Source organism: Tasmannia lanceolata, unplaced genomic scaffold (genome assembly GCF_043159265.1).
Source record: "Tasmannia lanceolata isolate RefF3 unplaced genomic scaffold, GAP_Taslan_0.1 ptg000016l, whole genome shotgun sequence".
Classification (NCBI taxonomy): Eukaryota; Viridiplantae; Streptophyta; class Magnoliopsida; order Canellales; family Winteraceae; genus Tasmannia; species Tasmannia lanceolata.
The window spans coordinates 18,353,911-18,425,073 of NW_027518693.1; the positions used below are offsets into that span (position 1 = coordinate 18,353,911).

General features: G+C 41.0%; 4 protein-coding genes and 2 pseudogenes across 6 annotated transcripts; 3 read left to right on the top strand and 3 right to left on the bottom strand.

Moving 5' to 3' along the window:
* Positions 1-689: 689 nt before the first annotated feature.
* On the bottom strand, positions 690-3,993 carry LOC143848771 (caffeoylshikimate esterase-like). Of its 3 annotated transcripts, none has more exons than XM_077357820.1 (9): positions 3,873-3,993; positions 3,722-3,754; positions 3,504-3,597; positions 3,351-3,383; positions 2,814-2,960; positions 2,594-2,724; positions 2,015-2,065; positions 1,433-1,531; positions 690-1,157 (listed from the first exon to the last, which is right to left on the bottom strand). In XM_077357820.1, exons 1-9 carry the CDS (start codon positions 3,879-3,881, stop codon positions 843-845), a joined length of 912 nt encoding a protein of 303 aa, XP_077213935.1. In that variant the 5' UTR covers positions 3,882-3,993; the 3' UTR covers positions 690-842. The 3 variants fall into 3 exon arrangements, with proteins under 3 accessions (XP_077213935.1, XP_077213934.1, XP_077213936.1); XM_077357819.1 differs by having other exon boundaries at positions 1,928-2,065; positions 3,873-3,992; XM_077357821.1 differs by lacking the exon at positions 3,873-3,993 and having other exon boundaries at positions 1,928-2,065; positions 3,504-3,608.
* An 8,590-nt stretch (positions 3,994-12,583) lies between these two features.
* Positions 12,584-16,232, bottom strand: LOC143848113 (caffeoylshikimate esterase-like). Its single transcript, XM_077356937.1, has 9 exons — positions 15,934-16,232; positions 15,789-15,824; positions 15,599-15,692; positions 15,461-15,493; positions 15,202-15,348; positions 14,966-15,096; positions 14,717-14,854; positions 14,316-14,414; positions 12,584-13,113 (listed from the first exon to the last, which is right to left on the bottom strand). Exons 1-9 carry the CDS (start codon positions 15,934-15,936, stop codon positions 12,826-12,828), a joined length of 969 nt encoding a protein of 322 aa, XP_077213052.1. The 5' UTR covers positions 15,937-16,232; the 3' UTR covers positions 12,584-12,825.
* A 12,824-nt stretch (positions 16,233-29,056) lies between these two features.
* On the top strand, positions 29,057-37,235 carry LOC143848354 (large ribosomal subunit protein uL29-like). The gene is made up of 4 exons (XM_077357278.1): positions 29,057-29,211; positions 29,364-29,499; positions 29,619-29,775; positions 36,953-37,235. The coding sequence occupies exons 1-4, from the start codon at positions 29,208-29,210 to the stop codon at positions 37,025-37,027; spliced, it is 372 nt and encodes a 123-aa protein (XP_077213393.1). The 5' UTR covers positions 29,057-29,207; the 3' UTR covers positions 37,028-37,235.
* A 2,185-nt stretch (positions 37,236-39,420) lies between these two features.
* LOC143847970 (uncharacterized) lies at positions 39,421-42,075 on the bottom strand. The gene is made up of 2 exons (XM_077356741.1): positions 40,796-42,075; positions 39,421-40,369 (listed from the first exon to the last, which is right to left on the bottom strand). The coding sequence occupies exons 1-2, from the start codon at positions 42,073-42,075 to the stop codon at positions 39,421-39,423; spliced, it is 2,229 nt and encodes a 742-aa protein (XP_077212856.1).
* Positions 42,076-64,715: 22,640 nt separating this feature from the next.
* LOC143848410 (exocyst complex component EXO70H1 pseudogene) lies at positions 64,716-67,201 on the top strand (annotated as a pseudogene).
* Positions 67,202-67,867: 666 nt separating this feature from the next.
* Positions 67,868-68,464, top strand: LOC143847971 (exocyst complex component EXO70H1 pseudogene; annotated as a pseudogene).
* The last annotated feature ends 2,699 nt before the right edge of the window (positions 68,465-71,163 follow it).

The following is a 71,163-nucleotide window of genomic DNA, read 5'->3' on the forward strand; positions in this document are numbered from 1 at the left end:
TTCAAGCAACAGGAGCCTCAAATGATTGATGGGGGTGGTGAAACCTTATCCTTTCAATGGTTTGCCTAGATGGAGTAAGAGGAAGGCATCAAACAATTTCACTCGTGGGGTGGTCGCTATTTCCCTTTAGCAATCTTGGTAGATTCTTCATGTCGTTAGGTTTTTAGGACTGTCATTTTCTGTTTGAAGTCGGGCTCTACTAGAAATATCTATATGGTGATGAGAGATCCATCTATCCAAGTGGGTCCTCATATCTTTGGGCTGTAGTGAGATATACAAAAGGAAAATGAAATATTTGTTGATAAATTATATGGTGGCCGACCGTCAAATCTGCAAGCAAACCACGTAGCCCTTGATTTTTGATCTGGTCAAAACACTGACGGTCGAGCATCATATAAAAACTCTGTTTGTTGTTAGCTAGCTAGGTACGTAACCATTTTGTCAAAAGCTCAGTCAAATCACCCAAAAATAAGCCTTTCACTCTTTTGTGAAGTGCTGAGATTAATCTCACTAAATCTTAGCCCTTCACAAAAGAATTAAAGTCCAATTTCAGGTCGACAGAGGTAAAGCACCTTGGATACCATTTAATAAATCTATTTTTATCATTACGAGCATATTTCATTTTCTCTTTGACTTGAGGCCAACATCTCCATCTGTCTGTCTTCAATCTAACGGCCTTTGGGTGCAACTTGTGTACAAAGACTCAATTTCATTAATTTATTTTACAATGAAAAAGAAATACTACATTATCATATAAAATAATTTTTTTTTATTACAAATCTTTAACCATATCTATTATATTAGGTACATAGATGAACCTTCTTTCATCCTTAGCTGTAAATCTATGTCAAGCGCTCAAAATAAGTCTCCGCGAGGACCTTCTTCCCTTGGAGTACAACTTCATCGTGTTCAACTTTCCGTTCAATCTCCAATCTTGAATTTCCGGTGACCGCTCTTTCATCTAACCAGGCGACAATGTCGGAAAAGACAAGCTCGATATTTTCTGGTGGCTCGCCGGAAGTAAGTGCATGCCACATTCCCGGATACAACTTAAAGGTCTTATCGGAGCTCGCAGCGGACTCGTGTAACAATCGGCTCACTGACGGGTCTGTTACAATGTCATCTCCTCCATGAACGATCATAAATGGCAATGAAACCTGTTAAAGTGCACGTAGAAAGATTCCAAATCAGCTTGTCAAACCATCTAATATGGCAATGTATGCCCACACAAGCCCCACAGGATAAGTTACATAAAAAGACATTTTTGAATTTAAGCCTTGGTGTCTTAGGCCCCACTTTGATTGCATAAAGTGGCAATAATTTCCTAGATTTTTCTTTTGTTTTGAATGTTTTAAATTAGGGAAAAAAACTCAAACTACAAGTTAAAATTCACAAATCTAATTAAATAGAAGAACCAAAAAAGAGGCTTTACCTGATGTAATGTCTTTTCTATGTCTAAGCTGACCCTGAGGAGCTCGTGGCCGGTTTTTAAGCGAGGTTTTCCTTTATAGCAAAGGGGATTATTACGAACCTGCATTTTTATTATAAAAACTTTAACAGACAACTTATAAAAAGTTAAAATAAAACTCGAAAAAGAAATAAAGTTAGAATTTTAAGAGTTTATATATAGTGCTCGAGCGTGAAATCCTGTAGGACTTCACGGTCGGGCACCATATGATTTCTCGAATTTTCATTAATTTCTTTTTTTTTTCATAAGTTTACTATCTTTTATTTGAGTTTTTATATGGTGGCCGGCCATATACCAACAAGGGCAGAGAGAGAGAAAACTCTCCCCCTTGATTTTTGATCTAGGTCAAACTCCCTTTTTTAACTTTTCCCTTGATAAAAAATCAAGAGGATTGATATTTTCTCTCTCCGCCCTTTATATGTAAAGGGCGGCCACCATATAATTTCTCTTTTTATTTACCTCTTCTCTTTTTTCTGGGTTTTTAATAGCAATATCTATAATATCCTTAGTTGGAATTATTTTCCATGTTGGAATAATCCGACTCAGCTTATTCAATAATTTGATAACAAGTGGATGGGGCTTCATCTTTTCAGCAATCTGCAAAAAAAAAAAAAAAGAATATTAAATGAAAAACAAATAATGGAAGGTTAAAAAACAAATGGTTGAAAGCAAATACACAAGAAGATTTAAAAAGAAATAAGGGCCCGTTTGGATACCTTCCATTTTGGATTTGGAATTGAGTTTTGGATACGAATTGAATAGCAGCTTATGTAGAGGGAGACAGAGGGAAGATGGTACTTCCTAGTGGAGGGGAGAGGTTGAGGAGCAAAGAGGGTGAAGGAAACTCCCAGATGATTTCCAAATTCTTATTTCCACAGCAAACTTAGAAATCTGATTTTTTTTCACTGTCAGCTGCTGAATTAGAAATCCAAGAATTTGATCCAATCCAAATTACAAATGCAAAAAAGGCTACAAATGTGAGAAATCCAAATCAAAATCTTCTCAGCATCCAAACGGGCCCAAAGAGGTGAAGAGTATTTCATATGATAAACAATGGAAGACAACAAACACAAAAGAAGAATAAAAAAAAGAAATCTTTAAAAGAAAAAATACAAAATACATGACCTTACACATGGGTGCAACCAAAACCGCACCATCCCAGAATTTTGGCTTTTTCCTGTGTAAAAGAAGAGCCACGGCTCCTCCCATAGACTCCCCAAGGAGAAATCTCAATTTCATCTTATTCTCCTCCTCCTCTAGTATTTTTTAGAAGGAAATTAAAAGAGGGAACATTTAACAAGAAATATAATGCAAAAGAAGGAAATGAAAACTAGAATTTGCTTACCACATATGCTTGTAAAATAGTCAGAACTGTCATTAACGAGGTCATCAAAATTTGGTATGTAACCTTGCAAGCCAGATGATTTTCCATGACCTTGGTAGTCCACGCCGTACACGGCATAACCCACCTTTGCGAGCCGAATTCCGGTGCCTGAATTATCCATTACTCAAAACTCATTTACAATTCACACACTAAGGCATGTTTGGCTGCCATTAAGGTTTTTTTTCATTGAATATTGGTTTACCAAGTGGTGGCAGAGGAGCAAGGAGGATAGGAGAGGGAGAGAATTGAGAGGGCATGAGCGAGGAGTGGGTGAGAAGAGGCTTAAAATAGGGAAAAGAAAAACTCTATTCAAAATTGAGTTTTATTTTTCCTTATTTTCCTCACTCATTCTCTCCCACTTCCACTCTCCCTACCCCTCTCTTTAAGACTTGGTAAGCTAATATTGCATGAAAAAAATTCATGGTTGTCAAACAAGGCCTAATAGTTCTATTTTTCTCTCTTCTTAATTATTCATGAGAGAGAGAGAGAGTAATTAACCTTTCATTGAGATACTGCATTCCATGCCATATCCTGCAGGAAAACACCAGTTACAAAAATTAAGAGAGATATAAGAATAATTAGATTTTTAATTAAGTGGGTAGAAATACTATTCAAAAAATTATGTAGCTAGAAATGGTGATGAATATATACCGTGACATAGAAAGACCATTGCTTTTGGGTCTTGATTTGCTGGTAGCCATTTACACGTGAAAAGCTTCAATCCTCGGGGGTTCAAGACAAAGTCCTGAACAAGAACTAAACTAATCCTCAATTCTAATACCTTAAATCTAATGTACAAAAAATATCTTTCATCTAAAGGATTAAAAAGAAGAACCCATAAAACAAAAACTAGAATTTTCAAAGCTAACCTCCTCATATCTGATATTTTCGCTATCTTGTGCCTGTTAAGGATGCCAGAGCACCAAAATGAAGAAAGTGAAAAAAAAAAAAAAATAAATAAATAGAGAAGAAGCTATATATAAAGAAAAACAAAAGATGCATATGTTGTAAAAAGCCTACCATGGGCATAGACCTCAGGAAACAAGGGAATGATTTCTTGTGGAAGGAAAGAGGAGACTATTAGTATGAAGGAGAAGCCCAAGCCCCCCTCTGTGGGCCCTTATGCCTTTGTATGTTATAAAATTAGGATTTTCCTCTAATCTTGAATGATTTACAAAGATTCCTGATGAGTGTAAATATAGAATACTCGAGGGATAAACATGTAAAAACTATTTATTTTGGAACTAGAAAAGATAGAAATATCCTAATCTAACCTAATTACCATGTCTGGCTTAGCTGCCTAATCGAACCAATTACCTGATCTACCATCCTTACAATCAACAGTCAAGATTCCCTTACAATCTAAGGGTCAAGATCTCATCTACTCTGACAGAATGGGATCTGGATAATATAGACACCCCATTTTGCCCGGGCCCGCCGTAACATTGAGACATCAATTATGAGACTGGAGAGCTTTGATCTCATCAGCAATTAGGCTTTTCGTTAATAATTACTTTTATATGGTCTGTGCAAGTGAAGTCCAGTATTTTTCAAATGTACAGTGGGACCCACTTCATAGGATGATCCAAAACCGTTCATTTCTAGGGCCACAATATAGATAGGTCGTAGCCGGCCCATAGATCATCTCCATAGGATAATCCTAACCCTCTGATCTGTAGAGGGACTGCACATTATAGAAACCTCTACAGATCGGGCGGTTAGGATCATCCTATGGAGATTATCAAAGAGATCATACAGCCTATTTACATTATGGCCCAACAAATGGACGGTTTGGATCATCTCTTATGAAGTGGGTCTCACTGAACTTGTTGAAAAATAGTGAACTTAATGCCCACACACTGTATAAAAACTCAAGAAGGGCATGTTTGGCAACCATGAAAAAAAAATCCAGGGTATATGTGTTTTGCCAAGGTGAGAGAAGGGTAGAGAGGGCTAGTGAGAGAGAGATTTGATATAGACTGGAGAGAGAATCAGATGGGACTAGAAAACAGAGAAATAAAATTCTCTGTTTAAAATAGTTTTTTTTTTTTTTTGTTCCCAGTTAAATAGCATTTTTTTTTCCATGTTTTCAGCCGCAATCTATGCTCTCCTCACTCATTACCCCCTTGTATCTCACTCTTACAATAAACAAATATTCACTGAATTTATTTTCATGATTGGCAAACATGCCATTAGAATTCAACATAAAAAGTGAAACTATGCCCTTATCTGTTTTCAGCTGAAGGACCCTACTGTACATGTGGCACATGTATATTCCAATCAAAGTCTATGATAGCTCTAAAAGGGCCAGGGTGGCAAAGACACTCTTCATTTTCTTATACTTTCTTGTTTGGCTATTGATAGTGTGTTTGAAGAATAATGACAGCCTTTAACAGCTAACCAAAGAAGTGTAGACAAAGAGAGGGATCCCACTACTGAAATCATAGAGTGTGGATATCGTATTCCTTATTTTATTTATTTTTCTTTACAAACATATTTTCTTCGCATGACTCTCAATCTGTCTTCAACGTAAAAAAGCCGGGTGCAACTTGCGTTTAAAGATTCCATTTCATTAATATATTATACGATGACAACGAAATGCTACTAATCGTATGAAACAAAGGGGGATTATAATTATTGATAGGCTCCCGAAATGTGTCCATGGATCCTGGTAATGTGTCTAGGTCCTGTCTGTTTAAGTTCGGATTTGGATGGTCCATCAGACCGTCTGGGTCCATTGAGAGGCTTAATTATGTTTTGCCTCCTCCCGACCGGCTTTGGTTTGGTTCAAGGACCTGCGCTGCTCTTGGATTATCATGGCTTGGTCCCCCTTGCTGCTGTTTTGTTGGAGCCCTTTTTTACTTTGGATGTGTGCTTGTTTTTTTTTTTGGGCTCCACTTTTCTCTTGTTCGGGCCTTTTCTCTTTTGTTGCTCTCCCCTTCCATATGTGGTTTGGGTTGTCTGTTTTCCCCTTCATGATGTATCTTTTTCTTTATATTAATATATCTGGTAGGGGTCTGCTTAACCTCAGCTTACCCCCAAAAAAAAGAAAAAAAAAAAAACCACCACCATGCCTTTTAGTTTGTCCTATTTCTGAAATGACTTTATTTTCGGGAGATTTTGAAAATGAAGGGAAATGGCCACTTTGATGAAAAAGACATGGTAGGAAAGGATGAAAATAACATTTTGTTACAAACAATTGCAATTTTACAAAGATAGCGAGACAAAAATATTTGGGCAAAGGATCATGTCATTAGAGTTACTGAAAGGGCTTTTTTCTGGACAGCCAAGTAGAAAATTAGATTAGAAGAAAGTCAGTGATGGTGTATGAATAATGTTAAAAATTATTTTAAAATTAGTATTCTGGGCCCATACAATCTACGCTGTGCATGGCAACACCTCATGAAAATACGAGGTGTAAAATTGTGGGCCCCACCATATGCATGGGCTTGGGCTTCGGTGGAGATTTTGGGACCCACCCCATCACATTATGAGGAGAAGTCGTGGGTCCCACCTGATGTATGAGCTTGAGCTGATCAGCTAGAACCGCGCAAATAACAAAACATAGTTGTGTTGATCAGCTGATATCATTTCCCTAAAAAAAATCTAATAAAACTTCTACATGGAATAAAGATTGGGAAAACTACTAGAAACCCCCTGGATAAAAACATATCTACACAAATCCCCCCAAAAATTTCGTAATTACCAATCACCCCATAAATAGCTTTTAATTTTGCCTATTACCCATTTTACCCTTTCTTATGTCACCTTGCAAATCCCTAAAATATCTCCATCTCTCTCTCTCTCTCTCTCTCTCTCTCTCTCTCTCTCTCTCTCTCTCTCTTAATTGAGAAAGTTTAGCGGTACATAAACGTGCAGCCGAAAAAAGTACAGTGGGCCCACATTCTTTTGGTGATCCAAGCCATTCGCTCACTTTATTTTAGTGATCTAAGCCATTCATTTGTTGTTCCCTGACGTGGGTGGGAAGTGCCAAGAATATCTCCTCCGTAGGATGATCCTAACCATTTGATTTGTTTAGGTTTAAAATGGGGATTGGAGGGTTAGGATCATCCTATTGGAGGCAAGGTTTAAAATTTTGATTTCGGTATCAGTTTCGGTCTTCCCTAAAACCGAAATTTGGTACTCTCGTTAGAAATTCCGGAGACAAATTTTGAAATTTCGGACCGAAATTCCGAAATTTTGTAACACTTTTTAAAAAATAAAATAAAAAAGTCATTTTCTCGAAATTTAGGACCGAAATTCCAAAATTTGGTAAATGGCGAAATTTCTAATTTCGCCAAATACCGGTTTCGGTCCCCACTGAAAACCGAAATTTTGGATTTCGGTCGAAATTTTAAATCATGATTGGAGGTCATTTTCTGGGCACATCAGGGACCAACAAATGAATGCCTCGGATCACCAAAATAATGTGGGCCCATCGTATTTGTGGTCTGCACGTGCATGCCCGCCCGCCTATATAATTTCTCCGAGAGAGAGAGAGAGAGAGAGAGAGAGAGAGAGAGAGAGAGAGAGAGAGAGATTTTGGGGATTTGTAAGGGTGATATAAGGATAAAATGGGTAAAACGCAAAATTAAAATCCATTTAGGGCCCTATTGGTAATTAAGAAATTTTTGGGGGATTTGGATAGATAAGTTTTTATTTGGCAGGTTTTTAGTAGTTTTCCCAAAAAGATTTCCAATAAAAAATTTCCATGAAAAGAAAACCAATGATAAACTAAAGAAACATGTCTAGTACATCATATTTGAGATTTTATATAGACTGTGGCAGTATAGTTCGAGCCTACTTGCCAGCCAATTTATTTCTGCTTTTGGAGAAAAGAATTATGGATTTCGGGTACTTTTTAAAACTAGCACCAAATACGAGTGATTATTCAAAATCGGGTGGAAAAAAAGACCCTTACACCCTTCTGACATCAACAGGAATCTCATTTTTCATTATTGCCCATTAAATTGGCGTACTTCACAAGTCTTCTTTTGGTTCATCCGAATGTGTATTTGAACCGACAGAACCTTGGGTTCGTTTCTCTCTTGGCCGTCGGAAATAACTAGAGACGGATGGATGCTTGACATGTGTTGAAAAACTTTTTGGAACGCTGACGCCTCTATACAGAGCCGGTTTGGTTTGGATTTGAAATCTTTCTTTCAACCCAGAGTCCCTTGGGTTCGTTTAAATCTTAGCTGTCGCCAATATGCATAGACGGTCGGATCCACGACACATGGACATCAACATAGAACGGTGTAGTCTTCTAATAATACCGCATCTCTGTATGAGATTCCGCCGGCGTACCCATTATTTCTGCCGGCGTACACTCTATTTCAGCGTACACCCTATTACCGCCGGCGTACCCCTTGATATTCCGGCGGCATTCTATAGAATCCCCGCTGGTGTACACTCTATTTCCGCCTACACCCTATTACTGCCAGCGTACCTCTTGATATTCCGGCGGCGTATTCTAGAATCCGGCGGCTTATTCGATATTCCGGCTACATACTTGATACATTTGAAACACATATTTGAACCCAGAAAATCCGGCAGCGTACATGATATATTTGAACGATAGGTGTTTCTTGAATTCGGCGGCGTACTTGATATTCCGACAGTGTAGTCAAGAATCCAGCCGCGTTCTAAGCCAAAAGAGACGTGGGAAATAATAAAATGTTCAGTAACGTCGTCGTTCTAAGCTAAAAGAGACGTACATGATTTGACGTGAAAAGTGGGCAACTTTAACGCTTTTTGATGATATTTTCACTCTCCCTCCATTGACGTTCTCATCCTTTAAAATTTTTAATGATAATGATTGACGTTCTCATTCATCGAGAAGGACAACATACGAGGACTCTGATCATATCAGAAGGGTATTAGGGTTTTTTTACCACCCGATTTTGAAGAATCACCCGTATTTGATGCTTGTTTTAAAAAGTACCCTAAATCCGTAATTCCTCAAAACTTGTTCCCACATTCCGTACTTTTCTCATGCTTTTGATACCACTAGTAAGTTAGCTCCAACGGGAACTAACTGGTATTTTTCAAAGAGTACTGTAGGCCCCACTTCATAGGATGATTTACAAGGTACAGCCTATTAACTTGTGGCAGAACATATGAACGGTTTGGATCATCCCACCAAATCGAGGGAGTGAAAAATATCTGCTTCTAGATTGATTCGGCTGACGTGGTCCTTTCGTCAGAGGATTTGTCACTTTTCTCTTCCTCCGCGTTTGTGAATTCGCAAGTGAGAAAAGAGCGCAATTTCCGCACGCGAAAAGGAGGGCAGTGGGAATCGATCAAATCACAGATTTAATATGAATCAAGTCAATCAACGGATTCAAAGCGATGTTTTTTCCGCAAGAATCAGGTCAAAATTGTTTATTTTAAGTTGACACAGTGAATAATTATTTTTGATAAAAATACCAAAACTTCTCTTGAGAGCAATTTCTCAACCAAACTCTTTTTTTTAACTTTACCTAATTAATTGCTAAAATTTATCTACCAAAAGGCATCCCCTTACTATTTTAAACTCCAAACATTTTGAATTAACATTTAATAGTTACTTTGGACAAGAAGATTCTAGTTTCTTAATATAGTTTTAAGAAATTACCAAAAACTTGTTCGACTAACCATTTGAACTAAAAAGCCAAATTTTTATTTTTATAATTACTAAAGGGAAAACAACTTGGGTAGAACAGTGATGAGAGACTTGAGGGCTAAGAACATAACAGAGACATAACCTTGGATAAAAGAAAATGGAAGAAAATGATCAATGTAGACGAACCCAACTGGTACCCAACTAGTATCAGGATTAGACTTAGTTATTTTGAGCCGGGAAGATCCTCTCACCTTCTTCATGAAAATTTTCTACATGATTCATTAGCCGACCCCAACTAGTTTGGGACAAAGGCTTAGGTGAGTCGAGTTGAGTTATTTGCTAGCGACCATCGCATAAGGCATTTCACAGATGGCATGTTGCATGAGAGAGCAGCCGCATATGCTTACTTTTCAACAGATTTTGTCTTTATTCATGAGGTGGTTGCTCTCTCATGCAACATACCATCAGCAAAATGCCTTCTGGGATGGTCCCCAACAAATCCCATTACTAAAATTTTATCGACTACTTTTGCAAAAATAACTTTTAGGGTTTTTGGAACCGGGAAAAATCATGAAATTTTTACCATAAAGAATAATACTTCAGGGTTTGTAGGTTTGCATTTTTGCTTAAAAAAGAGGGAAATTTTATTACTATGGAAAAAAAAACTTCAATTATTTTTTTATTGTGTAAAATTTTATTTTATTTTTCCGTGTCCAAAGAGGCCTAAAGATTTATTTTTTGCCTATTTTATCCTTTTACAAACAAGGACATAAGAATGGCATCTCTATATATGTTGGGGTCCATCATATCAATGGTGCAAAACATTTTGATAGTGGATCCCTCGTAATTTTTACTTGTGTAGCGAGACGAGAGACGGAGAGAGAGAGTGTTAGGTATCTTTTGCTAGCTGAATTTGGCTCTGCACATGGTTTTTTGTGGTAATCAGATTTGTTGATCTTGTGCTGTCCGATCAAGTTGCTGATCAATGGCTATTCATTTTTTTATTTTTCTTGGGAAAAAGATTTAAAGATACACTTTTGTCAAGGGCGTTGACGCTAACAGCCATTAAATTGTAATAATAAAATTCAAGGGGACTCTAGACTCTTGATAAACATCTCTCTCTCTCTCTCTCTCTCTCTCTCTCGGTTAACTTGCATCCAAACTTAATAAAGCTCATGGTTTTCCCAAGGTTTACATGTCATACAAAATCCTACCCCCTTCTATAAATTCTACTTCTCTAAAGAATGCTTAAGCATCCAAACAGAACCTTAGGGGTAATTTCGTATAACGACAATTCTTGACTTACTTTTGAGGAAGAGAACAGCGACCTTGGCTCACCTTTCTTGAGATCTTGTCTCATTCATTTTATTCATCTGAGGTGGCTATTCTATTCTGCAAAATTGAGACTCTAAATGGCTTTCCGCTATATTGGCCATCAAATCCCTTAAAATAAACTATCTTGCAAGAAAATAAATTAATCTTGAGCTGATCTTTGAAGGAATTGGAGGGAGAGGGGCTTAAAATCATTCATCCGGGTTGTGTTCAATGAATTCCATGCCATACTTGACCTGCTTCAAGAACAGCCCTCCTTGAAATTTCCAAACTCCAATCAGGATGTAATGCAAATCCCCCCGCCCCCAGATCCTTTAGGGAGAAGGGACTTTTGCCTTCACCGCAACACAACGAAAGCGTGCTAAATGATGCAAAGAGAAAACAAAGATTATATATATATATATATATATATATATATATATATATATATATATATATATATATATATATATATATATATATATATATATATTAAGGCCTTTGTACGGTGGAAGTACCACCCTTGACATTTGATCCAACAACAGCTCCTCAAAAAACTCAAAACGTGAGCTGCTGTTGGATCAAATATCAAGGGCGGTACCCCTACTGTATTGTTGTAAGGCCTTACACCATATAATTTCGCATATATATATGAGAAAACGGTTCCTACACATATGTGTAGATAAGTTCTCTACACACTAGCTTAAAAAACAGTGGGGCCCCACATTGTTTGGGTGATCCAAGCCATCCATTTTAAAGGCCCTCACATAGATAGGGTGTCCACAAAAAATCAGATCCATAGGATCATCCTAACCATTCAAACTGTGGAGGCAAAAAATGGACTAATTTGTGAAGGTTTAAAGACATCCATTTTACCTCCACAAATCGTAGGGTTGGGATGATCCTATGGATCTGATTTTTTGTAGACACCCTATCTATGTAAGGGCCTTTAAAATGGATGGCTTGGATCACCCAAACAATGTGGGCCCCCACTGTTTTTTAAGCTAGTGTGTAGAGAACTCTCTACACATATGTGTAGGAACCGTTTTCTATATATATATATTAAAAAATAGTGGGGGCCCACATTGTTTGGGTGATCCAAGCCATCCATTTTAAAGGCCCTCACATATATATATATATATATATATATATATATATATATATATATATATATATATATATATATATATATATATATATATATATATATATATATATATATATTGAGTCATTGCTATGTTGAAATTTCTTGATGGGATCAAAACATTTCAGAACATTAATTAGTTATGTTAGTTGCATTTGTTTGTTATAAATTTGGTAGGATTTTGGTTGTAAATTGGATGTGATATAAAGGAATTATTCTAATTTGTTCATTTGTTTGAGGCCCAATTCAATTAGAGGCCATGCGCCTCTTACTCACATTGTATCACAACACCTTTGAAGCAAGAAAGAAAATGGATTTTGGTTGTGCTTATAACAAAGTAAAGAAAGAGAAATTTTGGGATTTTCTTATGTCTCAAAGTTGACTTTTAGCAAGGATTGATATTCTGAGATGCATTTACATGAGTGCTCTCATGAGAAATAACAATTGGGTCAATCTACATGACAAAATATGATCTGAACAGCCAAGTAGTGAGGAGAATGTACTCTTGAACTGGTTAAAAATAAGTTGTGAAAGTGTTTTTTGTGTTAGTAAGAGAGGTATTAGAACTGTTGTCGGTGGATTACTGTTCACTAGACTCACATTCAAGCAATATAATTCCTCTATTTTAAATTGGCATCAAAGAAGGGTGAAGTTGTGATTGCCAAAAGGGCATTTTTGGTAATTTGACTGCGAAAAAATATTTATTGCACAATACCCAAATGACAAACTTCCCATGGACAAGCTTTTGTACCATTTTAAAGTTTCAAGAAGAATTTTTATTACCATGGACCCTATCTCTGTCACATGGGCAACCCCTCAATTTTCTAATCTATGTGCTCCTCACACTTCTTTCATTGTTGGATCGATCATGGTAGCCCTAAATCTACCATTGGTGTTGATCCATCATCCTAAATTTATTGTACCATCTTCTCATCGAATGCAGGGCGATCATGCTCACTTTTTTGTTCTCTCTCCGATCTCGAATTCACAATGACAGCTCTTTGGTCTAACCATGAGACAATGTCGGAGAAGACAAGTTCGATATTTTCAGGTGGCTCACCGGAAGTGAGCGCATGCCACATGCCGGGATATAACTTGAAGGTCTTATCAGAGCTCATAGCTGACTCATATAGCAATTTGCTCACCGATGGGTCCGTTACAATGTCGTCTCCTCCATGAACAATCATAAAAGGAAATGAGACCTGTAAATAAAAAGTTCCAAGTAAGTCACTTGTAAAAATCATCTTATCGAAATATGGATTTCATATGAAAGACAATTCGCTAATTTAAAAGTTTTTTGCAACACAAATCCTATCTTTGTGACATGAGATTTGCTAGCCTTCTTTGCAGAAGCGCCTTCGCGCCCCGTCCTTTGCCAGTGAGGACAGCCATGTCAGATGGATTAAATGAAAAAAGCAAAAGTCAACATATGCGGCAAAGGACGGAGCGCGAAGGTGGTTCTACGAAGGAGGCTAGCAAATCCCTTGTGAAATTATGCTACACATAACCGGGTTATGAATACCGTGCAAAATATTTCTTTTCCCCAAAAATGCTTTACTGTAAAAATGATGAACCACCTTTACCATGGAAATGATAAACCACCTCTACTGCGGAAATGATTAACTACGGTTAAATTGAGTTTAAGAATAATAAACAATGACAGTGAATATATGCTTCCATGTAAAAAAAGGCGGCCCAGTGCACGAGGCTCCCGCCATTGCAGGGTCTGAGGAGGGCTAGATGTACGCAACCTTACCCCTGCATAGCAGAGGAGCTGTTTCCGTGACTCGAACCAGTGACCACCAGGTCACAATGGAGCAACCTTCCGCGTAAATTAAATAAATGAAAATTTGAATTTTATAATGACTTTTCTGCGAAAATGAAAAGTCAAAAGAAGACACCATAAAAAAAAACCCTTTTAAGCTCAGATCGGTTGCTTAACAAGCCACAAAAATAGCGGAAAAAGGACCATTTTTTGCGTCAAAGGTGAGCGGGGTGGCGCCCTATTATACGGTGTGCACGTGTTGCTGACTTCCCTGTTTCTAATTAAAGATTTTTCCCACCGTCCTTTTATAAATTCAAACGAGCCAAACCATAAAAAAAACAAAGGAATGAGTTGTCTGATACTAAAACAAGGGCTTTTAAAATTCATCACACCTTACGTGTAATTAAAAAAAAAGGATACTGCTTTGTATTTAAAAGGTATGGAATGGCTATGGATAGATAAAACCAGTTGCCATTTTTAAAAATGGCAATAAATTTCGAGGATTTGTTGTGGATTTGTTTCTTTTAATTTAGGAAAAAACCAACTCCATGTTCAAATCGACGTACCCAATTAAAGAAACGAGTTAATGAGTATGAAAAAAAAAATTGAACAGAATAAGTGAATTAAAAGAGCCTTTACCTGGTCTAATGTCTTTTCTATGTCTAAGCTGACCATGAGAAGCTCATGCCCTGTTCTCAGACGAGGTTTTCCCTTGTAGCAGAGTGGATTTGAACGAATCTGCATTTATTTATTAGTCAAAAGTTAATAAAATAATCTATAAATAGCTTAAAACTGAAGACTGCATGAATCTTCTGGAAATTTTATAAAAGAAGAACTTTTCTAAAATTTCTTGCTTTTCCATTGTTTGATTAAACATGAAAGAGAGTAAATTAAAGAACCTCAGTTCAAGTTTTATTTATAGGGAACTTTAATTTATAATGATGTCCCTCTAAATAAGCCATAACCATATAATTTCCCTCTAAATTATGGAAACAAAAAAAATTTCCAAGGAAAAAACTTTCCAGAGCAAGAGTACTTACCTCTTCTCTTTTTTCTGGGTTCTTCACAGCAATATCTATAATATCTTGAGTTGGGATTATTTTCCATGTTGGAATAATCCTACATAGCTTATTCAATACACTGATAACAAGTGGGTGGGGCTTCATCTCTTCAGCAATCTGAACAAAACCCAATTCCAATTTCAAGTCAAAAATCTATTTTTTGAAGGGAATCTTTCAAATCATAAACAGTAGAGGAATAACCAAAAAGAAAACACAGAATTTTATTACCTTGCACATGGGAGCAATCAAAACAGCTCCATCCCAGAATTTTGGTTTTTTCCTATGTAAGAGAAGAACAACTGCTCCTCCCATTGATTCTCCAAGAAGATATCTCAATTTCATCTTATTCTCCTTCTTTTCTGATTTTTTTTGAAAAAAAGATTTAGTTTCAGGACTATACAAATACAAACAAAGGAACAGAGGAAAACAGAGGAGAGAGAGGGAAACAGATGAATTTTCCTTACCACATATGGTTGTAAAATAATCAGAGCAGTCATTGACAAGGTCATCAAAGCTTGGTATGTAACCTTGCAAGCCAGATGATTTTCCATGGCCCTCATAGTCCACACCATAAACTGCATAACCTGCCTTCGCAAGTCGAGTTCCAGTACCTAAATTCAATACCCAAAATCAATTTTAGATTCACAATCCCATATTTCAATTTCTTCCTGATTCTATTCATAAAAAAATGTACAGGAAAAATAATATTCATTAGAGATTCACCTTTCATTGATATGCTGCATTCCATGGCATATCCTAGCAAACACCAAAATTGAAAAAAATAAAATAAATGAGAACTTCGAATATTAAAAGCAAAATAATTCTCAATTCTGCATTTAGTAGAACAGTTGTGATCAATACCATGGCATAGAAAGATCAATGCTTTTGGGTCTTGATTTGCCGGAATCCATCGACACGAGAAAAGCTTCAATTCGCGGGAATTCAAGAAAAATTCCTAAAAACATGTAATCAAATAATTTTTAATTCGAATTCATCTAAAGGACTAGAAGAAGAAAACCATAAAACATAAACTAAAATTTTTAAAGCTAACCTCTTCATATATGATATTTTCACAACCTTCTTGTGCCTGGTAAAGAAACCCAATAACCAAAATTAAGAAAAATGATAAAACCCAGATAAGAAGAAGCTATAATGAAGAAAACAAAGATATGGGTATAAGAAACAAACATACACACCATGATAAGAGACCTCAAAAAATAAAGGATTTGATTAGCAAGAAGAGACGAATAAAAGGTTTGAATGAGAAAAAGGGAGGCCTATAGAAATACAGAATCTTTGAATGGAGAAAGTGTCGACCTAATCTCTACTTAAATAGAAGTGTATCCTAGAGGAGATTGGGTCGTCTCTTAAATTAGTCAAAGATAGACTTTCTAGTGTTTCTTTGTTACCCTTGCCTTATTTTTTAGCAAAGAGTAGTTGTTCTATTCCTTTTTTAGGCCAAAACATATCTCCACCTCATTTCCAATATCTAAACATACACAGAGGGGCTCAGTTAGTTCTAATTATCCAAAAGCATATTTACCTTCTAAAAAGGTGAGTGGGTGCAACTACCAAAACGAGGGAGTGAAAAATAGAGGCTTCCAGGAAAAAATGCCACGATGGCCTTTTTCATATTATCTTTTTTTATGACGTCACGTTGGTGGAGGATAGAGATGATGACGTAAGCTGAAATTTCCACGTGGGAAAGAAGGAAAGAAAAAGGGAAGTGATCACTAGGGACACGCAATGTCAGTGTATAATGACAAAAAGGTACCTAATGTACTTGATGTCATAAAAATCCAGAGACTTTGATTGCAACGTACACTGTCAATGGATGTCCCTTGTGATCAGAAGGGGCGTAAATACCACTCACTGCCTCTCTATTTGTTGGAGAGGATTTGCTAGCAATTTTGCTTAAAGCTATTTATTTAGCCTTTTAATTTTTGCATGAGAGAGCAGCCACGCAAGCTCACTTGTTAGCAGATTTTGTCTTATTCATTCAACTCAAATTCATCTGAGGTGGCTGTTCTCATATTAATGCAAAAGTTAGCTGAGAAATTGCAATTGCTGCGAAATTGCATAGCAAGTCCCTTTATTTATGTGAAAATTTATCAACTTTTGTGGACTAAATTTCTTGTACCAGCGAAATTGCCTAGAAAGTCCCATGACTTATGTAACAATTTAGGGAGATCTTTCTTGTTGGAACCGGGTAGAACTATGAGAAATTGCCTAGAAGCAAAGTGGACAATCTCAATATTCCTCGAGGGATTTTTCCCTCCTAGGAGGCATACCAGGGTTGCCGAGATCTTCCATGAGGGATATTTCCATCCTGGGAGGCACACCCGGGTTACCACACCCGGGCTCTATAACCCTTGTTGGGAACCGGGTAGAACTCAATCCTAAAAGCTAGCCATTAGGGGAGGGTGCCCGAATCCTTATAAGCCCATCCACATCCTAAAACCTTACCGATGTGGGATCTTTGCTTTCACGTGTGGAAGCTAGCTCAATAGTAGGTCGAACACTGAATGAGCCAGGTCAATAGGAGTCGATCAAGAAGCTGTCATGTCTTGAAGTTGGGGTTGAGAGTTAGAGGAGCATTAGCTGAGATAGGGTGGCAAGCGTGGTGTCTACCAAGTGATGAACCCACGAAAGTCATGGGTTCAAAGGATGGGGATGAACTACGTACCAAACGCTAGAGGAGTTAGTTTTTCCGATGAGCTTCAACGAGATTGCATGATTCACGTGAGAAAATGAGGGCGATGCAGGCAAAAAGTGAGCATAGGTGCATCCTAGAAATCACTTGAAGGGGACTTATAGGACCTGTTTGTTTCAAATTATGACAACCAATTGTGAACCCTAAACCTATAATTGGACTCAAAATGTAATTTTGAGTCCAATAATAGGTTTAGGGCTGACAATCATTTAAGTTTGAGTCCAATAACAGGGAGGAGAGCCTCTCCGCGCAATGAGACAAAGAACAGGGCACCAATACGAGAAAAGCTAAAAATCAACATGAAATTGGTCAATTTCACCATCTTTATTTTCTAAACGGAATCCCGTTTTAGACGCGTTATTCCTAAAAAGGATTACGTGTTGAATATCAGATTATATTTAATAGGGTGATAACGATAACATCAGACTATCAGACCACATTGGATCCTTACAAGAAATCATATCTTAGCTAAAATGGAAACTATCTAAACAAAGAGGTCGACCGGAGCAGATGCCAAAAACTATTTAGGTTGTGTCCCATTTTATGGACGGTTTGGATCATCCGGGCTGTATCGACTATAAGGCCTCTTTAATCATATAAAAACTCTTTGAAGAAAATCACTTATTTCTTTGGAAGTGAAATATTCGCCTCCCATATTCTTCCTCGGGCCACACCCTAGTGTAATAGACTATAAGAGTAGTCTCAGAATTCATAAATACACTAGATTGGCGGAGGCCCGGGGGAGAAAAGGGGGAGAATTTATCACTTCAAATTAAAAAATGGCTAAAATGTTTAAGTTAATTAGAAATTATTTCCAAAGGAAAATGGGTAAAAGAAAGTTGCTATGCTCTTCTTAAAAGAGACTTATTGTGCCCCACTTCTGTTTTGTTTGTGTTATCCGATCCGTAGATCCGAATGGCGATGAGATCACCTTTATCGGATAAACCTAGGCCTTTGATTAATCTAGTCTTTCGATCAATCCTCGTTGAGATCAACCATTGGTTGTCCTCTGGCCATAACAGAACATCCTTTCCCAAAGATATAGGCCATAGAAAATCAACGGTTTAGCTTTTCTTGTCAAAACCCTAAATGAGAATTGATAGATCAGGTCTATCAAGGTTGGATCAACGGCTTGGATGTTAATGTTATGGGATCTGTTGAATGGAATCAATGGATCCCATAACATCCACGCGCATGGCATAATCATAAAAACTATGTGACTTCATGAAATGTGTTGACAACATACACATTGTAATAGGTGGGTTATTGACCAAAATTCACGTGATTAGACTAGTTTAATCAACTTTCTTAATCAATATGAAAATTCACGTGATTAGACTATTTTAATTAATTAGTTAACTAATATGATTTCAACTAATTGAAAGAGGGCTGTTGTTTATTTTCTACCCAACTCAATATTTTTAACAATCCATTTCGTTGACTGCTCACCAAATCAATATACTTGAAACATGTGACGCACTTGTAATGCAGTTCATTACAACATTCAATCAATATAATTCTTTAAGCCGTTGATTATGATGTTTTAACTGGCTAAGACTCTCTCTCTCTCTCTCTCTCTCTCAATCAATATAATTCTTTAAGCCGTTGATTATGATGTTTTAAGTGGCTAAGACTCTCTCTCTCTCTCTCAATCAATATAATTCTTTAAGCCGTTGATTATGATGTTTTAAGTGGCTAAGACTCTCTCTCTCTCTCTCTCTCTCTCTCTCTCTCTCTCTCTCTCTCTCTCTCTCTCAATCAATATAATTCTTTAAGCCGTTGATTATGATGTTTTAAGTGGCTAAGACTCTCTCTCTCTCTCTCTCTCTCTCTCTCTCTCCAATTATCAACTCTACCCTAAAGTTTCATCATGAAAAAGTTTACTCTCTCAATCTCTCTCTCTCGAATTTACTCTCGTTCCCTTAATTTGGTCCCCAAAAAAATCAACTTCTCTAAAGAAAGTAAAACGAAAAGAGTTTTTTTTCATCAAACATTGCTGAATGTCAGTTTGGTTAATTGATGTGAAATTTGAAATTTGATCATTAATCATGGTTAATCTTCATTAATAACAATAATCAATGTTTATGTAAAGCACTCACAGATAAACATGATAAAAGATAAGGATAAGCATAAGAATGGTAATCCCAATCTAAACTAATTACACAAACTATTCTAACCTTCTCTCATCTAACTACCTCTTATCTAAAACATATGTTCCAATGGTCAGATCTAATCTACTCTAACATGTCACCCAAAACATGTCCCAATTAGAAATGTATAATTCGCAGGGAAGATGTGCAGTGAAAAGCCTCAATAGGCTTGGTAGGACTCTAGCCTCGATAGGCTAGTCTTCATGGACCGGATTTAGATACCGATCTTTATAGAAATGGATCACTATAGACTAATGCGTTAGTGTGCAAGTCATCATGGGTCAGTTGCCTTAATGGGCGAGTGTCAACGGTCGATTTTAGGTACTGGTGTTCATAGAAGATGGAAAACTCTTTCATGTACACACTTCTAGAGATTGAGCTCCAACAATGTATTTTCTGAGCCAAATAAATTCGCTTTCTTCTTCGTATGTGTTCTTTTTATCTCTTGAGTGTAATTTATATAATGTATCAATAGATTTTGTTTTGGTAAAGTAATGACTTTTGAAGGGGGGGAAGAATGAGGGAAAAATGCATGGTAGCATCGATTGGAGTCATCAAAGATGGACCCCAACGTGGGTTGAGTTACATTTTGTTAGAGAAGCTAAAAAATTCAGCTAATTATTTATGAATTCTCAAAATTTTAAGGGCAAAATTTATAGAAGATTGTTGTGTTAAAGTAAAAAAATTAAATGGAGAATATGATATGGGAGGTCCTCAATGCTTTAAGAGAATCAATACAAAAGATGATGCTTAAAATGCTTTAACACGAGCAATGTTTCTATTTCTCGAGTTTAGATGACTATAGTTAAATGTTTCTCAAAATTACGAATATTTGTTCGGATATATCTAGTTTAGATCCAGATGAATAGATTAGTGATGATAGATTAATGCTAACTGATTTCCATCTGTTCTATCAAGTTGGCATCAAAGGAGACTAGGCTCACGAAAGGTGATGTATTGGCAATAGATTTTGGAATGATTATTCGGCATGTGGTAGAGCACCTTTAGCCATTTGAACTCTTCTCTGTCTGGTGTTGGATGAGCAGAGAGACTTGAGTCGGCATTGGTCTCATAGGTACTAAAACGTACTTCGTTTTAAACAAAAATGTATTTTGTGGGTTTGCCATTTAATACTTTGTTTTAAACTTTAATAGCAAAAATATTTTTTGGGAAAACGTTTAAACACTTTTTAAATGAATTTCTGGCCAACTTTCCAATTTTACATTATATATTTTGTAAATGATAAAATTTTAAACAAATTAAACACATCTTTTTGTGTTTTGAACTATTTGACCTTTTTTTTACTATGTCCTTTCGAACTATACCGTGTTTGAAAAATATAACTTTCGGTTCTACTTAGTTTTCATTCATGGTATTAGAGCAAATGTCCTGAGTACAAACTCGTTGATATTAAAAATCCACATGCAATGGCCGACCCAAATGAGGGGCTACATGTGCCACATGTAGGTCAACCCTAAAAACCCTAAAAAGAGGGGTCACGCGTGAGGAGGAGTGTTAGAGTAAAAGATTAAATAACGCCATCTCACGTCTGGTTCCTCTTTTTAGGATTGGCCTACATGTGGCACATGTGGCCTCTCTTTTGGGTCTGCCATTACATGTGGATTTTTAATATCAAGGAGTTTTGAATTCAGGACCTATGCACTGATACCATGTGAAACAACCAATCACTCCAAACGCTTAAGCTGTTGGAGATGGCTTTATTTAATACCTTTACAGTATTAAACGTGAATTTTTCCCATCCCACTTTTTTTCATTTTTTGCCGCATCATGTTTTGCTAACTATGGTCACAGGAAGCCGCTAGTGATAGTTTTAGAGGTTATGACACCAATTTAAAAGTATGTTTGCCATTTTCATCATACCCCAAGAACCCCATTTGATCATCCACATCGTCCAACCGCATTTATGACTCCTTTTTCATTTTTAGTACGGGCGTAAATTGCTGCTAAATTTTTTGCAAGGACATCTTTCTGTTTATCATTACTCATGTTTTTATTAAAAGACTAAACTTTTTAAAAATGATTTTGTTTTTTCACATGATGTAAAGTAAATATTACTGCATAACCAAGGGTCTACATTTTAATTTTTTTTTATGAAATAAAGGAAACTAGGAAAGTATTCAATGCACGTAGGGTTTACATATAAAAAGGAGCTTTATACCTAGTCACAAATATCATTCTCAAAAATTTCTTGGCAATGATAAATCTCGGAATACATTATATATATATTTTTAAAAATTCCGCGTTTAATTTTAGAAAAAAATAAAAAAATTTAAAATTATATATAATTTAAGAAATAATATAAAATAAAAATTATCATAAAAATACCACAATACTTTTCATGCATACGATAGATAATAAAAATGAAAATGTCGTAATGTTTGTTAAAATCTTCAGATTATTTCAGAATTTTGTCATTTTACCATTTTGTGGACATAAAAAACAGTTAGAGAGAGAGAGAGAGAGAGAGAGAGGCGTGCATGATATCAACGTTGTCCTTCCAATCGCCGTGAGCCCCCGACGAAGGGGAAAGGAGGGAGTGTCTATATCAAAATATGTTTTGAAAAGCTACACCTAGAGAAAGAGAGAGGGTCAAGATATCTAACTGAAAAGCTCCTCTAGAAAAAGGGAAAGTCCTGATAAGCTCTTCTAGAGAGAGGGAAAGTCCTGATTGTCAGATTTTCTTAATCACATTATGTGACCTGTTAGAGTCTTGTTCATGTTTGAAAGTGAACTGTTTGAACATTGATGTATCTTGGGGAGAGAAAGTCCTCTTATATTCATGGGAAGTGATATATTCGCCCCCTTTTCTTCCCTGAGCCACCCCTATTACTGTTTTTACATTGCATTCCACAAGGGAGTGGCTGTGGGGAAGAAATAGGGGCAAATATATCATTCCCCTTAAAATAAATTAATTTAAATGGAACCAACTTGTTGAGAACATCATGACGTGAGTGTATGTAGGCACTTATGGTCAAGTACTGCTACTATTTTTTCCTTGGAATAACAGATTGGAGGTGGGGTTTATGTTCCATGATCCACGCCATTAATCTGCTGGGCCCGCTGCAAATCGACATCGACGGCATCTAAACAATTTAATTTCCTCCATCAGACAATCTTGACCCTTAGAAGTTCCATTCACAAGACACAAACCAAAGGGTTAGGACCATCCAAAGAAGAGGGATTGTAGAGCCTTTTTTATTCAAGGTGGGGGCCCTGCATAGAGATTTATTTGGACTTTGAAACAAGGAGCTCTAGTTGTTCTTTGCTTGCTATTTTTTTTTAAAAGAAAAATGTACACACTCCCTGTTTGGATTGAAAGAAAAACATTTCTCATTGAAAATTTTACTTGGATTTTTCTTCTTCTTTCTATACGGTTTAGAAATGATATGATTATGGTTAAGTTAGAGGGATCTTGTCATAAGTTGGAAGTCCCGCTAAGTAAAAATTTAACAGGGTTGGTTCAATTAATTTATCTTTTTCGTGTGTCAAATAGTAGAGATTTCTATTTTCCAAACTTTTATATAGAAAATTGTTGCAAGGGGAGTGATAAATCGACTCCCCAAATTGATAAATCGACTCCCCACGTGTCTTTCTCTCTCCTCTAGAGAGAGAAAGAGGAGAGAGATAGACAGGTTAGAGAGAGAAAGAGGAGAGAGATAGACACATGAGGAGTCACTTTATCAATTTGGCGAGTCGATTTATCACTGCCCTTGTTGCAATCCAACTTAGATCCTTTCTTTTTCATCATGTATGCTTTTCTTCAAACGTCCCTACAACATTAAAAAAGACTTATCCAAAAGAAGAAAGAAAAGGTCGCATATAAGATTCAGACTTTCTCCAAAAGAAAACGTCGCAAAGGAGACCTCCCTCTATAATAAATCAAGTTAATAATGGTGGGTGTCTTCAACATTGGTGGGTTTTCTTTGTGGACAAATAATAATAATAAAATATGATTTTAAAATAACAATAAAGATTTTTTTTTACATTAGTTTACTTAGGGAAATGATAAATGAGCCCCCTTTCATCACTTGGGACACCCATCAACAGTGTATCAATGACTATGACTGCAAAGGATTCAACGGATTTCATTGCTACGTACACTGCAGTTAGGTATCTCATGTGATGAAAAGGGGCGCATTTATCATTTCCCTTATTTATAGTAGACTTTTCTTTTGAATAGTAGAATCATGTAAATGAGAAAAGGACGCAGACCGAAGAAAGAGAATGAAGTGGGAAAAACAAAGAACCACAATCAAAGAGAAAGAAAGTGGAATAACTCAAGCACAATGCGAACAACACCAGCTAAAGCAAGGCATGAAACAGTAGGTAGACTTAACTGATATTTTTAATTCAAATTGGATAAAATTATTTTAAATAGATGCAAGGGATTTCATGAAACAGTTGTTGAAGTATAAGTATATGATTAAATAACACCAACTCTAATGGCTTTTGGAATAATTGGCTGTCTCACATGCTATCTATGCTATTGCCTCGCGGCAGGTCCTAGATTCAAAATCCAACAACTCCTTGATATTAAAAATTCATACGGCCACACGTGAGGGAAGTGGTTGTTTCACAAGAGTTAGATATACGTGGACTTTGAAATGAAGGTGTTTTGGTAGGGGTGCAACTTGGGTCAGGTAGGGCTGGGTTGAGTCCAACCCAACCCAACCCAACCCAACCCAACCCAACCCGAGGAACCCTTTTTCCCACCTCGACGCGATTTCCAACCTGCGAGGTTCAACGTGACCCAACTCAAGGAACCCTTTTTCCCACCTCGACCCGATTTCCAACCTGCGAGGTTCAACGTGACCCAACTCAAGGAACCCTTTTTCCCATCCAGAATCCGACCCGAGTTCTACCCGATCCAACTCGATTTTTTAAGCTTACAAAAAAAGAGAGGAAAGAATAATGATATAGAGACCGATTTGGGGACCTAGAGTGGAACCGAACTAATAGCCTTTTCACAACCTAGCAATCTTGGTTCCCCTTGTTTTTTGGTATTTTCCCCTTAAATGGAAAAACTACCCTTCCCATGCCATGTGGCATGTAAAGATTTGTTCGGTTCACTCTAGGTACGCAAATCGGTCTCCATAGCAGTACTAAAAAAAAAAAAATCATAAAAAATGTTGGGTTTCACTCGGTCGGGTTGCCCAATGTCTCAACCCGAACCTGACCCGAATTCAACACGGGTTGGGAAAACTCAACACAAACCCGAACCTGACCCGAACCCAATCCAACTTTTTTTCCTGTTGAACTCGGGTTTGGGTGTGTTTGGGAAAGTATTTTGAATTATATAGTTAGTGGAATTTGGGTTCTGGTAAAGAAGTACGGGATCTTGTTTTGCCAGCAACCTTCTAAATAAAATAATTAATTAAAAAATAAACTAAAAGTGGTGTGCTTTCCGCTCAAATCAATATGAGTGGTCACGATTTATTGGTTCCACCAAATAATTGTTTGACGACGAAGTTCCACCAAATATTAAGAAGTTCAGCGTGAGTTGTTCTTGTCCTGATAATTGTTTGACGACGAAGTTCCACCAAATATACTTGCCCCATTTTCTTCCCCAAGGCACCCCCCTATAGTCCCCCCTCTCCCATTATATTTATGATTACTCCCTATATCATTTCCCATAGAAAAATGTGAGGGAAGAAAGGTGATTGTTGTTGCTTCTCTGATAGTAATAAATAGAAAAAAAGGAAGTAATATATTTGCCCCTTTTTCTTTCTTGGGTCACCCACTTGTTCCTGTAAAAGGGCAGCCATAAATACACTAAGGAGGCTGGCCCAGGTAGAAAAGAAGAGTAAAAGGTGATGAATGATTTTTAACTACGATAGATATGTAACTATTTTTTTATTTTTGTAAGAATTATTAAATCGTTATGTTCATGGTTTATTTTTCAAGTAAGAAAGAAAAGAAGAGTAAAAGGTGACATGGTGGAAATACACTAAGAGTGACCAAATATATAAAGTATTAGCAAGTGGCTCTCTTGGTAGGTTGCATTTCTAGTAGGTCAAGCAAATTGGGGGCAAGTTGAATGGAGTGTGGGGAAGTCCAACCCTTACCCAAAGTGGCCCATCCCCAATCTTGGTTTAGTTTGGGTTTGGTTGAGTCAAGCTTGGGTTAGGATTGAGCTTGAAAAGAATTCGAAATAATTAATCTGATTTGATTTCAATATCCGAAAAGTATCATGGTAAGCAAATTTTACTAATGAGAGAGAAATGTTTTCTATGTCCTAAAGGACACGCCAGAATCAGGAATTGGAATCGATATCACATTCTGAGTCCTATTCCAATTCTCCCTTAAATGATATGAGAAAAAAATAATAATAATTTAAAACTAACAAAAATTCTGTTCTGGTTGTGGCGTAAATCAGAATACCACCTCCTGCGGTACGTAGGAAACCTATTCCGGCATTTCTTCCTCTTTAATTCCTCCCCATTGTCAATTCCACCCCCTTGATTCCTTTCTCTCTGTTTTTTAAGGCAGATTGGAATCAGACCCCGATTCCAACATCTGATTATGGTGATCCAAAGGCAGAGAAAGAGTAGAGGTGTCAAGGGTTATATTCATAACCTTATGACCACATATATAAAATGTTAGCAAGTGGCTCTTTTGGTAGGTTGCATTATTGATAGGTCAAGCAAATTGGGTGAAACTTGGGTGAGGTACAAACTCAACACCAGTGACTCATCCCCAATCTTGGTTTAGGTTGGGATGGGTCGAATCAAGCTTGGGTTAGGATTGAGCTTGCAAGAACTCGAAAACCACCCAATCTTATTTGATTTCAAAACCCTAATTTTTGAAGGTGGCATCTTAAGGTGGACGTTTGTAGCGATCGAATGTGAGTTCACACATGTGGTAACGAACTGACCATGTGGATATAGATCAAACAGTTGAGTCACCAGTTACATCTTTTTGTGATGGTACAAAAAATATGCCAATGCTTAACCTAGGGCTGAGTTCAATGCATGTGGGTGTGTACAGTATGTGTATGGGGGTTGTCATGCGATAATCAACATTACCATCACGTATGCCTGATTTAGGGCTGATGGCCACACTATCCAACACTCTTGCTCTCTATCAAGTGAGTTTACCTATGTATCCATCATGATTTTAGGAGAGACCTTTCAAAGTTCTCGTAGAGCCCTAAACTCAAAACACATCTCCTATTTAAATTTGGGACCAAGCAAGACACGTACCTAATAGTCTTTATGCACTTTAGGTTGTCATACCCAATTCTATAGGTTCAATTCCAGCATGTTAGGTTTATCTTTTCTCTAACGACTAATGGAAAGGACCTCAATGCCTCTTGAAGGAAGCTCAGAGAAGGGCAGCAAAAATTATAATAGGCATGCGAACACATATACAGACCAAAAAGATACAAGTTACTAGCTATTAGCCTATTAGGATTGTCAGACCGCCTTAAATTTTGGGCCATTGGTGATCCAACGTAGGCATTATTAGATGGACAATCAGGATCAATCAAAGCTGAAGCCAGTTATCTGTGACCCCACGGAGACATGCTTGTGACTCAAGTGATGGGAGTGATGGGCCCATTGATTGTACCAACATGTTTATCAGTTTATGGTAACATATATGGGTCTTGCAGCTGCACTTTACTGATAGCGTTGACTAGGGGTGGCAACAGGTCGGGTCAGGTCGCCCCGTCCCATCTTAGGAGATGGCAAGGAATCCCCTGTTTTGCCCCGTGGGGAAAGTCTAATTCTTTTCCCTTCCCAACTAAAATAACATTTTCTACTCCCGATTTTTGGGTGGGTTGGGTTGACTAAATTCGGGTTGGGTTTGGGTCCGGGTTGGGATTTGGCAACCCGACCAAAATTCGGGTTGGGTTGGGTATCAGGCAACCCGACCCTACTCGTAACCCGACAAAGAGTAATACACGTTTTTTACTTTTTGTACTTTGTAGTTTCCGACGTTTTGTTGTTTCTTTCTATCCTTTGCAAATATAATAATAGATAATCAAAAACAAAAAGTAAAGGGCTAGTCACTTAAGTAAAAACCCTAACTTATAAGATATATCAACCGCAAGATTGAAGCATGCAAAAATCGATTTATTGGATGATCTCAACCTTTTTTTTTCTGGACTAAACACTCGCATATTCTTGTGATTGTGATTGTCATGTTTTCCTCGCATCATTTGCAGTTATTTAATATGTGCATGTGTTCTAGTAGTGTTTTAGTATTTTTTTCCTTTGGTTTCGAACTTGGGTGCCATTTCCCTTATTAAATATCTCATCTGAAATGTCTAAACCTGACCCAACTTGGGAATTCGGGTTGGGTTGGGTTAGCCATCCCGGGTTGAAAGTCGGGTTGGGTTGGGTTGGAGGTTGGAGGTTGACCTCCTTGGGTTGGGTTGGGTTGGCCTCAACCCGACCCAACCCGACCCGAGTTGCACCCCTAGATCCAACGTTCCAAACTAATAAATATAACACTTTATGAAAACAACATTAGGATTACTAATAAATATAACACTTTATGAAAACAACATTAGGTATTGAATCGAGCCCAACTCCTAGAACCCAACAATAGGTATTAAATCTGGTTGGCATGGAGCGGGGCCAGAGCCATTCCCATCCCGTCCCCGTATTAAATCTGGGCGGCATGGGGCGGGGCCAGAGCCATCCCCATATCGTCCCCCCTTCGGTGGATTTTTTTAATCCCCACCCTGCGCGGGGCGGATCCCCGTTCTCCCTGGTTTAACATTGACCCTAAAATGCATACGATGACACTTTGCTTAAGGATAAGAAATGATATATTTGCCCCTTTTTCTTACTTGGGCAGCCCTACTTATTGGATATACATAGGCCCAACTTATTTACAAAATGGATCTACAAATTAGGGCTGGCCCATATTATTTGTAACCCAAATTGAACTTTGAAAGCACAAGGGGGCCTTGTCTTTTTTACCGCGGGCCTAATTTAGCATGGGCCTCTGCCCAGCCTTTTTTCTAAGGTTCCTTTCATTTTGGATTTTGAATCCAAAACTAATTATTTGTCACAAAGTTAAACACTATTTTAAGTCAAATAATCAGTTTTGAACTCAAAAATCAATACTCAAAATTCAAAACGAATAGGGCGTAAGTGGGCCAGAATGGCATACCTTACTGAACGAGTGTGGTTGAGTTTGGGGTTTGAATTTAAATGGTGTAAGGGCTTACAAGGGGTACCGCACCGCCCTTGATATTTGATCCAACTACAGCTCACTTTTTGAGGAGCTGCTGTTGGATCAGATTTCAAGGATGGTACTTAGACCGTACAAAGGCCTTATTGTTGTAAGCCATTACACCATATAATTTCTCTCACATTAAAGGCCATAATCTCTTTCCTCTTTGTATCATATCCCCTCATAAATGTCAAAAGCTTAAGAAATCATAAGGCCCATGAAACCAACTTCGGCCCAACAATGAGCTAAGTCGGGCACATTTACCTAGCCCATGAACAACTCCTAGGGTTTTGCATATATTAGAAACCTCACCCCACGATTAAAACACTTTCCACCTCGTTATTTCTCCCCTCTGTTCTAGGGTTTTACGGTGCCAAGACGAAACCAGTCGATCTGCATCATGGGTAAGATCTCAAACTTCTCAAGTGGCCCATCAATATCCTTTGGGAAATCCCATAAATCATCAACTCATCTTCTTAGCCTTCTATTCACGATACGTTTTTTCTAATCTTTTTCTTTGTTTTTTCTTATCTTTATCTTTCGTGAAAATGTGAAGCGAGGATCAAAGTACACGAGCTCCGAGCAAAGACGAAGACCGAGCTGTTGAATCAGCTGAAGGATCTCAAAGCAGAGCTTTCTCTCCTTCGAGTCGCCAAAGTCACGGGCGGAGCGCCCAATAAGCTCTCCAAGATGTACCCAAATTATAATCTGTCTTTTTTTGTGTTCTTATTTAGTTTCAGCTTCTCTGAGGCATTTCATCGAACACTTGTTTGTTATTTATGTGCTTATGTTTGGTTTTCTATTAATGCAGTAAGGTCGTGAGGTTATCGATTGCGCAAGTGTTGACTGTGATCTCTCAAAAGCAGAAAGCTGCTTTGAGGGAAGCGTATAAGAAGAAGAAGTATTTGCCCCTCGATCTGCGGCCGAAGAAGACCAGAGCAATCAGACGACGCCTGACAAAGCACCAGGTACAATATAAAGTGTTTTATTTCAATAGAATTAAAATTGCCAATGCCTTTTTTTTTTCCTTGTGAATTCTAGTAAGTTTGATTTATTAACATATGGAACTGGGTTTTTTGTGGGTATGATTTATTGGTTGTGTAGATTATGTTGAAATACTAGGCCCTTCTAAGTGGGTTTACTGGGAATTCTGCATAGATGTTGCCTGTCAAAACACGTGATCTGGCTGTGAAATGGAGAGGTGGCATCTGGTCATAGTTTAGATTTGTTCTGTAGGTGTAAGTTTTGATAGAATGAATTCATTTTTGTCTGATTGATATTCTATAAATTAATTGTGATGGGTTGTTCGAACTTTGAAGCATATAGTGACATGGGTTTTATGTGCATATTGTTAAACTATAATTAGTCAGGGAGGTTAGTGGAAGCGTACGTATGAGTTATTTTTCGTGTAGCTTAATTTGGAATGCTACTGTTTTTAAGCGGGTTTATTGGGAAATGTAAATAGATGATGCTCAATAGAGCATTTGTTCTGGTTATAAGATAGAGAGCTGGGATTTAATCATAATATCACATTGTTTTGTGGATGTATTGTTTGGTAGAATGAATATATTGTCGTCGGGTTGATTGTGTGAAAATGATTTGAGATATTTTTTTGAAGCATGGAGTAATTATAGAACAATATATTGTTCGAAGCAAAATGGCAGATCAATTCCAGTGAGAGCAAGTCACAATGAGGAGGCTCAATTTCGTTTGATTGCACTTGGCAATCAACTTTCGAGCAACAAGTAGATGATCAAGGTGAGAAAGAAATACAAGATGATAGATTCAAATCCAGAGAATAGGTCTTCATAAGACTTCAAAGTTTTAGTATGCCTAGGTTCACGACAACAACTGCCCACTCTAACGTTTTAGAGAGTAATTAGCCTTTCAATGTGAAACCGTTGCATTACCAGATAATGAATGTCTACTAGGGAAATAAGTCTTCAGACCTCATGAATTCAAAAGAAACAACTTCAATTCGTCAAAAAAAGAAGAAACATTCACGAATTGAGTACACAATAGAAAACATGAATGCTATTGAAATACAATTCAAAATTTAACTAAAAAAAAAGTAGACCTGGAAATCAGTAATTCAATTCCAATTGTGTGGACAACTGAAGCTTACTAATTCCCTTACAGAATTGATGATATCCCTTGCAAGTAGCAAATAGATGATAGGAGGCGGCCAAGATGTTGAGAGAGCTTATGGCATTACCACATCCATACCCAAAGGAACCACCCGACTCCCATGGTGATGCAAATCTATAAGGGCATCCAATTCATCAAGGTTGTTTAATTGTCGGACAAACAGATTCTCCATCACTATAAACTGGCCGTTCTCGGTATTTGATAATCCCACGTTTGATAATCCTGCATCATCTAAAGCAATGTTAGCCTCATAGTTGTTAAACTCTTACGAGTCGTACGAGTCGACTCTTGAGTTGAGTCGAGTCGCATGGACAACTAGCCTGTGTTGATGGCTCTTACGAGTCATCTGGTGACTCTTATAAGTCGCTGCGAGTCGAGTCGAAAAACCATGACTCTTACGAGTCAAGTCGAGTCGTTGGGCCTGTGCTTTCTTATTTTGATGGTTGAAAATTTACAAGTTAGAACTTAGAAGCTAATCATTATTAGTTTTTTAAATTATAGGCAATTGCATTAAATGCGAAAAAAGACAAAGGAGGCATATACAAATAAAGAGGCAAAAAAAAAGAGACAAGAACAAGCCTCACTGCAATTGTCAAGGAGGAACAGAGTCAAATAAACTCTCTCCCTAGAGACAGAAAGTCCAGCTAAACTGTCCGCCACGCCATTAGCTGACCGCCTAACATGACGGAAAGAATTCGATGCATCCCCCACTTTGTCTTGGATCTCATCGAAGAAAAAAGCAAATCTCCAATGGAAGGAATGAGAGCCACTAAGCCAACTTATCACATTGAGCGAGTCTCTTACCACTTCCTTATTCAAATCTTCATTCCATAGTTATCAATTCCGTTCCGTTCCGGCCGGAACGCACCGGAATTCCGGTTCCGGTCCGGATTCCGGAACGGAATGCCTATATTTTCCGTTCCGGTCCGGATTCCGGTCCGTTCCGGTCATTCCGGCCGGAATGGGTGAAACCCCCTATTCCGGCCGGAATGGGGTTGGAAAGTTGGAAAAAATAAAAAAAATTCAAAACAAATCCAAAAAATTACAGAAATGTCCGTATGGCTGTTGGGGAGTGTATTTTACATATTTACCCTCGTTTTATGACCGTGGGGGTGCTGTTTGGAGGGCTATTTTCGTCTTTTTGCAAAAAATTCGAAAAAGAGTCAAAAAATTCCCAAAAATTCCCGTCGTCGGAGTGGAACAAAAATTCCAAAAAATTCACCATACCCACTGAATTTTTTTCATATTTTTAACTATTTTTTTTTAAATTCCCCTCGCCGGAGCGGGACGGAAAGTTTCGAACGAAACGCCGAACGAAACTGCCGAAAGACCGAAACGTTCCGTTCCAGTAGCCAAAACGGAACGGCGACCGGAACGGAATTTATAACTATGCTTCATTCTCAAGATTCCTTATTCCTTGGTAGGTAGCACGCACTCCAGCTTCATTAGTGTTTGCGACTCCAATGGGACCCGCGAAAGCTCATTTCATAGCTCCGAATTCATCCCTCAAACCCCCCCAATTCCGAGAAGACCAAATTTTCCTATGCTGGAGCCGTCAAAGTTTAGATTCAAAAAACCATGTGCGGTAGGGTCCTAGTCTTGGACAATCTTGGGTTCTTGGCCTGAACCACCATAAATCTCCTTCCAACCATACCATAAATCATGGGCGGATACAAATCTAAAGCAGGGAAGGGTTTTCATCCATGATTAAGTTCCAACCGGAAGTTAATTATCTTTGTGCATGCAATTTACAAGTACACTGGCTCTGTGCGTCCCTGGTAATCAAAAGGGGCGGATATATCACTTCCCAATTATATTTTGTTCAACTAAATTTCTGTTCTTGTCAAAAACTCTTACGAGTCACGAGCTGAATCGAGTCATGAGTCATAAAATTAAGAAATTGAGTCACGAGTCGAGTCATGGGTTGACAACTATGCCTCGTACCTCGCACTGGACAGTTGTGATTCATATCTTTAGATATTTGAAAAGCATTCCAGGGAGAGGACTGTTTTTCAAAGACATGGCCATATGAAGTTAGAAGGTTTTTGTGATGCTGACTGGGCAGGGTCACTGGTTGATAGACGATCCACAACTGGATATTGCACCTTTTTGGAGGTAATTTAGTGTCCTAGCGAAGCAAGAAATAAAATGTTGTATTCAAGTCGAGTGTTGAAGCATAATACAGAGCTATGTCACATAATGGTAGTGAGCTTATCTGGTTGCACTCCCTTCTATCTAAGATTGGATTCTCATCATCTTCCCCAGATGAGTTGTATTGTGACAATAAAGCTGCTATCCACATTGCTTCCAACCCAGTTTTTCATGAGCATACCAAACACATCGAGGTGGACTGCCATTTCATACGTCACAGGATCACTCGGTCAGCAGATCAGATGGCTGATACCTTCACCAAACCCTTGAGCAAAGCTAAATTAAGTGATATTTGTAACAAGCTAGGAATGCATCATTATATATACATTCCAGCTTGTGGTGGTGGTGTGGGGGTGTTGGGGGTGTGCGGGCGGGGGGTGGGTGTGCGGGTGGAGTGTTAGAAGCAAGGAAGCATGATTCTTCCCTGGGAGCCTTTGATTCCCGCTCTGGCAAACTTGAGTAGGATTCTTCCCTGGGAGCCTTAGATTCCCGCTCTGGCAACCTTGGTTAGAAGTATGTGTGTGTTGATGCCTAAGGGCATCGTGGGCATTGTACTCTTCTCTCTTTATATAATACATAAGTGAGGGGGAGCTATCCTCAACTCATTCTTTCTCTCATTCTCATTCTCTTCTTCTTCTAACAAGTATAAATATTTTCTTTATATAATACATAAGTGAGGGGGAGCTATCCTCAACTCTTTCTTTCTCTCATTCTCTTCTTCTTCTAACAAGTATAAATATTGATCTTATCACTTTAGGAGACTTTTCACTGTCATTGAATTGGGGATTGTAATTTTTTGTTTGGAGAGAATTCAAGTAAGGTTGTATTCTCTTAGAGTGCTCTAGCTCATATTTCTGAGAGAAATTCTTGCATCTTGGCCCTATTCTATCATCTCCTTGCTACATGCAAGGCATCTCATCAGTTCTTGGAGGGAATTGGTACAGCTTCAATCGTCCACACAATTGGAATTGTATTACCGATTTCTAGATCTACTTTTGTTTTAGTTGAGTTTTAAACTGTATTTCAATAGCATTCATGTATGTGATGTAGAATGATTGGCGGAAGGGCACTACTTATGGTCAAATTCATTTCAGAAAATTCTCTAATCATAATGTGCTTTCTTGGAATATGCGAAGTTATGAATACAGCAAGCTTTAAGGAGCTAATAACCCTCCTGTACTTGGAGTACTTGGAGTTACTGAAGGGCATATCAGTGAGTCTCGTTGGATTGAGTTAAGGAAAAGAACCTTCTCAAGTTGGGGATTGGCGAAGTGTTTGCACAAAATATCAACGGGAGTATTGGAGTTACAACCTCAAGATTGATAGTTATTCTGTGTCTTTTGTGCCATGTGTACTTTGGCTTGGAATTCTTAGATTCTACCTTGCATCTGTCCACTCAAATTCTCCACCACGGACTATTTATCAAACAAAGCATAATGATCACCTTGGATTAGGGATTCAAACAAACAGAATAGAGGCAGAACATTTTTTTTCACTGAGCACGAAGCTCCAAACGTCCTTTAAATCCTAATTACAAAGCTGAAAAAAAAATGAAGGACAACACTTATCCAATTCAGCTACGGTTTCTTGTGCAAAATAATTTGATGGCTCTCTAAAAATACGAACATCTTGAAATGGATCTGATCGTAGGCTTTAGAAACTTATGAAGAGTTGATTCATCAGGTCCATCTCAGAACTGGTCAGTGCTGTCATTTTTTTGGTTCAACCAGATCTATAAGCTTTCCCCTACCGCAAATTTAATAAGAATTCCAGGCATTGATGAGAACGGTAATGCACGATTCCTTTATTTACTTTCTGAAGGAAATTGCAACGGAGAGAAAGGCTTCTGCCCCTTCTTCTTACTGTGAATCCTAGATAGAAAAGGCTTGTCCTCCAAAGAGAGCTTGGGTGCCAGATCTCTTGTTCGAATCCAAATTTTCCCCCAAAAGTGCTAAAAAATGTATTTATACTTGTCCTAACTGATATAAGAACAAAATACCCCCACATGGGCTATTACACACTCCCTCACATATAAATTCAAGTTATAACTATAATTGCCCTAGGTGAAATGAGAACATTTCTTTTCTTTTTTCTTTGATGAATTTGAGTTTTTTCTTTAGAATTTTTGGTGTCTGAGATTTAATTCCCTGGCGGACATTCATTTTCTGCTAATGTAATGGTTTTTCAGTGAAAGGTTATTTACTCTCTAATAGACACGATTTGATTACCATCTCCGGGTGAGTGCCTCTCAGCCTTTCTTAGATTAGTAGGTTTTAAAATGTGAGGGCATCTACAGATCCCGGAGTTACATCCCGTAGCCGATTTGGGAAGCTTAATTGAATTTGGAGGCGACCTTGCTGCTTAATACTAATTGGAATTGGGAAGATCAACTGTTGCATCAATTTCTGGGATGCTAATGAATTTGAGGAAGAGTATACCTCTCGGCTACTGATAACTCAAGCATTAAACACCAGTCCTTCGAAAGTCATTCTGTAAAATTGAATCAGAAGCAACAGTTTTATGAATTGAATTAGGTCTGGGCGTTAAATCAGTATGAGTGTGGTTTTTGTGGTGCTTGGAAATAAGATCTGTATGATAAGCTTTGGAAGAATGCTACTCCGGGTACCCTGGGTTAACAGAGTTATGACCGGTTAACTCAGTTGGAGTTTTTATAACAACCAGTTCTTAGTTTAGTTTGGGCAGAACTATTATAGGAGACAACGTCATTCTGTTAGTAATGAATCATAATCATGGCTTCATAGGGTATTCGGATTAGAAGTTTGTGTAAAAAGAATTTATGTTGACATGCCTTCATTGTCTCTTTGTTTCTGGAACTTTGGGTAGCGCTAGTTCACACCCAGTTCTATAATTGAAAGTGATCCCAGTCCAGCCGAACCTAAGCATTGAGTTCCCGTCACTCGGACAGTGACCATTTGCTGAAACATTAGTGTGAGCAGTTGATGTCGTGAAACGTCCATATACTTAAAACTCTCAAGTCTGATGAGGGCCTATCCTCTGGCTTTGAATCTGTCATCTTGTATTTCGTCCTTATCTTGATCATCTGCTTGTTGGTCACCTATCCTCTTGCTTTGAATCTGTCATCTTGTATTTCTTCCTTACCTTGATCATCTACTTGTTGGTCTAAAACTAATTGACTAGTGAAATCAAAGGAGCTTGAGTGTCCTCATTGTAACTTGCTTTCGCTGGAATTTATCTACATCGCCTATTATGATCTACGATTCGATTTCTTTTTTCAAAACATTGGATTTAATGTCAAGTGTTATGAAAAAGATCTAGATAAGTTTCGTTTGAAACTTAAGATGAGTTTTTATGTCTTAAATTCAATCTTTTTTAAATACACTCCTTCGGCATCATCAAAAGGAGAAAACTCTCTTTTAGGAAAAAAGTCACCTGAAAAGGTGAACTAGGAAAAATACTATTAATTAAGAGGAAACACAAAGGAAGCGTGTGAGAAGTGCGCTTCTCCTAAATTTTGGAAGTGATAAGAACTTAGCTTCTGAAGTTACCTCTACATCCAACTAGGAAGTTTCTGGAAACTATGGTTGATACTCTAGTTATATTAAAATATCTAGTGTAATAAAAGACTATCATTCTACTGTCCAAGGAGATGGGGCTGTCGCCTTTTGTCACCGGTTGCGTTGACATACTTGATTGTATGGTTCTTGATGATGAATCCGCTAAAATGTGTGATGTTGTGACTTTCACCAACGTCTATAACTGTTCAGATTCCGTGCATTTGTTCGCATTCAATCCTACATTAAACACTTCTCTCAAATGATTGGTATGCGTGTCTTTCTTATCTTAGTTTATTTTTTTTATGTGCAGTTATCTTTGAAGACGGAGCGGGAAAAGAAAAAGGAAATGCACTTTCCGATGAGGAAGTATGCTATCAAGGTGTAGGGCGGGCATCTGGACCTGTCTATTACCCTTTAAAATGCTACTTGAATTATGAGTTTTGCCATTTGTTCTTTATATCTGCAATTAAATGTGACGGTTTACTTTTTTAGAATTTTATGTAGTGAAATGGGCATGAACGTGATGACAATTCACACTGGCGAGGTTGTGATCCTTTTGGAATCTGATTACTAGTGTTCTATTTCGTTAGTCATTTTTTTTTGCGTTCTATTTAATCAGTCAGATTTTTTTTGGTTTCAGCAGTCACAATACCCGGGCGTTGTGCATCACATTTCTTTATGATGTTTTGAGTGTTTGCTAAATTTTTCTATTTCTTGTCATATAGAAACATGGCATCCCAAACAAAAACAGAATCTACCTGAGGAAGACCCTGTTTTGTTTTTTGAAATAGCAGGTCTCTCTAGTTTCTATGAAACAAAAGTACAAGCTTGATTGCTTATTTTTATTTTGAATGGTAACAAGGTTTATTGCTTAATCTCACAAATCCCTATTAGTCCTCTGGCCATGCCTTTTTTTTTTAATGATGCTTGATTGTTGGTCGCTCTTTGATTTTGCAGCCAGACCAAGTCATACTAGTGTATGTTTTCGCAAAATGTTGCAGGGTCATTTCCAAAAGAAACAAAAATTGCTGATGCCATGCTGGTGATTATGCTGGTGATTAGTTGATTGTTGCCATTCTATTATAAGCTATGTTGCATGAGTAGGGAGCCTCAGGATCCGACATGGGTACCGAGTGTCGGCTAACCTTAAAAAAAAGATTGTAGGATTCATCTAATTTTAATTCTTTTACATGATAATTTGGTTATATATCTGTAGTTTTGGTAGATTAAGTAAATTCAATGTTTTATTTTCATTTAAAAACTTACTATTAGGATGGATAAAACATATGTTAATTTCAAATTTATTATAGTATTTTGTAAAAAAACCAGATTTAAGAGATCTAGAAGTAAATCATGAATCTTAAAGCATTGGAATACGCTGCAGATATTTCATTAGTTCATATGAATCCATGCTACATAGATTATCAGCCAAAGACACAAGCCTTCTAGCATATGCTGCTTCCATATCGGTACAAAGTGTTGGAATGTAAGTTGAATTTGGCAAACTTTAAAAAGAATTATTCGTAAATTCTCAAAAATATTTTATCTTTCAAAAAAAGAATTCTCAAAAATAATTTAATCAACTCTCAAATGTGACATTTTATATAATAATATGATTATAACAAGTAACATATTGAAAATTTAAGATAGAGATGAAACTCAAAACATGTGGTAATTGTAAAGTTGTGATAGCAGTATTTAAAAAATAGGTACAAGAGATTGAAAAGTGTCCCACATGTGTTTGATACGTTTAATGAAAGTATAGAAACCCATGAAACAAGGAAAAGGGCACACATGAATAATAAGTACACAAGCGCTCTGAGCAAAAGCAATTGGTGAATCATGAGTTGTTCCAATCCAGGGTTTATTTGGCCATGATTCTAATTCTCGTACTCCACCAAGCTTCGAAAAAGCAATCAGAAATCCGATCCTCCCATGCTATTTTTGCAAGGGCTCCCTTCAGTCTAGAATTCCTCTTAGAAAATACTCTCCATGCTACTTTTACAGCCCCTTTCAATTTTTATTTGCATAAATTTAGGTGCATCTTAGTTTTATATTTATAACTGAATGTCACAAAAAACTTTAAGGTAAAATATTATGCATTCTGCATTTAAATTTTGGCATCTCATTTTGAGGTTTTGTTCGATTCCTTTAATCCAAACAAACCTTTCCAATTTTGTGGTGCAAATTCTAAGAGCTGAAAAAATAAAAATAATAATTTACCGATTAAGAAAGTTGTCCGTGTTTTAAACGATCCAAAGCTCTACAAATATGAAATTGAACATGTTCGATCTATTTTGAAAAGTAATTTGAAACAGCCTGATTTTCAATCTATTGGTAGCTTTCTACCGTGGTCATTATCAAATTTTCCTAGTAAAGTTGCATTTTTCCCAGAGTGGCAGTCAATACAAACAACGAAAGTAGCTATCGATTGGGTTAAGAATGGATTGACATGAAAAGGTCAGTGCAGCCAACCAAACTCAAAGAAAATATATCAGCGAAAGCCATCTTATTGCCTATTTTCTTTTCATTTTCCATGAAAAATGCACCTAGGGGTGATCACCTGGCAATCAAAACAGATTAAAAATAGTAAAAAGGGTGGCCATAGTTAAAACAGTGGGCATATTTATAATCAACCTACAAAAAGTATTCATTTGTTAGGTACTTAGGTCACATTGTAGATGATGGAGAAATTATAGTGTGTTAGCATGCAACAAAGTCATTCGTTTGACGATCCAAATGTACAACTATCCTGACTCCCCCAGCCTTTTGGAGACTTTATTGTGGCATTTTGATCTTTGTGGTCTGTTTGTCAAGGCTAGGATCAACGGTTATTAGATGAGAGAGACTTCTGCTGCAAATATTCTTCTTCCTGAGGTATTTCAGCTTGAACCAATTAACCCAGAGCGATTTTCTTCCATCAATTAAGTGCCAGAACAGTTTGGCCTGGGCCGCTTTGTTGATATCCGAAAGTTTCCTCAGGCCAACTCCTCCTTCCGTTCGGGGCCTACAGATAGTGTCCCACGCTATTGGGTGATACTTTCTCAGGAGACTTGAACCAGCCCAAAGAAAGTCACGCATAATTCTTTCGATTGATTGAAGCACCCCTTCAGGCAGGTTGAATGAAGCAGACCAGTAGCATTGAAAGGAACCCAGGACAGATTTAATAAGTTCAAGACGCCCTGCTCTTGCAAGGTTCCTATTACTCCAGAGCCCAATCCTGTTCCTTATCTTGCTCAAAAGCGGCTGACAATCTTTAGCAGAGAGCCTAGAAGTGACAAGCGGGAGGCCCAAATATTTGATGGGGAGGGCTCCCTCAGAGATGTTCAGAATCGTACAGATGTGGTCTTTAACCTGATCCGAGCAGCCCGTAAAGAAAATTTCGCTCTTTAAGGTGTTGATATCCAGCCCAGACCAATTCCGGAATTGAGTTAAACAATTTTTTACTCCTGAAGCAGATTCCGTTGATGGATCAATGAAGATCATAACGTCGTCGGCAAATAGGAGATGCGTGATGGTAAGATCTCCTCTGGAGAAGGGGCTCGAAATGCGCTTGTGAAGGAGAGCTTGATCAAGGGAGGTAGTCAACATTTCCATGATTATACAAAATAGAAGAGGGGAGAGGGGATCTCCTTGCCTGAGCCCATTGGAGGAGTTGAAGAAGCCTTTGGGAATCCCGTTGATGAGGATAGAAAAGGAAGCAGTGGAGATGCATTGCGAAACCCACCTGCACCAAGTCTCATGAAAGCCAATTTTCCTCATGAAGGATATTAGAGAGTGATGATTAACATTGTCGAAAGCCTTCCTTAGATCTAATTTAATACACATTGCTTTTTTCCTTTGGTTTCTGTGAAAACCATGGCAGAGATCATGGGTAAGAAGAATATTGTCTTGGATCAATCTTCCTTGAATAAAGGCCGATTGATTAGGACTTATAATTTTGTCCATAACTCTCTTTAACCGGTTAGCCATCAACTTGGTTATAATTTTTTAAAGAAAATTACAGAGGGAGATAGGTCTCAAATGATTAGGACTGGTTGCATTAGCACATTTGGGGATAAGAGAAATGAATGTGGTGTTAAGAGCAGGTAAAATTTTACCTGAGTGAAAAAAGTGCTGAATAGCAAGAGAGATATCGTCGCCAATAAGATACCAAAAACTTTTAAAAAATGAGCCATTAAAACCATCTGGACCCGGGGCTTTATTCCCATCAGCCTTGAAAACAACCTCCCTGATTTCTTCATTAGAAAAAGGCAAAATGAGGGAATCTGCTTCTTCAATTGAAAGAGTTTTAGAAGGATCCGGAGAATCTCCTTCGAAAGACTGATTATGATTCAGGGTGGAATGGAAATAGCTAACCAAAATGTCTTCAATTTCATCCGGGTTAGTCGTGATCTCCCCATCGGTCCTCGCAATTGCTTGGATGCTATTCTGGTTCCTTCTCATATTCATCGCCGAATGAAAAAAAGCAGTATTAGAATCCCCCAAGTTCAACCAATTAATCCTGGACTTTTGGAGGAAAAGAGCTTCTTCTTGTCTAGAAATTCTGCAGAGGTCTTCCTTAGCCAGGGATTCCTCTTTTCGGAGAACAGAGCTGGAGGGGTCAGCTTGAAGCTTGCTCTGAATTCCCTCCAGGTTTTGCTTTAACATAGGAATTTTAATGTCAATTCTGCCAAAGGTTTTGTCATTCCACTCTTTGATGGACTTTTTGACTTCTTTCAGCTTCTTGGTAGCTCTAAACATGGGATTTCCATCGATCTGAATGTTCCATGCCCTCTCCACGATTTCATAAAGAGATGTGTCCATGAGCCACATATTATGGAATCTAAACGGATATCCACCCCTCGAACTATTTTGCTGACATTGGATGATAATAGGGGAGTGATCGGACAAACCAGAATTTTTGAATTGGGCAAAAGAATGGGGGAAGGAGGCCAACCAGACTTCATTAACCAGAGCTCTATCCAGCCTACGAAGCTTAAGATTTCCCATTCGAGAGTTGTTGTTCCAGGTTAGAAAGTGCCCAATCGATCTAAGGTCAGTTAAGGAGCAGGAGTCTATACAACAGTTGAACTCTTGGATGTCAGCTGGAATGGGGTCCCTTCCTCCCCACCTTTCATCAGAGAATCTGATCACATTAAAGTCGCCAAGCGCAATCCACGGCCTGTGAATTCCCCTAGCCAAGTTGTTCATATTGTCCCATAAGATTCTCCTCTCTACTGCGTTGTTTGAAGCATAAACAGCAGTGAATTCGAACTGAATGTTGGAGTGGAGGACAGTTGCTTCTCCATGGATGAATTGATCCGATTCAAGAATAATGGCGACAGGGACCAGTTGGGGGTTCCAGAGAACCCAAATTCTACCTATTTCAGTATGAGCGTAATTAGCATGGGCAATCCAATTATCAGAAATTTCAGAAATGTAATCATTCATAACATTTTCAAAGGCTTTAGTTTCCAGCAGGCAAAATAGAGGAGTTTGACTTTCAATAATCATCTCTTTGATATCCTTCCTCCTAGAATGGGAGCACAGCCCCCTAACATTCCAGGCTCCCAATGTTTGGTAAATCCCTCACAATTGATAGACAGCCAGTCTTAGCTATACAATAATTAAGGGATTTGGTAAATCCACCCCTCTATTTGTTAGGGTGTCTATAAAAAAACAACTATGTCTCAATGTTTTCCATAGGTGAGATGTGATCGAAGTGAAGTAGACCGAAAGTTAGGGTGATTGATTGGGCGAGAAAGTGAAGTTTAATGAAGAAGGGTTCCACTATCAAAATGTATTTTTAACGTGGGTCATCATCAAAATTGGTAGCTTTCTACCGTGGTCATTATCAAATTTTCCTAGTAAAGTTGGATTTTTCCCAGAGTGGCAGTCAATACAAACAACGAAAGTAGCTATCGATTGGGTTAAGAATGGATTGACATGAAAAGGTCAGTGGAGCCAACCAAACTCAAAGAAAATATATCAGCGAAAGCCATCTTATTGGCTATTTTCTTTTCATTTTCCATGAAAAATGCACCTAGGGGTGATCACCTGGCAATCAAAACAGATTAAAAATAGTAAAAAGGGTGGGCATAGTTAGAACAGTGGGCATATTTATAATCAACCTACAAAAAGTGTTCATTTGTTAGGTCCCAAAGTAGATGATGGAGAAATTATAGGGTGTTAGCATGCAACAAAGTCATTCGATTGACGATCCAAATGTACAACTATCCTGACTCCCCCAGCCTTTTGGAGACTTTATTGTGGCATTTTGATCTTTGTGGTCTGTTTGTCAAGGCTAGGATCAACGGTCATTAGATGATGTCTCATAAATAGTATGACGTCCTACCGTACAAATAATGCGACTTTTGGCAGTTTAAAAGGTGAGTTCGAAAACCATTTCTGGAAATAGAGTTTTCAGAGTTCTACCCATAATGGAACTCTAGCAATTTAATTAATTACTAATCTTGATGTTGTTAATTTCGGGTACATACACTGCTCATACCCTTCATTTACCAATGGATACATAAAATAATCTGAAACTTAATCTCACTTATCAATCTAGATAGGGTATGTGATACTTTATCTTCCAGGAATCCAGATACAACAAGGGTAGGCTTATTAATTTACACAATTTCCTGATGGGGAATGATATATTCACCTCTTTTGTTTTTAACTTGGGACAGCCCTCTGGTGTAAAAGAGTAGTCATAAATACACTAGAGGGGGCCATCCCAACTAGGGGTGTAAACGAGCCGAGCTTGGCCAGGCTCGGCTCGTTAAGCTCAAAAGCTCGGCTCGGCTCGGTCAGACTTGGCCAGGCTCGCGAGCAGCTCGCGAGCCTTACCGAGCTCGGGTTATATTAACTTCACACCCCTAATCTTCCCTGGACAGCCCTATCTAGTGTAATTTGACTACTTTTTTTACACTATGGGGGGTGGTCCAAGTAACAAATGGGGTTCCAAAAATGAAGTGACATATTTTGCCTCCCCCTTTCACTCCCTAGACAACCCTTTTAGTGTATATATTAATATATAATATATATATTTAAATATATTAAATTCTTAACGAGCCTTAACAAGCCGAGCCGAGCCTGGCCTAAATCAGGCTCGGCTCGTTAAGCTTAACGAGCCTGGAGAGCCGGCTCGGCTCGGCTCGTTAAGGATTCGAGCCGAGCTGGAGCGAGCTTCCGAGCCCGAGCCAAAATTGACACCCTTAATCCCAAGTAAAAAGAGGGTTCCCAATATGAAAACGAGAAATACTGAGCTTCTCACCGTTTAAAGGTAAGCATGCATGGTGACAAAACGAAAATCATTCGCATTTTGGATGCATGGCATGCATTCTAAGATGTGCCCCTTTTCAACTACGTATTGCCTTTTCAACTACATATCGTGAATAGGATCAGTTACTTTCTTGTTTTTTCATCACCATTTGTCGTGAGGAGTGGAATAAAAATAGTTATAAAAAGGGGAGATTCAATAAGCACGAAATCACTTATGGGTAGTGATCAAGTTTGGCAGGTTTTTTCTGAGCTCCACCAAAGTTTCCAAGTCAAGTTGTCCTCTATTAGTTGCAAGAAAATATTTATCCACCCCAAAATCCGCATATGGGATTTAGTGCAGAAGAAAATGCCCGAGAAAGGATAGTCAATGTGTACCTAGAAAGATTTAAGATCCAAAATCTGGTGCTTTGTTTAGAAAATCTTCTTAAATGCGGTTCCAAAGGATGGTGCAATTAAAGATATCTGTATTCATATCCCATCTATGTGCATGTGTTGCTCTTCACCTATGAAAAAGGATTTGCACCGTCTTTTTGTTGAAAGCGAGCTTGCTAACACCATGTGAGGTACTTCGTTGTCCTTGGCGTCTCTATTATGCAAAATCAGCCTAGAACTGCTAGTCTCTTTAGTGGTTTGAGTTAGCTAAGAGGAAAAATAAATCAATGTTCAGCTTTGCTCTCAGTATCATTATGTCCCTCATATATTGGGAAGTATAGGGACGGATGGAAGGGTTAAGCAAACTCATTAATACGATCATTAAGGATATCATGAACTGGGGCAATTCGCCTTTGCAAAGATGCTAATGTGGCAATATGTTATTTTCAAGTGGTGAATGAAGACATTTTACATTTGACATACCGAAATCCGTACACAACATACTGCCAAAAAACACTGCAAATCTCTAGACTAATCTGTCAAATCCGGAGTATATGCCAGTAGTACTAAACATCCTAGTCTATAGCAAGTAGATTATGGGGATTGTTGTCTTACTGTATGTTTGCATGTTAACATTAGAAGTTATAAATACACATTCAACTAAGTTAGTTAAAACACTTTTTATAAAAGGCCGGGGATTCTGGTCTTACTGTATGGGCATATTCATAGCCCATACAGTAAAATTAATAGCGTTCAACGTTCAAGTTCAATTATCAAATGGGCATATTATACAAAGCTATTGATTTTAGGTTATGTCATCTGCATTAATGGACGAGCCACGTTTCTATTGGTCATGTATATGATGGCCATTGCATGATGTATCAACCAATTAGGGGATGGGGCAACAATTGCATGCACTCTAATTTAGCATGATGGAATAAACTCTTATAGTGTGTGTTAGGCCTAAAATCGGTAACAGGTTATGGTAGGGCTGGGTGGTCCGGGCTAACGAGCCACGGCTGAATGGCTGGTTGAGTCCTGCGCTGCACAGAGTACAGACAAGAAAGAAAAGGGTCAGAGGACCAACCCGGAGTGATACTCCGGACGGGCGCTTCGACACTCAAGTCAGTATGAGCAGGAGTGTAGAGCAATGTCAGAGCAAAAAGCTTAGAGTTTTGGTTCTCAGATTTTCCGGACCCTCACCTTAGCACAAGTGAAGGCTATTTATAGTGATTCTGAGCCACCTGTCTAGGACAGGTGGTAGTTGTGAGCCAGGTGGTGGCCTCTGTATGGACCAGGTTTCATACCTAAGGAGGGCAGGTGGAGGTCCCTGATTGGTCCAGGTGTCACACCTAGTGGAGACAGGTGTTGGCCTTCCAACGGTCCTTGTGAGGGCCACGTGCCAGAAGCTAATTGGATGCTGAGTTCGGACCCCTCAGTGCTGAGTCCGGATTGCTGAGTCCGGATTCCCTCAGTGCTGAGTCCGGACCCTATCAGTTGCCCCCTGGTTCTTCAAGCCATGAAAGTGGCTAGAAGAAGCAAAGAGAAGGTAAAGACAGCGTCGGGCCAGCCTTAAGACCTCCAGGCAGTTGAGGCCGGGCTCAGACTCAGCTAGGAGAAATAGTGGCTGGACAGGAGACTCCTGGCGCCCTGGCCTGGCCTTGGCGTTTGGCCTGAAGGAGTACGGCCGGGCAGAAGGCATTCGACTATCCAGCACGGCTGAATTTTTGACCAGAGGCCTGGGCGGCCAGGGGTCCTGGACGTCCTTGGTTCAGGAAGTCATGTGGTCCTGCTCGGCTAAGGCTGTGAACGGCCAGCCGGGCAGGTCTTTGCTGGTGAAACCTTTTGTCGCCTAGCGCTTTTGTCGTCTAGCGAACGCGTCATATCCTGTCCGGACAGCCGGACAGGTCTTTTGTCGTCTAGCGCTTTTGTCGCCTAGCGAACGCGCCATATCCTGTCCGGACAGCCGGACAGATCTTTGTCTTTCGAATGCACCATATCCTGTCCGGACAACCGGACAGGTCTTTGTCTTTTGACTTATCCTGTCCGGACAGCCGGACAGGTCTTTTGTCGCCTAGCGCTTTTGTCGCCTAGCGAACGCGCCATATCCTGTCCGGACAACCGGACAGGTCTTTGTCTTTTGAATTATCCTGTCCGGACAGCCGGGCAGGTCTTTTGTCGCCTAGCGCTTTTGTCGCCTAGCGAACGCGCCATATCCTGTCCGGACAGCCGGACAGGTCTTTGTCTTTTGAATTATCCTGTCCGGACAGCCGGACAGGTCTTTTGTCGCCTAGCGCTTTTGTCGCCTAGCGAACGCGGCATATCCTGTCCGGACAGCCGGACAGGTCTTTGTCTTTTGTCGCCTAGCGCTTTTGTCGCCTAGCGAATGCACCATATCCTGTCCGGACAGCCGAACAGGTCTTTGTCTTTTGACTTATCCTGTCCGGACAGCCGGACAGGTCTTTTGTCGCCTAGCGCTTTTGTCGCCTAGCGAACGCGCCATATCCTGTCCGGACAACCGGACAGGTCTTTGTCTTTTGAATTATCCTGTCCGGACAGCCGGACAGGTCTTTTGTCGCCTAGCGCTTTCGTCGCCTAGCGAACGCGCCATATCCTGTCCGGACAGCCGGACAGGTCTTTTGTCGCCTAGCGCTTTTGTCGCCTAGCGAACGCGCCATATCCTGTCCGGACAGCCGGACAGGTCTTTGTCTTTTGTCGCCTTGGGACCTGTGCCTTGTATTTAATGCAGGCGGCGCATTTAATGCGAGCGGCGCATTTAATGCGGAAGGCGACGTGGCGCACTTCGGCTGGCGGAAATGGGCGGGATTTTTCCCGCTCTTCCCAGCTTCTCTATAAATACAGGAGTTTACTCTTCATTTCTTACTTTTCATCTTTTACTCTCCTCCTCTTCTGTTCGGCTGCTCAAGTTTTCTGCCCGCTTCGGATCAGTGAGCCCGGAGGTCCTCGTCCAACACTCCAGTTCGGTAATCTTTTTTAGCTTTTAGCCTTTCTTTTCTTTTTTTCCTTTTTATGTCTAGCACTAGTTCGGAGACGGACTCCAGTTCAAAGGAGTCCGGTTCGACCAGTACCGCATCGGGGTCCGAGGCATCGGAGAGGGCGGTTCCGGCCTCACCTATAGTGGAGGCCGGTGTTGAGGGCGAAGAGCTAGTGATCATAATAGACGAGGAGAGCGGTGAGGAAATGAGTGTGGACTTAGACACAATCCCGGCCTGTGGGGACGGACCGGATCGGGTAGAAACCAGCGACGATGATGAGGACGTCGAAGCGGCAGTCCCTCAATCGTCGCGCATGCCAGTCGAGGTGATAGCGGAGGCACAGATGGAGGCCAACCCGCAGTATAACATCGGGGCCCTATACGAGGTGAACCATCTGTGGCCGAACAGGCTTCAGATCGTCAGGGACAAATACTGTATTCCTAGCCGGTACATTCTGAGGGCGGCTGTCGAAGGGGATCGGGCCAGCAACGATAGCGCAGACCTCTGCGTGTATGAGGAGGCCTTCCGGGCCGGGCTTAGGCTCCCCTTCCACCCCTTCTTTGCGGATGCACTGAATTACTACGGGCTGGCAGTTACACAGGTCGTCCCGAACTCTTGGAGGACACTGATCGGCTTCTTGTACCTTCTTGAAGTCCGGCTCCGTAGGAACCCCACCGTGCCCGTCTTCAGGATGTGTGCGCACCTGAAGAGGCATAAGGACGGCGGCTGGATCTACATTAGCCAGAGGCCTGAAATGAAAATGATCACTGGGATACCTTCTTCCATTCACACATGGAAGAACAGGTTCTTCTATGTAAAGGACACCGCGCCGGGCTCGCAGTGGCCGTTCTCATTACAATGGAGAACGCCGGACACTCGCCGCCTTAGTAAAAAACCAGCTCTCGAAGACTATGACCATATGACCTTCGCTCTGATCAAAGAAGAGCTCAAGCGAGGTCCAGTTCACTGCTCAGAGTTCGAAGAAGAGGCCGAGCTGGTCGCACTCGGGGTCAGCCGTGCGACGCCGGCACGTACGTAGACACTATAGGATAGCATTTATTTTTCTGAAGTATTTTTCAACTTTCATATTGCTGACTGCGCTCCGTTCTCTTTTGCAGAAATGGTGAAGCAGATGTCCCTTTTGGACAGAATCAAGCAGTCTTCGGGCGCGTCCCCAGCGCAGGAGCAGCCCCAAACAAAGGGCAAGAAGAGGAAAGTGCCGGAGTCGACCCCGCCGATGGTCGCGCTGGCTAAGCCTCTTAAAAGCAGCCGGGCGACGCATAAGCTTGCCCTATCGAGCCGGGCAGACACCACGGGTCAGAGCTCCAAGTCCGGAGCGGCGACGGGGTCAAAGCACGGCGGGGCAGTACTGGGTATGCCGGCTACGGCATCGGTTGGAGGCGACAACGTCTTCCGCCCGAACTGGGCCGTGCAGAAAACGGACACCGGCCTGGGGGATACCCGGGTGGCCGCAGAGTTGATGTACAAGGGTGTCCTCGCCCGCGACCGGCTAGCAGTCGAAAAAGAGGTGCCGGAGACCTGCGAAGCGGCAATCAGCTCCGCCCTCTATCAACTCCAGGTGTACTCAAGGGATATGGCCAAGAAGCGATATCTCTTCTCTGAGACGATCACAAGGATCGAGTCCGAAAAGGCCCAGCTCCAGAAGGAGAACGGCGAGCTCAATGAAGCCGTCCAGATCAAAGAGGCCGAGCTCAACAGCTTACAGGACGAACTGCAGAGGGTCAAAAACCAGGCCGTGCAGGATCTCCTGAGTGCGGCTGAGAGGGCCGGAAGGAAGGAAAAGGCGGCCGTGGAGAAGGCCGTGAAGGAAACTGAGGAGAGGAAGGAGGCCCAGCACTTCGACTTAGGCCTCCAGGCCTACAGGGCGGGTTTCCTTCTCTGCTCCGAGCAGGTGAAGAAGATTCACCCCGACATCTCCTTGGACGGGCTAACCGTCCCGTATGCACCTCCAGAGGATGAGGAAGATGAGGAGGAAGACGAACCGGACTCCTCCCGGCCTATTGAGGTGGATGCGGAGGTGACTGTGGCCGCCGTCTCCTCGGCGGAGGGTGGCGAGCTCGCAGCCCTCACTCCCGCAGGGGTCGTCACCGAGGTGGTGGCCGACGAGGAGGCCTGAGCAGCAGCCTTCTTTCTTTTTTGTTTGCACAGTCGGTAACGCCTATTCTTTGTAAGCCAGCTCGGCGAAGAGAGCAATTTTGTAATGCGAATATGAATACTGAATACAAATACATTTTTTGTTAAACTGTCTGTACAGCATTCTTATTTTTTTGTACGTATTATTTCTGTGCTGCATCGAGAACCGAGCTGGGAATATTTGAAGTTGGTTTCCACTACAGGCATCCTGGCTGGAACTGATCTCCAAGCCACTAGGATGAGCCGGAGTGCACCACTGCTGCTCGTCCAAAGTCTGAGAGAACCGAGCTGGAAGCTTGGTACTCAAACACTTAGGAAATACTTGGAGGTGGTTTCCACTGCGGGCGTCCTGGCTGGAACTGATCTCCAAGCCACTAGGATGAGCCGGAGTGCACCACTGCTGCTCGTCCAAAGTCTGCGAGAACCGAGCTGGAAGCTTGGTACTCAAACACTTAGGAAATATTTGAAGGTGGTTTCCACTGCGGGCGTCCTGGCTGGAACTGATCTCCAAGCCACTAGGATGAGCCGGAGTGCACCACTGCTGCTCGTCCAAAGTCTGCGAGAACCGAGCTGGAAGCTTGGTACTCAAACACTTAGGAAATATTTGAAGGTGGTTTCCACTGCGGGCGTCCTGGCTGGAACTGATCTCCAAGCCACTAGGATGAGCCGGAGTGCACCACTGCTGCTCGTCCAAAGTCTGCGAGAACCGAGCTGGAAGCTTGGTACTCAAACACTTAGGAAATATTTGAAGGTGGTTTCCACTGCGGGCGTCCTGGCTGGAACTGATCTCCAAGCCACTAGGATGAGCCGGAGTGCACCACTGCTGCTCGTCCTAAGTCTGCGAGAACCGAGCTGGAAGCTTGGTACTCAAACACTTAGGAAATATTTGAAGGTGGTTTCCACTGCGGGCGTCCTGGCTGGAACTGATCTCCAAGCCACTAGGATGAGCCGGAGTGCACCACTGCTGCTCGTCCTAAGTCTGCGAGAACCGAGCTGGAAGCTTGGTACTCAAACACTTAGGAAATATTTGAAGGTGGTTTCCACTGCGGGCGTCCTGGCTGGAACTGATCTCCAAGCCACTAGGATGAGCCGGAGTGCACCACTGCTGCTCGTCCAAAGTCTGCGAGAACCGAGCTGGAAGCTTGGTACTCAAACACTTAGGAAATATTTGAAGGTGGTTTCCACTGCGGGCGTCCTGGCTGGAACTGATCTCCAAGCCATTAGGATGAGCCGGAGTGCACCACTGCTGCTATATACTGATGTCTAAATGAGTTGCTCAAAGAAGGACAATCATTTGGGAAACTTATTTTATTCATTACAGAATTTGGATGATTACAGCAGTTCTTTACAAGCCTATGAAGGCAAACAAAATTACTGGTAGTAGATCCGAAGATTTCTAGAATTCCAAGCATGTGGCAGCATCTGTTCGTCGAGGGACTCTAACCGATAGCTTCCTGGGCGGATGACTTCCTTGACTCGGTACGGTCCTTCCCAGGTCGGAGAGAGCTTGCCCACGCTTCTTGGCTGGGAAACGGAGGCTTTCCTCAGGACTAGGTGGCCTGCACGGAATTCTCTTGGTCGGATCTTGACGTCATGATATCTGGATATTTTCTGTTTATAGGCCGCCGCCCTGATTTGAGATTCCTCTCGGACTTCCTCAAGCAAGTCAAGGTTGGCACGGAGTCCGTCCCCGTTGAGCTGCTCACTGAAATGGACGATCCTTGGGGAGGGGACGCCGATGTCAACCGGGATCACTGCTTCTGTTCCGAAGGAGAGATTGAATGGTGACTCGCCTGTGGCCGTACGCGGAGTGGTCCGATACGCCCAGAGCACATGATACAGTTCGTCTGCCCAACGCCCTGCCTTGCCATCCAGTCTCTTCTTTATCCCTTGCAAGAGGGTCCTGTTCGTCACCTCTGTCTGCCCATTCGTCTGAGGATGTGCCACAGATGTGAATCTCTGCTCTATGTGCAGGTCAGAACAAAACTTTCGGAAGTTCCTCGAATCGAACTGCTTGCCATTGTCCGTTATGAGGACCCGGGGGATTCCGAACCTGCACACCACTGATTTCCAGAAGAAGTTCTGTACATTCTGTTCAGTGATCTTGGCCAGAGGCTCTGCTTCTACCCATTTGGTGAAATAATCAATGGAGACAACGACGAACTCACGGCCTCCTGAGGCCGGCGGAAAGGGGCCCAGAATATCCATTCCCCATACTGCGAAGGGAAGAGGACTGATGATCGGGGTCATCGGAACGGGTGGCTGGTGGACGGCTGGAGAGAACTTCTGGCACTTCTCACACTTTTTCACAAGGCTCAGCGCGTCCTTCCTCAGCGTAGGCCAGTACAGACCTCTCAGGAGGATTTTAATGGCCAGGGCCTTGCCCCCGAGGTGCTCTCCGCAGATTCCTTCATGGGTTTCCTGCAGGGCTAACAAGGCATCACTGGGGCGAAGACACTTCAGATAGGGGAGGGTATACGACCTCTTGTATAGAGTCTCGCCATCCAGTGAAAACCTCGCTGCCCTCTGCATGACCTTACGGGCCTCCTTTCTCTCTCCCGGGAGCTCTCCGCTGCGCAGGTACCTGATTATCTCATCCATCCAGCACGGCTCATCGTCAATCTGCATCACCACGACGGACTGGGCGTCGATACTGGACCTTTTCAGAAACTCCATGCGAATTTCCCTGAGGGCGGTGTAACCTGAGGCTGCGAGCTTTGATAGCACATCTGCCTTTACATTCTCTGCTCGGGGGATTCTGACGACCTCAAAGCTCTTGAAATAAACGGCCAGACTGCGAACCCTCCCCAGGTACTTGATCATTCGCTCTTCACGGGCTTCATATACTCCCTGGATCTGACAGACGACGAGCTGTGAATCGCAGTACGCCTTTAACCTCTGAGCACGGGTCTGCACAGCAAGATTCATCCCGGCGATGAGCGCTTCATATTCTGCTTCATTATTGGACGCACGGAAACCGAACCTCAGGGCATAGTTCAGGACGAAGTCCTCTGGTCCAGTGAGAACTAGCCCTGCACCACACCCTGTCTTGTTCGATGACCCGTCCACATAAACTTCCCAGAGCGGCTCTTCATCAAAAACTGGGTGCGTGATGACGGTCTCAGGCCCGGGGGGCGGTGATGCTCTGGAAACGACCCGAGGCTCTGGCACGGCCAGCTCTGCTTCTGGAGATGGAACTGCTACTAGCCCGGGGTCTGGGTCCGGAACTGTGCACTCGACTATGAAGTCAGCGAGGATCTGAGCTTTGATCGCCGGCCTGGGTAGGAACTTGATATCAAACTCACTGAGCTCCACGGCCCACTTGACAAGCCGGCCCGAAGTGTCTGGCCGGTGGAGGATCTGTCTGAGAGGCTGTCCTGTCAGGACCTTGATTGTGTGCGCCTGGAAGTACGGCCTTAGCTTCCGGGCCGCCGTAATGAGGGCGCACACGAGCTTCTCTACTCTCTGATATCTGGTCTCTGCATCATGGAGGACCTTACTAACATAGTAGATCGGCTTTTGTTGATTAGATTCTTCTTTGATCAGTACTGCTGCAACCGCCAAGGGTCCCGCTGAGAGGTACAGAATCAGCTCTTCTCCTGGCTCCGGCGTGGACAACAAGGGAGGGGAGGACAAATACTGCTTCAGCTCCTCGAACGCTGCTTGACATTCCGGAGTCCAGGGCGCGGTTTTTATACCTTTGATCGCATTGAAGAAAGGGAGGCATCTCTCGGCGGATTTTGAGATAAACCGCCCCAGAGCTGCCACCAGCCCGGTCAGCCGCTGTACTTCTCTGATAGTGCTGGGAGGAGTCAGCTCCATTACCGCCTTGATCTTCTCCGGGTTCGCCTCTATTCCTCTCTGGCTTACCATGAAGCCCAGGAACTTGCCTGCTTCGACGCCAAACGTACATTTGGTCGGATTAAGCTTCATGTTGTGTTCCCTCAAGACTTGGAAGGCCTCTTCGAGGTCGGAGACGTGGTTGGAAGCACTTCTACTCTTCACTAGCATATCATCAACGTAGACCTCCATGTTCCGGCCAATCTGATTTCTGAACAGCTTGTTGACGAGACGCTGGTAAGTGGCTCCCGCATTCTTCAGTCCGAAAGGCATCACCCGATAGCAATACGTCCCCTGGTCGGTAACGAATGATGTCTTCGGGATGTCAGACTCGTACATTCTGATTTGATTGTATCCTGAGAAAGCATCCATGAAACTGAGCAGCTCGTGACCTGCTGTAGCGTCAATGAGCTGGTCTATTTTTGGAAGTGGGTAGCTGTCTTTTGGGCAGGCCTTGTTCAGGTCTGTGAAGTCTATACAGGTCCTCCACTTCCCGTTGGACTTTTTTACCATTACCACATTCGCGAGCCAGTCCGGATACTGGATCTCACGAATGAAATCGGCCTTCAAAAGCCTCTCCACCTCTTCTCTGATGGCTCTCCGTCTCTCCGGTGCAAAGTGTCTACGCTTCTGCTTCACGGGCTTGCAGGTCTGATCGACACCGAGCTCGTGGGTGCTAATCGACGGGTCAATGCCGGGCATGTCTGAAGGAGTCCAGGCAAAGACATCTGCATTGGCCCTGAGGAACTGAGCGAGATCCTGCTGCGCGGCCTCTGGCAGGGCAGAGCCGATCTGGACAACCCTCTGTTCATCATCGATGTTCAATTGAATAGAGATGAGGTCCTCTGCGGGCTGGTTGACTGTGACCTGCGCTTCGTCTCTCAGATCGTACAGCTCGATTGGAAGAGACTCAGACGCATTCTTCCCTCTCAGTGCTGCCGCATAGCATTGTCTTGATTGGGGCTGATCCCCTCTGACTTCACCTACGCCTCCTGGCGTAATGAACTTCATCTTCTGATGATAAGCGGAGGGAATCGCTCGGAGGAGGTTCTGGCCGGGACGTCCTAGAATGGCGTTATAGGCCGACTTGGCCTTAACCACCAGGAAGGTCACCATTGCGAAGGACTGGCGGGGCGGCTCCCCGATAAGAACTGGAAGCTCAATCTGCCCTTCGACCTTGACAACTTCTCCTGAGAACCCGAACAGATCTGAGTTGGCCGGCTTCAGACGGTCAGCTCCGATCATCATCTGTTCGAAGGCGTGATAGTAGAGGATGTCGGCGGAGCTCCCGTTGTCGACCAGGATCTTCTTCATTTCCCAGTTCGCCACTAGCATTGTGACGACCAGGGCATCATCGTGCGGGAGGATCAGACCGTCAAGATCTGCCTCCGAAAAGGATATCTCATTTTCTGGCTCGGCCCTCTTGCTGCAGGCATGGACGGCGTTGACCTGCCGGGCATAGGTTCTGCGGGCCGATGAAGAGGTCCCTCCCGCGGTCGGCCCTCCTGAAATGGTACCAATAACACCATGAGGTTGGAGTTGAGGTTGAGGTACCTGAGGAGGGAGAACGGCCGGGGCTGGAGCCTGGATGCGGTCGCCCAGGGGTTGGGCGTCTCGAGGACTTCTGTCTCTGGGTCTCGGGTTGTCCTGGCGCTCCCTTCTGTTGTCGTTATTTTTTAAGTACCTCCCGAGGTACCCTCTGCTTATCAGCTGCTCGATTTCCTCCTTGAGATGAATGCAGGCGTTGGTGTCGTGGCCGTGGCTCTTATGGAACCGGCAATACCTGGACATGTCTTGGGTGCCTGCCTCCGACGTCTGCTTCTTCTGCCACCGGATGAAGTCTTCTTTCCGGATGGCTGCCAAAATTTGAGCCCTAGACGCGGTGAGGGGCGTGTAGCGCTCCCTCGTCGGGGGGCTCCTCTCCGCTCGAGGCCGGGGGGAGCTCCTTTCCTTCCGGGACGGACTGCTCTCCTTCCTCTGGGGTCTGTTATCCCTACGCTGCTTGGCGGGGTTCTTCTCCTCTGGTCTTCTCTTGCTGACGGAATCCAGGGCAGCGAGAGTCTCCTCGACGGAGATGTACTCTTCCGCCCCGGTCATTAGATCTGCCAAGGACTGTGGATTTCGCCGGGCGACTGCTCTTCGGAAGTCGGTGGACCGGGCTCCGGCCAGAAGAGCATTCGTTGCTGCGGAGGGATCCAGGTTGGGTACCTGAAGGGCCTCCCTGTTGAACCGGCCAACGAACGCTTTTAAGGCCTCACCATCTTCCTGCCTCAGGGCCATCAGTGAAGCCGTCGTCTTTCGAGGCCTTCTGCTGCTCATGAAATGCCGGGCCAAGTCGTCCCCGAAGTCGTCGAAATTGTCAACGGACTTGGGCTTCAGCCGTGAGTACCAATCTCTCGCGGCTCCGGTTAATGTGGTGGGGAGTGCCCTGCAAAGGAACCCGTCCGACGCCCCGTGGAGAAGCATCGTCGTCCTGAAGGTCTGCAGATGATCCACGGGATCGGTGGTCCCATCATATTGCGGGATCTGCGGCATCTTGAAGCCCAAGGGGACTGCCGCACCGAGTACCCGATCTGTGAAAGGGGGATTGCTACTAAAGATCCTTGAAGCAGGGCGGCCATGATCTCTAGCCAGCTCCTCGATTCTGTTATCGATCTTCTGGATTCTTAGTAACATCGGATCATCCCTCTGTTCGGCCAGACGGGCAGGTCTACTCCTTGCGGCTGATGGGCTCCTTGCGGATCCGGACTGGCTGAGGGGACTCCTTCGCCGGTGCCGCGATCCCTCTCCGTGCATAGGGTCTCTCTTGCTGCCCCGCTTCTGCACGGAGGGAGATCGTGACCGGTGATGCTGTCGACGAGGCTCAGGACGCACGCTCCTGTCCCGCGACTGGTGGTCTCTTCGAGTGGAGTGACGAGTTTGGTCGCGGGGTGGAGACGCGCGTTCTCTGCGGGAGCTTTCTCCCCTCTGAACAGGTCGAGAAACCTCGACGGGGTGTTGCTGAAGTGCGGGAGCCGCATTCCTGAACTGCGCAACTACCGCGGTCATTTCCTGAAAAAGAGCCCTCATTTCCCTCGGGGTCGGGGTGGGATCTGAACGGTCCGAGTGGGGCGAAGTCCGCTCCACGGCCGCCCCGACCTCCACCTGTGAGGCCAGACGCTCACTTCGTCCTTCACGGGGGGCCGTAGCCCGGGTAGCCCGAGAAGTCGGAGGTGCTCGCTTGCCGGTCTGTCCTACCATTTTTATCTGGGTGAGATTTCGAACAGCTTTTTGTTGCGTGGTCCCACGGATGGCGCCAAATCTGTTAGGCCTAAAATCGGTAACAGGTTATGGTAGGGCTGGGTGGTCCGGGCTAACGAGCCACGGCTGAATGGCTGGTTGAGTCCTGCGCTGCACAGAGTACAGACAAGAAAGAAAAGGGTCAGAGGACCAACCCGGAGTGATACTCCGGACGGGCGCTTCGACACTCAAGTCAGTATGAGCAGGAGTGTAGAGCAATGTCAGAGCAAAAAGCTTAGAGTTTTGGTTCTCAGATTTTCCGGACCCTCACCTTAGCACAAGTGAAGGCTATTTATAGTGATTCTGAGCCACCTGTCTAGGACAGGTGGTAGTTGTGAGCCAGGTGGTGGCCTCTGTATGGACCAGGTTTCATACCTAAGGAGGGCAGGTGGAGGTCCCTGATTGGTCCAGGTGTCACACCTAGTGGAGACAGGTGTTGGCCTTCCAACGGTCCTTGTGAGGGCCACGTGCCAGAAGCTAATTGGATGCTGAGTTCGGACCCCTCAGTGCTGAGTCCGGATTCCCTCAGTGCTGAGTCCGGATTCCCTCAGTGCTGAGTCCGGACCCTATCAGTGTGATCAATCAAACACGAGAATAATTTGTCTTTGTTATTCATTCATGCCATTGGAGCCAAAATAGAATAGAGTAGATTTAAGAATGACATTGAAACTTCCTATTTTCTACCTCAAGAAAGAGAAACTCCAATTTATTCTCTCTTCTCAGATTTTGCAAGTATAAGAGGACGAGGTATTATCTTAACGTCTTAGAAAAGAGAGTAATTTATCATTTAATGAGCAATTTGTCTAGTACTGCTTTCTAATCTCTTATTTTACTTCTTTTCAAAGGAATTTCATATGCTAAGAGTTCCATAAAGACTTCAGATATTGGAGAAAACTGAAAAAACCCAAAGACCAAGACTTTATTTAAATCTGTAAGTATTTGAGTATTATGTGTTTATGAGCTACATTACAATTTGATAACCTCATATATGATTTTAATAATTCACTTCATTATTTGGCATTTTTTTTGTAAATAAATGGCAAAAGAAAATTTAAAAAAATATAGAAAAAAGAAAATAAAGGAAGAAAATAGTTAATAAAAATACTTTAAAAAAAAATATATTTAAGTATGAACTAGAAGGTTTTTGTGCAATAAATATCTTTTATATTAGAATAATTGTTTGGTTTTTACAACCAATTTTAAAAATAATATGTTTACACAAGTATATGCTTTTATATATTGGAAAAAATTATATATAACTCATTAATATACCCGTGGGGCTCATTAATCATAGATTAATCGACGTCCTCATATATCTTTTTGTTTACATCACATGCAACCAAACAGATGTATATTTTTCTAGAAAAAGCTTTCTATTTCAGCTTTGTTGTACCAAACGATGAAAATGATTTTCCTAGAAATGAAAGAAAAAAAAAGGCTTTCCGAGGAGTGGAAAGATCTTTCCTACAAACCAAATGGTCCTTAGAGTTGAAACCAAATGGTCCTTAGAGTTGAAACGAAGGATCTCTCATGCTTATATAGAAGCAAATCAAGTTGTAGATTCTTAAAGTTTTTAGATGTTGGAAGAATATACCGAGTAGATATAGGGCTACTGTTAGATGTGATGCTTTGGGAATTCCTAACATTTGTTGGAAGCCTCTCTTGTTGTCTCTTAGGTTTAGGGTTAAGATGTAGATAGGCTTGCCGTGGCCTAAAAATTCTTCTTCCTAACCTTTTGATATTTTTGGTTTGAAATGGAGGGCTCAAAAAAGTTGAAAAAAAATGTTGGAATAGAAATCCCCAAAAATAGAAATCTCCAAAAATCAAAGGGAATCTCCTGATAAATGTGTTGTAAAATGTACTACTCTAAAAGGTTGAAAAATGATGGAATAGAAGTCTCAAACAATTTGAGGATTGAGATCATCCTATCGATAAGATTTTTGGGTAGCTTCCTAAACTTTGGTGGGAACCAACAAATGAATTGCTTGGATCATCTAAAAAGGAGCTCCCCTATGCATTATGTAGAATTTCCTACAAATTATATGTAGTCACTCATGTTTGGTTCTGTTTTTGGATCTCTTCAACAAACTGCCTGTCTCATCGAAGCAATTTAGAAAATTTCATAAATGTTCTCGGTGGAGAGGATGGCATATCGTGCCATCCCTCGCGGAGAGAAAAGGCTAGCGCTCTACCCTCTGGCATAATCAAATGATCCCTCTATCTGATGAATCAATAGCTGCCGATTCGTTTGGAAAATATAACTGAGTGTAGATGCCTCATTTTGTCCTGAAAATATCCTAATACAGAAGTGTAGCAATGATGACCCATGTTTGATGAATGGAGTTTCAATAGTATTTCTTTAACCCAGATGTATGGCCCAAAATTTATGAATTCATCTTTAAGCTGGAAAATTTGCAAATTTATTACTTCAAAATTTTTATATTTAAACTCTGGCATTAAGAAAGTTCATGTACTTTGTGGAATTTTTTTCACTCTTTTCTGAATTTTGTAACCATGCTTAGAGTCAGGAAAAGGAAAGCATCGGATTTTAGGTGCATCAGGAAGTACACAGCACATTTAACATCCCTCGTTTCAAACATTGATGTATGTTTGATACTTCAATTCATAGGTATTTTTTCTTTCTCAGTTCAAACACTTCAAGGCGTTGAAATAAAGGAGATCCCCTAACTAAATATCTCAAAGTCAAGCTTTAATGTTATGAAAAGCTTGGGGAAAACATATATTCGCCCCTTTTTTCTCTTGGGATAGCCCCCTCTAGTGTCATTTTTTCTCTTGGGACAGGCAAAAATAAAGGGGCGAATTATCATTTCCCTAAACTTGTGGTGCTACTTGACATCTCCAATCATTGTACTTTGTGCTAATAATTTCAAATTACAATAGTGATTAGCAAATGGTTGGTTGAAAAGTAGCTTTCATTAGACCCTGTTTGGATTGTAGGGAAAATAAGGTGAAATTTAAATTGTGCGGTGTCAATTACTGTATTTTCATGTGTAATCAAACAACAGAAAAGCAACAAAATATGGAAAAGCTTTTCTTTCCAAAACTTTCCCAAAAAAATGCCTGCAATCCAAACATGACCTTAGTATTACGCATCTATAGGCACCATTTAAATCTCGCCGTCCTCTTGTTAACAGATTTATTTTTCACTTTATGAAAAAAAACCCATAATCAGATTTATTTTTCCTTTATAAAAAAAACGATTCCAGTTGCTACAACTATATGATCGACAGATCATATAGTGACTGCTTTCTTGGATCTCGATAATACGAAGCAATGAGCTGGTTATTAGTCCTATAGTTATTAGTTATGGGCTAGTCCATTGTTTTTTTTTTTTTTTTGAATCCAACTCTAAATAAAAAACCAACGAGTCACACACTAAGCATAACAATTCTACCAAATGATCAATCGAATTTTTATTCAACCATATATAATTAATAATTAGAATTAGAATTGTTCATTTTTGATTGAAGGGAAAAAGAATGAATGAAAGAGTTTGTCATTTTTTGTTCATTGGGAGTATAGAATGGGAAGGAAAGACCCATTATTGCTCATCTACAAATATCCAAATTTTGATGCCTAATACCCCATAGATAGTTCGAACTGTGTATGAACAATGATCAATTTTAGCTCGAATGGTTTGTAGGGGAACCCTACCTTCTCTAATCCATTCGACACATACAATTTCTTTTCGGTCAATATGCCCTGCTATTTGCACTTGAATTCCTTTTGCAATTAATTCAATAGCTTTTTTCATTGCCTTTCAAAATGAAACTCTATTCTTTAATTGTAGAGCTATATATTCTGCAAGAATATTAGGTTGTCCATAAGGTTTTGCAACTCTCGTGATAGCAATGTTAAGTTTCCGGTTCACAGAACGAAACCCTTTTTGTACATTGATCAGTAATTCTTCGATTCCTCGCGTTCGATCCTTTATTAACAAATTTGGGAATGAACCTTTTACTTGGGCGGTCCTCACTTAGATCTCCGAACATTAACAAAAATCCATATTGATAATTGGATCGTAGCTAACCAATGAAAGAGGAAATTGAATAAGCATATCACTTAACAAGCCGAACCGAGCTAGGCGAAGCTCGGCTCATTTACACCCCTATCAAGAAGTACACAGCACACTCAACATCCCTGTTTCAACGAATGATGTATGTTTGATACTTGAAGACGTTGGAAGGAAGGACATCCCCTAACTAAATATCTCAAAGCCAAGCTTTAATGTTATGAAAAGCTTGGGGAAGTCATATGTTCACCCTTTTTTTCTTGGGACAGTTCCCTCTAGTGTCATTTTTTCTCTTGGGACAGGCAAAAATAAAGGGGAGAATATATCATTTCCCTAAACTTGTGGTGCTACTCATGGTTTTAAATTTCGACTGAAATCTGAAATTTTGGACCGAAATTTTGGATTTCGGTGGAGACCGACACCGAAACCACCAAAAACCGAAACGGTCATTTATTTCGGCCGAAATTTCGGTTTTTCCGAAATTTGACCCAAAAAATCTGTTTTTTTAAAAATTAATTTAATATTTCACCGAAATTTAATATTAAATAAAATATTAGTTTCGATTTTTTGTACCAGATTTCGACCGAAATTCTGAAATTTCAAAATTTCGGTCGAAATCTCGAAATTTCAAGGTCTGAAACCGGTACCGAAACCGAAATTTTAAACCTTGGTGCTACTTGACATCCCAATCATTGTACTTTGTGCTATTAGTAAATGGTTGGTTGAAAAGTAGCTTTCACTAGGCCCTCTTTGGATTGTAGGAAAATAAGGTCCATTGATAGACAGCCAGTCTTAGCTATACAATAATTAAGGGATTTGGTAAATCCACCCCTCTATTTGTTAGGGTGTCTATAAAAAAACAACTATGTCTCAATGTTTTCCATAGGTGAGATGTGATCGAAGTGAAGAAGACCGAAAGTTAGGGTGATTGATTGGGCGAGAAAGTGAAGTTTAACGAAGAAGGGTTCCACTATCAAAATGTATTTTTAACGTGGGGCATCATCAAAATTGGTAGCTTTCTACCGTGGTCATTATCAAATTTTCCTAGTAAAGTTGGATTTTTCCCAGAGTGGCAGTCAATACAAACAACGAAAGTAGCTATCGATTGGGTTAAGGTCAGTGGAGCCAACCAAACTGAAAGAAAATATATCAGCGAAAGCCATCTTATTGGCTATTTTCTTTTCATTTTCCATGAAAAATGCACCTAGGGGTGATCACCTGGCAATCAAAACAGATTAAAAATCGTAAAAAGGGTGGCCATAGTTAGAACAGTGGGCATATTTATAATCAACCTACAAAAAGTATTCATTTGTTAGGTCACATTGTAGATGATGGAGAAATTATAGTGTGTTAGCATGCAACAAAGTCATTCGATTGACGATCCAAATGTTCAACTATCCTGACTCCCCCAGCCTTTTGGAGACTTTATTGTGGCATTTTGATTTTTGTGGTCTGTTTGACAAGGCTAGGATCAACGGTCATTAGATGATGTCTCATAAATAGTATGACGTCCTACCGTACAAATAATGCGACTTTTGGCAGTTTAAAAGGTGAGTTCGAAAACCATTTCTGGAAATAGAGTTTTCAGAGTTCTACCCATGATGGAACTCTAGCAATTTAATTAATTACTAATCTTGATGTTGTTAATTTCGGGTACATACACTGCTCATACCCTTCATTTATCATTGGCCAATGGATACATAAAATAATCTGAAACTCAATCTCACTTATCAATCTAGATAGGGTATGTGATACTTTATCTTCCAGGAATCCAGATACAACAAGGGTAGGCTTATTAATTTACACAATTTCCTGATGGGGAATGATATATTCGCCTCTTCTTTTTTTTAACTTGGGACAGCCCTCTGGTGTAAAAGAGTAGTCATAAATACACTAGAGGGGGCCATCCCAAGTAGGGGTGTAAACGAGCCGAGCTGAGCCTAGCTTGGCCAGGCTCAGCTCGGCTCGTTAAGCTCAAAAGCTCGGCTCGGGCTCGAATCAGGCTCGGGCTCGGCTCGGCTCGGCTAGGTCAGGCTTGGCCAGGCTCGCGAGCAGCTCGCGAGCCTTACCGAGCTCGGGTTATATTAACTTCACACCCCTAATCTTCCCTGGACAGCCCTATCTAGTGTAATTTGACTACTTCTTTTACACTATGGGGGGTGGTCCAAGTAACAAATGGGGTTCCAAAAATGAAGTGACATATTTTGCCTCCCCCTTTCACTCCCTAGACATCCCTTTTAGTGTATAATATATATATTTAAATATATTAAATTCTTAACGAGCCTTAACAAGCCGAGCCGAGCCGAGCCGAGCCGAGCCTGGCCTAAATCAGGCTCGGCTCGTTAAGGATTCGAGCCGAGCTCGAGCTGAGCTTTTTTCAAGCCGAGCTCGAGCGAGCTTCCGAGCCCGAGCCAAAATTGACACCCTTAATCCCAAGTAAAAAGAGGGTTCCCAATATGAAAACGAGAAATAGTTAGCTTCTCACCGTTTAAAGGTAAGCATGCATGGTGACAAAACGAAAATCATTCGCATTTGGATGCATGGCATGCATTCTAAGATGTGCCCCTTTTCAACTACGTATTGCTTTTTCAACTACATATCGTGAATAGGATCAGTTACTTTCTTGTTTTTTCATCACCATTTGTCGTGAGGAGTGGAATAAAAAAAGTTATAAAAGGGGGAGATTCAATAAGCACGAAATCACTTATGGGTAGTGATCAAGTTTGGCAGGTTTTTTCTGAGCTCCACTAAAGTTTCCAAGTCAAGTCGTCCTCTATTAGTTGCAAGAAAATATTTATCCACCCCAAAACAACTGATAAACAAAGGCCTCTTTAGATACTTCTAGGCACTGTTTGTTTTGGATTTTGACAAACAATTGTCGGTCCAAAACTGATTATTGGACTCAAAATTAAGGCCTTCTAATTTTGAGTCCAATAATCAGTTTGGCACTCAATATCGGTTCTCAAAATTAAAAAAGAAAAGAAAAGGAAAATAGAGCCTAAACGTAAATTTATTTCGAATAATCAGTTTTCGATTGACAATTGGTTCTCATAATCCAAAATAAACATAGCCTAAAATTATATGCATTTAGTCATACAAATTATTTTGAGGTTAAATATAATTATTTTACATATAATGTTTATGAGGAAAGTGTAGCTACTCGATCGAGTAGCTAACTTAGCTGCTCCGTCGGCTTATAAATATAGTGGGCCCACATTGTTTGGGTGGTCCAAACCATTCATTTGATAGGCCCTCACATAGATAGGGTGTGCCAAAAAATCAGCTCCATTGGATTATCCCAACCCTTCAAACTGTGGAGGCAAAAATGGACAGAATTGTGAAGATTTATACACGTCCATTTTTTCCTCCACAAATCGTAGGGTTGGGATGATCCTATGGAGCTTGTGTTTTGGGCACACCCTATCTATGTGAGGGCCCATCAAATGAATGGTTTGCATCACCCAAACAATGTGGGCACCCAATGTATTTTAAGCTGACGGAGTAGCTAAGTTAGCTACTCGATCGGGTAGCCACACTTTTCTCAATGTTTATACTAGTTTCGGAAATGATCTATAATATGTATAGTGAGAAAACACATGCTGCAATACTTTTTTAACATATTTTGTCTTATTAGTTTTATACATCTGAGGTGGTTATTCCCTCCTGCAAAAGTGAGCCAGTACATAGCTTTCTGCAAAATTGGCAAGCAAATCCTCAAAAATATTTATTTACATAAAATTAGATGTACAATGAATTTCATTTAATATTTATTTACATAAAATTAGCTGTTCTGCATGTGAGACCAGCCACCTCGTGAATGAAGACAAAATCTGCTGAAAATTGAGCATCAGTGGCTGGTCTCACATGCAACAGGCCATTCTCGAAATGCGATTGGCGATGGACGCTAGCAAATCCCGTTAGTGATAATATATCAGTAGCCTCATAAATTTTTTAAGTGTCTCTATCTCCCGTCCATCTCTAGCAATTGGCCCCCAAAGAGGGTAATCTTGTCATTACAGAACGACAAATACGTGGACGGCCCAGAGTCAAACTTTCGCGTCAGACCTTTGCTCTAAATATTTATACACGGCTTTCATTCCTCCTCTATATAAAGTTATAAACCCCCCAAACCAAATGAGATAACAAGGAGAAATCCAGATATTCACACATCTCTCTCTCTCTCTCTCTCTCTCTCTCTCTCTCTCTCTCTCTCTCTCTCTCTGTGTTTAGAGCAAAAGAAATTTGTAACAATACTCCATTGATGCCGAAAGAAGGTATGCGTAGCATTTTCTTCTACCCTAATATGACTTCTTCTCCTTCTCCTTCTTCTTCTTCCACACCTCGACACTCCTTCTCTCAAACAATGATAGAAGCAAACATCGCAAACGCAGAAGAAATCATAACTAAATGGGATCCAGACTCCTCTTCCTACACAAAAATCACCTCTCTATTCTACGTGAAACGCAGAGAAGCCAAAGAATTTCTCAGATCCGTTAGAGAACTCCAACGATCTATGCACTCCCTCGCTTCAGAGAATTCCAACTCTCACAAGCTCGCTCAAGCTCAGAAGCTTATGCAGATCGCCATGAAAAGGCTTGAAAAGGAGTTCTACCAGATCCTCTCCGCAAATCGTGATCATCTCGATCCGGAATCCGTTTCCGGCCTGTCCTCCACCACAACAAGATCCAGCACCTCCGATTACGACGAAGATCTCGGATCGGAAGACAAAATCGAGATCGCCGGAGACTCTATCCGAGAAGTCGAGCGAGTTTCATCTTTTGCCATGTCGGATCTCAGGTTAATCGCCGAGTGCATGATCTCGTCCGGATATGGAATGGAATGCTTCAGGATTTATAAAATCATACGAAAATCGATAGTGGATGAAGGTTTACACAGCCTCGGATTCGAACGGTTGAGCTATCATAAGCTCCAGAAGTTGAATTGGGAGACGATCGAGCTCAAGATAAAGAACTGGTTAAATTTATCAAAAATCGCCGTAAAAACACTTTTTTCCGGCGAGAGAATCCTCTGCGATCACGTCTTCTCCACGTCGGACATGATCAAGGAATCGTGCTTTTCAGAGATCTCTAAAGAAGCAGCGATCGATCTCTTCGCATTCGCAGAATCCATAGCCAAAATGAAGAAATCTCCAGAGAAAATGTTCCGAATCTTAGATCTCTACGAATCAATCGCCGAACTCTGGCCTGAGATAGAATCAATCTTCTCGTACGAATCCACTTCAGCTGTCCGATCACAAGCCATCACTGCTCTCACCAAACTCGGCGATGCAGTGAGATCCATCCTATCAAATTTCGAATCCGCGATTCAAAAAGACTCCTCCAAATCTCCGATCCCTGGGGGAGGAATCCATCCTCTAACCCGATACGTGATGAATTACGTATCGTTCCTCGCCGATTACAGCTTAATTCTCTCCTATATATTCGCCGACTTAAGGTTCAAAGTTCCGACTCCATTACCGGAATCTTTGTCCATTAAAAGCTCTCCTTCAAGAGAAAATCCTTTATCTATGATCTCTGTTCGATTCTCGTGGCTCATTCTCGTTCTCATTTGTAAACTAGATGGAAAAGCAGAGGTCTACAAAGAGGTCGGACTTTCATATCTTTTCCTCGTTAACAATCTCCAATACATTGTTTCAAAAGTCTCAAACTCAAATCTCAAGCCTCTCCTTGGAGAGGATTGGATCTCCAAACACTACACAAAGCTTCATCAGTACGCAGCGAACTACGAGCGGACCGCATGGATGAAAGTGATCAAATCCTTGCCCGACAATCCCACGGTGGAGATTTCACCAGAGGCAGCGAAGGAAATTTTTCAAACTTTCAATTCGGCGTTTGAGGACACGTACTTGATTCAGTCGTCTTGGATAGTGCCAGACGGAAAAATGAGGGACGAGATTAAGGTTTCGGTTTCCGGCAAGATCGTGCCGGTGTATCGGGCGTTTTATTTGAAGTATCGGATTTTGTTGAAGGAGGAAAAGAATTTGGAGGTTTTGGTGAGGTTCTCGCCGGAGGAATTGGGGAACTATTTGTCCTATTTGTTTTCCTGGAACGGAGTTTCGGGTTCCGTTACGTCCTCTCCGGCACACTCTCCGGTTTTTCGGAGAAGATGAGGTGCCGTTATCATTTTCTTTCTAGTTGGCAGTTTTTCGTCTGAACGAGAATTGATACGGTGTGGGGCCTACCAAGGGATATGACATTGGCGGGTGTGTGATTCGTGCATAACGTGTCTGGAACTAACATTATTATCCTCACGTAGGCTAAAGTGAGAGAAGAAGGTGGAAGACTGGAAGAGTGTACACACTATCACCACCTTTGATTGATCTGAACCGTCTGTTCCATAGGCTTTTGCTTCGGATCTCTTATGGCACAAAATTCTGAACTATACACATCGAATAATATGTAATTTTTTTGTTTTGCTAATGTTAATATATGTATTATTGAAGTTAATTTTGGGTCATGAGAGATCTAAAGCAAGGGTTAATACAATTATCATGAGAGATCAAATGTAAGAGCTTTTTACCGAGTACTGTAAACAACTTTTTAAATAATAAAAAGAAAATATGGGTTAGGGAAGTGATATATCTGCCCCTTTTGATCACCAGGAACACCCCTTGTCAGTGTTTGTGGCAACCAGGGATGTTGAATTCTTCTGACATAAGTACAACAGCCCCGCTTTAGTCATTGATACACTGACATGGGGTGTTCCTGGTGATCAACAGGGGCGAATATATCGAATCCCTCTGCGTTGATATCATTTTCATATATTTATTATTTGGGATTTGTTAGCGTCCTTCGCAAAAGGCATTCTCAAATGCATTGTCGCATGTCAGAGCAGCCACAAAGACCCACTTTTCAGCAAAAGTGGTCATCATTCACAAGGTGGCTGCCTTGACATGCGGCAGTCGACAGAGCATGTGCAAAACGCCTTTTGTGACGGACGCTAGCAAATCAGTTATTATTTTGTAATGAAAACAGATTTCCAACCGGGAGAGGATGAGTCTGCAAGGGGTGAAAATATCTCTCCAAATCTCCGATACGTGATGAATTACGTATCCGCGATTCAAAAAGACTCCTCCAAATCTCCGATCCCTGGCGGAGGAATCCATCCTCTAACCCGATACATGATGAATTAGGTATCGTTCCTCGCCAATTACAGCTTAATTCTCTCCTATATATTCGCCGACTTAAGGTTCCAAGTTCCGACTCCATTGCCGGAATCTTTGTCCCTTAAAAGCTCTCCTTCAAGAGAAAATCCTTTATCTATGATCTCTGTTCGATTCTCGTGGCTCATTCTCGTTCTCATCTGTAAACTAGATGGAAAAGCAGAGCTCTACAAAGAGGTCGGACTTTCATATCTTTTCCTCGTTAACAATCTCAAATACATTGTTTCAAAAGTCTCAAACTCAAATCTCAAGCCTCTCCTTGGAGAGGATTGGATCTCCAAACACAACACAAAGCTTCATCAGTACGCAGCGAACTACGAGCGGATGGCGTGGATGAAAGTGATGAAATCCTTGCCGGACAATCCGACGGTGGAAATTTCACCAGAGGCAGCGAAGGAGATTTTTCAAAATTTCAATTCGGCGTTTGACGACACGTACTTGATTCAGTCATCTTGGATAGTGCCGGACGGAAAAATGAGGGATGAGATTAAGGTTTCGGTATCCGGCAAGCCGGTGTATCGGGAGTTTTATTTGAAGTATCGGATTTTGTTGAAGGAGGAAAAGAATTTGGAGGTTTTGGTGAGGTTCTCGCCGGAGGAATTGGGGAACTATTTGTCCAATTTGTTTTCCAGGAACGGAGTTTCGGGTTCCGTTACGTCCTCTCCGGCACACTCTCCGGTTTATCGGAGAAGATGAGGTGCCGTTATCATTTTCTTTCAGTTGGCTGTTTTTCGTGTGAACGAGAATGTGATACGGTGTGGGGCCTACCAAGAGATATGACATTAGCGGGTGTGTGATTCGTGCATAACGTGTCTGGAACTAACATTATTAACCTCACGTGGGCTAAAGTGAGAGAAGAAGGTGGAAGAGTGTATACACCATCACCACCTTTGATTGATCTGAACCGTCTGTTCGATAGGCTTTTGCTTCGGATCTCTTATGGCACAAAATTTTGAACTATACACATCGAATAATATGTAATTTTTTTGTTTTGCTAAGGTTAATATATGTATTATTGAAGTTAATTTTGGGTCATGAGAGATCTAAAGCAAGGGTTAATACAATTATCATGAGAGATCTAATGTAAGAGCTTTTTAGCGAGTACTGTGAACAACTTTTTAAATAATAAAAAGACAATATGGTGTTAATCTGAGTCCTGATCTGATTGTTAATGGACTTAAATGATAGGCCTTGTTGGAGATGGAAAAGTCTCTCTATAGAAGTTGATGGAAATAAACAACCATTGCGGTAAAGGATTATAAATATCTCCCGGTAAATCAAGAAAAGTCATTCGAGCAATGGACGAGTCCACATGCCGAGAAGTGGCATAGGAGAAGTTTGCTAACAAATTCCTATAAAAAAAGAAGAAGAAGGAAATGTTATCAACACTACTATTTTCTTATGAGGGCACTCTCACTTTATAAAAAGTACGGTATGGCCCACACCATAGGATGATCCAAACCGTCCATTAGATGGGCCATAGCCTAAATAGGTTATGCTCCAAAAATCATTTCCATAGGATGATCCTAACCCTCCAATCTGAATGTTAGAGGGTTGATCCTAACCCTCTATAGATCGGAGGGTTAAAATCAACCAATGGAAATAATTTTGGGGAATAACCTATTTAGGCTATGGCCCATCTAATGGACGGTTTGAATAATCCTATGGGGCGGGCCATATCGTACTTTTTATAAAGTGAGGAGTGCCCTCATCAAAAAACAGTAGTGCTGATAACATTCCCCAAAAAATCTTAAAAAATATGGTAAAAAAACTCCTGCACATCTCCTACCCCCAACCAAACAACGTCGGGGAGATTCGCTCACAATCTCTCTATTGACTGATTTCCTTTTGATTTTCCTTTAACTTCTTCTTCTTCTCTAAACCCCCCCAACATCTACCAGCATCCAAACAGAGCATTAATGTTATGAAAAGCTTGGGGAAGTCATATGTTCACCCTTTTTTTCTTTGGACAGTTCCCTCTAGTGTCATTTTTTCTCTTGGGACAGGCAAAAATAAAGGGGAGAATATATCATTTCCCTAAACTTGTGGTGCTACTCATGGTTTAAATTTCGACCGAAATCAGAAATTTCGGACCGAAATCACCGAAACCACCAAGAACCGAAACGGTCATTTATTTCGGGGCCGAAATTTTGGTTTTTCCCAAAATTTGACCCAAAAAATCTGTTTTTTTTAAAAATTAATTTAATATTTCACCGAAATTTAATATTAAATAAAATATTAGTTTCGATTTTTGTACCAGAAAATCCAAAGAGAAATGGCTTAAGGGTCACCAAAATAAAGCACGAAGGCTCTTGGATTACCGACAGGAACAGAAATCAAAGATCAAGCCATTTCAAAAAAAAGAAAAAAAGAAATCAAAGATCAAGCCGAGAAACTATTAAACCAGATGGAGTGGCAGCCTCCAAAGCATTCTTGGAGGCACATAAACTATCCTTGAAAGTGAGGCTTGAAGGTAGGACTACGAGCCCTCTTCTTTTCTGCCCTTGTTTGGTAAGACTTGTAAGGTTGTTTTGGTCATTTACCACATTATTAGTGAAATAGTCCCACATCGCTTCATTAAAAGGAGACATGAGCGTTTCAAAATAGTGGGGAAATAGCATTTGCACGAGTCACTGAGACGAAGCGGGTTGGTCGCGTCTGACGCTAGCAATCAGGCAGTCCAAGGAAAGTCCCCGGGCCGTAAGTCTGCAGAGATGCAGCCTCCTTACGGAGTAATGTTGTGCTGCGTGTTTCGTTGGCTGAGACACGTGTGGAGCCTTCAACGAAATACGTGCCAACCGACTTTGGCCGATATATACAGTCATCCGCTTGATCCTGTGGATGAACAGAATGGGGCTTACGATCTCATGGCTCACCTTTTTCTGTTCAAATCTGGCCCCATCTCATCCGATGATCTAGAGGCTGACCTTGTTTTGGCTCAAATCCTCTCACTTCCCCTTGGCCCCATCTCTCATCAGATTATTCTAGTCCCTTGAATCAAGCATGATGAATAAACGAGCTTTAGAAAGTTTTCGAGCCCGTTGAAGCCATCTTATTGGCTATTTTCTTTTCATTTTCCATGAAAAATGCACCTAGGGGTGATCACCTGGCAATCAAAACAGATAAAAAATAGTAAAAAGGGTGGGCATAGTTAAAACCGTGGGCATATTTATAATCAACCTACAAAAAGTGTTCATTTGTTAGGTCCCAATGTAGATGATGGAGAAATTATAGGGTGTTAGCATGCAACAAAGTCATTCGATTGACGATCCAAATGTACAACTATCCTGACTCCCCCAGCCTTTTGGAGACTTTATTGTGGCATTTTGATCTTTGTGGTCTGTTTGTCAAGGCTAGGATCAACGGTTATTAGATGAGAGAGACTTCTGCTGCAT

Excerpts from the sequence above, each read along its gene's own strand:
- LOC143848771 (XM_077357819.1), bottom strand. Across the intron at positions 3,598-3,721 it reads AAAATATCAGATATGAGGAG|GACTTTGTCTTGAACCCCCG; the intron begins GTTAGCTTTGAA and ends GTTCTTGTTCAG. Across the intron at positions 2,961-3,350 it reads ATGCAGTATCTCAATGAAAG|GCACCGGAATTCGGCTCGCA; the intron begins GTTAATTACTCT and ends TGGATAATTCAG.
- LOC143848113 (XM_077356937.1), bottom strand. Across the intron at positions 15,693-15,788 it reads AAAATATCATATATGAAGAG|GAATTTTTCTTGAATTCCCG; the intron begins GTTAGCTTTAAA and ends ACATGTTTTTAG. Across the intron at positions 15,349-15,460 it reads ATGCAGCATATCAATGAAAG|GTACTGGAACTCGACTTGCG; the intron begins GTGAATCTCTAA and ends TATTGAATTTAG.
- LOC143847970 (XM_077356741.1), bottom strand. The coding sequence starts at position 42,075 with ATGAATGATTACATTTCTGAAATTTCTGATAATTGGATTGCCCATGCT. Across the intron at positions 40,370-40,795 it reads TCATTTTTTAAAAGTTTTTG|GTGGGTTTCGCAATGCATCT; the intron begins GTATCTTATTGG and ends GACTTGGTGCAG.
- LOC143848354 (XM_077357278.1), top strand. Across the intron at positions 29,500-29,618 it reads CCCAATAAGCTCTCCAAGAT|TAAGGTCGTGAGGTTATCGA; the intron begins GTACCCAAATTA and ends CTATTAATGCAG. Across the intron at positions 29,776-36,952 it reads GACGCCTGACAAAGCACCAG|TTATCTTTGAAGACGGAGCG; the intron begins GTACAATATAAA and ends TTTTATGTGCAG.